We start from the raw sequence: 72,089 nt of genomic DNA on the forward strand, positions 1-72,089 counted from the left end.
AAAATATAATATATTCAATATTAAAAACCTTAAAAGTTGAACTCATAAAATTTAAATTCTGAGTTCGTCTCTGCCAACAACACCTAAATTCCTTGATTAGAATTCCTGGTTCGGATCCATGCTGCATCAGCTGTGTGTTGGATGTAAGAAAACGGGGACCTTTGACATTGGACATAATGTCATGTAGCAAAAAATACTATGGCCCCTAAGATTTCAAGCAACCAATATGAAAACTACCTGTATTTGGAAGTACCTTATATTACTGACAGCGAACATGATAATTTCTTTACCCATAATGTCTCTATCCCTGTCTCCACCTCTAAAACAGGATGTGATCCTTAACCCTCCTACGTAGCCTCTTTTTTCATCATATAAAATTCATTTCTCTCTAATCAATTACTTCCTTATCTATTCCTTTTGCCTTTCTCTTAACAACTAATCATCAATATGATCAAAAGAGGAATTATGATTTAAAGTTTTTGAGTTTTAAACTTATTATCGAATTCACCACTTATTTTAGTTAGAGGTAGGCGTTCAGGCAGTTCAGATTGCGTATAAAAACTTCAGTTTGGATTTTTAATTTTCGGATTGAAGAAATTACAATCCAAATAAGTTTTGATTGGATCGGATTTATTAACTTTAGTTTCGAGTTAATTGGTTTGGATATTTTGGATTTTCGGTTTTGAGCTAAGTTGATGTAACGACCCGACCGGTCGTTTTGGACTTTTGCACTTTGCTCGGCAGTTCTCGGGCATGACTTGCCCCGTGGGATGTATTATGACTTATGTAAATCGTTGGTTTTAGTTTTCAGGGTACTCGGAATGAATTTGGAAGAACAGTTCTCAGTTTGTACCTAAAAATTTTAAAGGTTTGACCAAGATTTGACTTGTTTGTATATGATCTCGGATTGTAATTTTTATGATTTGGTTAGCTCCGTTGGGTGATTTGGGGCTTAGAAGCGTGATCGGAATGCATTTTGGAAGTCCGTGGAAGGTTTAGGCTTGAATTGGCGAAATTGAGATTTCGGCGTTTTCCGATTGATAGGTGAGATTTTGATATAGAGGTCGGGATGGAATTTCAGAAGTTGCAGTAGTTCCGTTGTGTCATTTGGGATGTGTGTGCAAAATTTCAGGTCATTCGGACATGGTTTGGTTGGGGTTTTGATCAAAAACATAATTCGGAAGATTTTTTAGGAAGTTTGGTTTGATTCCGAAGTGTTTTGGGTGATTTGATGTCGTTTGAGGTATTTTGATGATTTGAACAAGTTTGGATAAGGTATTAGGATATGTTTGTGCTTTTGGTTGAGATTCCGGGGGCCTCGGGGTGATTTCGGATGGTTAACGGAGGAGTTGAGATGTTATTGCAGCTGTTGAAGTTTTGCTGCTTCTGGTGTTTTTGCACCTGCGGTTTTAGGGACCGCAGGTGCGGCGCCGCATAATCGAAAGAGTGAACGCAGAAGCGGAAGTTGGGAGGTAGGCTGGAAACCGCAGAAGCGGTGAGATGGCCGCATCTGCGAAGTCGCAGATGCGGATGAGGGATCGCAGATGCGGAGGATCGTAAGTTAAGTGATTTCCACAGAAGCGGAGGAATAACCACAAATGCGGTACCGCAAAAGCGGATATGGGACCGCATATGCGAAAATGCCTGGGTCAGAATGCATATATTGCACCCTTTGCGATTTTGAGAGGGTTTTCATCATATTTCATTCGGGAGAAAGCTTGGGAGAGCTAATTGAAGAGGGAATTCAAGAGGATTTTGTGGAGGTAAGATTTTTGGACCATAAACTTGTTTCTATGATGAATTTTAACATTGTAAGCTTGAAATCCATGGAAAAATCAGTAGCAAAAATGGGTACTTAGAGCTTGAGATTAAGAGACCTTTGAGTGGGGATTTGAGGGGTCATTTGAGGTCTGATTTTGACGTTCTTGACATGTATGAACTCGTGATAGGATGAGAATTCCATTGATGTTAATTTTATCGGATTCCGAGACGTGGACCCGAGGGTCAAGTTTGAGCAATTTCGGGATTTGGATGTAAATTGGATATTTTCGAGTGGGCTTCGTTTCCTTTGCATATTTTATTGATTATATATTGATTATGGCTAGATTTGAAGCATCCGGAGGTCGATTTGTGCGGGAGAAGGCATCCGGGGCTAGAGGTTGGACTGGATCGAGGTGAGTAATGATTGTAAATGATGTCCTGAGGGTTTGAAATCCCGGATTGCACATCGTAGTGCAATATTGAAGTGAGACACACGCTTGATGATGAGCGTGAGGTCATGCACTATTGGGGATTGTGACTTGGTCCGTCCCGATTGATGATTTTACCGCGTATTTAACTAAAATCATTTGGGTTTAATGCAATATTTGAGCTTCGTGCCAACTATTTGACCCTTCGTGGTTTTTTTTTATGTTTCCTCACAGTTCTGATTTTATGCTTGAACTCAGTCAAGTTATTTTCCACTGTTTTCAAAACTCAACCATGTTAACTCTGTTTTAACATTTGAAATAATATTTTAAATCATATTTTGGGTTGAGCATCATGTTTTACTGTTGTCCGAGTGGCTTATGTGATTTTTGACTGAGTAAGGCCAAGGGCCTGTGTTGTGAGGATACTTTTGGGTCGGGCTGTCAGCAGCGGAGATACACTGATTTGATTACGAGGCCGAGGGCCTGAGATACGCCACAAGGTGGCTTGTTGATAATGATATGAGACCGAGAGCCTGTTTATAATGCCACGAGGTGGCTTGATATTGCACTTGGGCCGTAAGGGGCCCCTCCAGGAGTCTGCACACCCCCAATGAGCGCGTGCACCCATTGTGATGTGAGATATAGCCCGAGGGGCTGGTATTGTTCTAAGATATTGCCCGAGAGGCGAATTTGTTGATATTGTGCCCGAGGGGCGAACCTTATGTACCTTTCTTATTTGTCTGTCATTTACCTGTTTAATTGTGTATTTGTACCCGAGGGGCATATTTCTGTGCTTATTTGCACTAATTGTTTTGCATTCATTTGTGTAACTGTTGAAAAGGTCATTTTTAAAGAATTTTAAACTGAGCTAAGGTATTTTTAAGAGATTATACAGCTTCATTGCTTTCCTACTGTTTTTTTTAACTACTTCTATACAACATGTTGATGCACTTTTCGTGATTTCTTACCAATCAGACTTTAGTTATGATTTACTCACTGAGTTGGAGTACTCACTTTACTCCATGCACCTTATGTGCAGATTCAGGTATTTATACACCCGGTAATAGTTTTTGGCTGATCGGAGGCAGAGTCATCGGAGTTTAGCAAGGTAGCTGTCGGCGTTCGCAACACTGCTTTTCTCCTTCTTGATTTCATTAGACTGTATTTAGTACATTTCAGATTTTTCCGTTGTATATTAGGTTTTATAGATGCTCATGACTTGTGACACCCCGGTTAAGGTTGTGTTGGGTTGTACTTCCGCATTTTTATCGATATTATCTGCTACTTCGTATTATTAATCATGTCTTAGACTATTTTACCGTTGTTTTCATTGTTAAACGTCGAATTGGGAATAGTTGGTTGGCCTTATCTTCAGGAGAGGCGCCATCACGACCGGGTCCGGGTTAGGGTCGTGACAAGTTGGTATCAGAGTCTAGGTTACATAGGTCTCACGAGTCATGAGCAGGTTTAGTAGAGTCTCGCGGATCGGTACAGAGACGTCTGTACTTATCCTCGAGAGGCTGCAAAACCTTCAGGAAAAACTTCACATTCTTGAATTCTTATCGTGCGTCCTTGATTCAGCTTGAAATGTAACTCCTTGAATTCCTTCCACGCGTTCGTGTATGCGCATGAGCGCTCAGTATCAGATGTGCATCGATGGCTTATGACTCCCTGATCGCGGGGAGAGATGTGATCTCTATGAGTTGATGTTGGGCCAATCTGGAGGACTTGAGGTCGTATCTTTGCCTATAGCTTGAGCACCGAGGTGCTGATTGTGTGAGCAAGTATTTTTGAACTCATATGTTTGGCAGTGTCCCTATTAGTGGAAGTGACGGCGAGATGGCTATGTGATGAGTATGTTAGTACTACGAGATGTATCCATATGATTTGGAAGCGACGAGAAAGGTCTGCTAGAGGATAGAAGAACTATTAGGTGCTTGAATTCCATTTTGATTCAAGGTATAGCCACGAGTTATGGGCGTGTGAAGAATCTTCTCATGTTTCCTAGTTGGGAGTGAAGTAAATTTCATATTGTTGTATGAGTTCAGACTCAGGAAGACTAAGTGACTGCGTAAAGTTTATGGTGGTGGAAGGTATGCAGAAAGGTTAGTTCGAGGCGTAGCAAGTGGGTTATCTCCTGCGGAGTGTTCGAAAGTTTGTGCGATCTTTATGTTGTCTGTTAGAAGATCTCATTTGCAAGTGAAAGATATGTGTTGTAATTTAGATTGGGTTGCTTAAGAGAGTGGGCTTGACTGTTGTGAGAGTGAATGCGAGATTTGTAGAAGATTTAAAGTACTAGATGATTTGTGTTTTCACAAGCGTACAAAGGATTTGAGTTTAATCTCACTATGGTATTATGGCAGCAATAGAGTATATACATTATAGGTTATTGGGGGTATTTTGATCTATGGCTTCAAGCCAAGTGGGGGAGTTTGTTGTTGATTAGTTGATTGCACGGCTAGGTGCTATGTCGGTTCTAGTTTGAGGCATTCGGGTGAATCAGTTATGGCCCGCGGATATTGAGATCGAGGATGGCTCGAGTAAAGGAAATTTTTTAACAAAGTTTATAAGATGTTTCACAGGTGTGTGAGAATCACAGGATGTCTTGAGTCGTTGTTGGTAAAAGATGCGCGGTGTGTAGAGCAAAAAGTTGCTTGGTTGTAATGGAATGATGTCACCTTCTGCGGTGTCAGAGTGCTAATGAGGCATGGGTTGTTCGGTTCATCTGATTAGTCTAATCACGGTTTGAGTAGAGTGGATGACTCTCGAGAATGGTTCTAATGGGTTCAAGACTTTACATGTAACAATTGGGTATCTTTAAGTTGTATATGTGGCTAGAAACTTAGTTTTCATTTGGAAGATGTCGAGACTTGTGTCATTTCTATATTAATTATGGGATTCTATATATCAGTATTAGGTAGGTAATGGTTCCAGATTCACAAGAAGTCCCTTCGGGGTAGGTATTTTGAACGTGGTGCTTTTGGAAACATTAAGAGAGTTCTCAGCGGTTTATGAGCCTTAGACAATGTGGTTTTATGCTTGGGTCTCGTGTAGTAAGTCTGGGTTGAGGAGTTTCGGTGCTACAACAAGAAGGAATATCAAGTTGAAGTTAAATCAGAAGGAAACTCGGATAGATGGGATAGCTTGGTAGTAGACCAGACCGACATGGTAAGTATATGATTAGTTCCTTGGGTGTGTACGCGGTGATGAGTTCCTACAGGTATTTCGCGGCAATGCTCTTAGGTTTTGATGGCTTGTGTAACTTGGTCGAGTTAGAAGGAATTAGTCTTGGCAGGTCTGGTTTGTGCAAGGGGAACTCGGAGAGTTCTTGATGGTCTCTACCTTGGTTGAAGATGTATATTTTCTATGGGCATGAGGAGCATGGGATGTATAGTGATTTTCTTCAAGATGGGATCGATGGAAAGTTCTTGACTAGTTGAGTACATAGATGTTTATGGCTCGAAAGGGAGATGAAGTTCTCATGTTATCCTAGGATGGTATGGCATATGCAGTATGTTGTGGAGGATTGAGATTTGCGTGTGTAAGGTTACGGTTCACTTCTGAACGGAAAGTGATAAAATTCTTAGGCAGCACGGGCAGTTTCAGATGATTAGAGAAATGAGCTTCAGATGATTAGGGGGATGATCTTCAGATGACTAAGGAAATGGTATTGCTAATTGGAGTAATTTGATGAGGGTATATGTTTCAGGAAAGGCAATGTGATTAAGTTGATGGTACTTCGGTAGTATTGCGGTGCTTTTTTGTTAGATCGACTGCTGATATTCGAGTTCGCTTGGTGGCACAACAGAAATTTAGAGTCTCTTTCGTGGAATGATTGGGTATTTGAGGTGTGGTATGCATTCGGACGGCGGAATTGGGATCATGTGTGTTGATTCATGTGCCATATGGATTTGGAGACAAGGAAGTCCTCACATTCAGGCTATGTTGTAGTTGTGAGTCGTGTGTATCAGCACTGTTTAGTGACTATCGGGGTTTGGAGACCTGAGCGGATCTTTCGTGCTTGGTATGTTAGATTTTGGATGTGATATTGGGTTCAGACTGGTTGTCTCCATGTTGTGTCATTCTGGACTATTGCGCTAAGGCGACACTGTTGGCTATGTCGGGAATGCCACGGATTGAGTGGCGAGGTTCGACGGATTATGTCCTAGTGGGGTGGTGTTATATTTCGAAGACCCAGCGGACGGCTGGGAAGGATTATCTTTCTTATTTGGGCTTTCGTGATGAATGTCAGTGTAGAGGCTTCTACCATCGATTCAGTTCCGGTGGTGAGGGACTTTTCAGATGTGTTTCTTGTGGTCGGGCATGTCGTCGGGCAGGGTGGTTGATTTCGGTATTGATTTGATGCTGGGCACCGTACCGTATGGCATCGGCAGAGTTAAAGGAGTGGAAGGAGTAGCTTCAGAATTTCCTTGATAAGGAGTTCATTGGCAGGCCAATGTGGATGCGTGTTTTAACTTGAGTCGGCTTGGTTGGGTCCGAAATGTATTGTTGAGGGATGTGTTGATTCGATTGTTATTGAGCTTATTAGTAATCTGGGGAGATCTATGAGTTACCTTTCCGTGTTGCGAGGCATTATGATTTGTTGGTTATGGGCACATATGGTGCGATTCTATTGGGGTTTCATAGTGGAGTCGAGCTGGAAGAGTAATTGGGTGTTGCTCGGTGAATGGCGTATCGGTTGTGTCTTTCGAGTTGTGTAATGTTATGTCAATTGTTTTGCTGTAGTTATGATGATTTGCTTTGGTTCTAGACATCAAATTGCGCGTGGCTGTCAATTTTGAGCATAGTAAGTAGAGGTGTTTCATATGGACCAGTGTTTGGATAGGGTCGCGTAGTGCAACGAAGTTATGTAGAGGTATGATCTTTCGGGTTGGATTCGAGTGTTCTGTTTCTATGATGTGAGTCGGGTTCTCAGCCTTGTGTTGTGGTGGTACTGGTGAGCTTGCGGTACAGCTCCTTCATTTGAGTCATTTCCATGATTTGAGTAAGTTCGGATTGTTGCTTATTGGTGCGTGGATTTCATAAGTTGTGGCTTTAGCCTGTATTGATGTGTCATGTCACCAGAGTAGTGCTGAATTAGATGAGATCGTTGGGACCATTAATAAATACAATCGGATTCGGTTTTAGCGTGTTGGAAGGATAATATCGAGGTTTAGCTCAGAAAATTTACTATGGTCCTTGCCAAAAGAGAAGTGGCTTCATGAATGGTTGGTCTGAGAAATGGTTATAGTTTATTGCGTGTTCGTTTATCATTGGCAGTATATGGAAGTGTTGGAATGAGACTTTAATCATCAATAGCTCCAATATTTGAATATACGATCTGAAGACCAAGTGTAACGCTTTAAGAATTATTTGTTTTTGTGTGTGGCATTAATGTTTTTATTGACAAAAACAAAACAAAAAGATTGTCGTCTCCGCGTATTTGTATTCATATCTTGGCTTTAGTTGCATGTCTTGTTTACATCCATTTTGATTCAACTCCATTATCCTTTCTTTTATGCTTTTCTATTTTTGGCTATTTGACCAAAATATAATGCCTCTCAAATTCAAATTCAATATTCCTTTCGCTTCAATGTTCTTATTGGATTGCTTAGTGATGTCCTCTTCGGGGATCAGAATCACCATATCTTTGCCTTCCCAATGGCAATCTCTCTTCACCTGCTTAAGGTTGCCCTCAATTATCGAGCATATATATCTCGACATTGGCTCACAACGGCCAGGGACCGACGAGGTTTTCTCAACTTTGAAATCGAAAGTAAGATGGCACACCCCGGGAATACACTCCTCGATGCGTGGCTCCACCGGTGTTTTATCGTCGGCTGGCCACGATGAAGAAGCTTTCTCCTTTTGAGGAACAGTTTTTGATGTTTCTATCAGTATTCGATGAGATTTTAATCTTGTGGATGATTTCTGTAGTGGGAATATGGTTCTAAGGTTTATGGGCTAGGACGGATTGTGAAATTTCAGTTATATTGTGTTATTGGACCTATATGAGATAGGGTGACGTGGGATCACCCCCGGGTATATGCATGGTAAGGTTATTCAGCGATTGGTTGACTTTTGGAACAACTCTAGGCACGTTCGAGGGCGAACGTATGTTTAAGTGGGGGAGGATGTAACGACCCAACCGGTCGTTTTGGACTTTTGCACTTTGCTCGCCAGTTCTCGGGCATGACTTGCCTCGTGGGATGTATTATGACTTGCGTAAATCATTGATTTTGGTTTTCAGGGTACTCGGAATGAATTTGGAAGAGCAGTTCTCAGTTTGTAGCTTAAAATTTGAAAGGTTTGACTTGTTTGTATATGATCTCGGATCGTAATTTTTATGATTTGGTTAGCTCCGTTGGGTGATTTGGGGCTTAGAATCGTGATCGGAATGCATCTTGGAAGTCCGTGGAAGGTTTAGGCTTGAATTGGCGAAATTGAGATTTCGGCATTTTCCGGTTGATAGGTGAGATTTTGATATAGAGGTTGGGATGGAATTCCCGAAGTTGCAGTAGTTCTGTTATGTCATTTAGGATGTGTGCGCAAAATTTCAGGTCATTCGGACGTGGTTTGGTTGGGTTTTTTATCAAAAACGTAATTCAGAAGATTTTTTAGAAAGTTTGGTGATTTGATGTCGTTTGAGGTGTTTTGATGATTTGAACAAGTTTGGATAAGGTATTAGGATATGTTTGTGCTTTTGGTTGAGGTCCCGGAGGCCTCGGGGTGATTTCGGATGGTTAACGGAGGAGTTGAGATGTTATCGCAGCTGCTGAAGTTTTGCTGCTTCTGGTGTTTTCGCACCTGCGGTTTTAGGGACCGCAGGTGCGGCGCCGCATAAGCGGAAGAGTGACCGCAGAAGAGGAAGTTGGGAGGTAGGCTGGAAACCGCAGAAGCGGTGAGATGGCCGCATCTGCGAAGTCGCAGATGGGGATGAGGGGTCGCAGATGCGGAGGATCGTAAGTTTAGTGATTTCCGCAGAAGCGGAGGAATAACCGCAAATGCGGTACCGCAGAAGTGGATATGGGACCGCAGATGCGAAAATGCCTGGGTCAGAATGCATATATTGCACCCTTCGTGATTTTGAGAGGGTTTTCACCATATTTCATTCGGGAGAAAGCTTGGGAGAGCTAATTGAAGAGGAAATTCAAGAGGATTTCGGGGAGGTAAGATTTTTGGACCCTAAACTTGTTTCTATGATGAATTTTAATATTATAAGCTTGAAATCCATGGAAAAATCAGTAGCAAAATGGGTAATTAGGGTTTGAGATTAAGACACCTTTGGGTGGGGATTTGAGGGGCCATTTGAGGTCCGATATTGATGTTCTTGACATGTATGAACTCGTAATAGGATGAGGATTCCATTGATGTTAATTTTATCGGATTCCGAGATGTGGACCCGAGGGCCGGGTTTGAGCAATTTCGGGATTTGGATGTAAATTGGATATTTTCGAGTGGGCTTCGTTTCCTTTGCATATTTTAACGATTATGTACTGATTGTGGCTATATTTGGAGCATCCGGAGGTCGATTTGTGTGGGCGAAGGAATCGCGGGATAGAGGTTGGACCGGATCGAGGTGAGTAATGATTGTAAATGATGTCCTGAGGGTTTGAAACCCCGGATTGCACATCGTAATTCTTTATTGGCGTAAGACACACGCTTGATGACGAGCGTGGGGTCATGCACTATTGGGGATTGTGACTTGGTCCGTCCCGATTGATGATTTAACCGCGTATTTGACTGAAATCATTTGGGCTGAATGCCATATTTGGGTTTCGTGCCGACTATTTGACCCTTCGGGGATTTTTGTTGATGTTTCCTCACTGTTCTGATTTTATGCTTGAACTCAGTCATGTTATTTTTCACTGTTTTCAAAACTCAGCCATGTTTACTCTGTTTTAACACTTGAAATGATATTTTAAGTCATATTTTGGGCTGAGCATCATGTTTTACTGTTGCCCGAGTGGCTTATGTGATTTTTGACTGAGTAAGGCCGAGGGCCTGTGTTGTGAGGATACTTTTGGGTCGGGCTGCATGCCGCAGCGGAGATACACTAATTTGATTACGAGGCCGAGGGCCTGAGATACGCCACGAGGTGGCTTGTTGATATTGATATGAGGCCGAGAGCCTGTTTATGATGCCACGAGGTGGCTTGATATTGCGCTTGGGCAGTAAGGGGCCCATCCAGGAGTCTGCACACCCCTAGTGAGCGCGAGTACCCATTGTGATGTGAGATATAGCCCGAGGGGCTGGTATTGTTCTAAGATATTGCCCGAGAGGCGAATTTGTTGATATTGTGCCCGAGGGGCGAACCTTATGTACCTTTCTTATTTGTCTGTCATTTACCTGTTTAATTGTGTATTTGTACCCGAGGGGCGGATTTCTATGCTTATCTGCACAAATTGTTTTGCATTTATTTGTGTAACTATTGAAAAGGTCATTTTTAAAGAAGTTTAAACTGAGCTAAGGTGTTTTTAAGAGATTTTACAGCTTCATTGCTTTCCTACTTGTTTTTTTTAACTACTTCTATATAACATGTTGATGTACTTTTCGTGATTTCTTACCAATCTGACTTTAGTTATGATTATTACTCACTGAGTTGGAGTACTCACTTTACTTCCTGCACCATGTATGCAGAATCAGGTATTTATACACCCGATAGCGGGTTTTGGCTAATCGGAGGCAGAGTCATCGGAGTTTAGCAAGGTAGCTGCCGGTGTTCGCAATACTGCTTTTCTCCCTCATTACTTCATTAGTCTGTATTTTGTACACTTCATACTTTCAGTTGTATTTAGACCCTAGTAGATGCCCGTGACTTGTGACACCCCGGTTAGGGTTGTGTTGAGTTGTACTTCGGCATTTTTATCGATATTATATGCTACTTCGTATTATTAATCATGTCTTAGATTGTTTTACTGCTGTTTTAACTGTTTAACGTCGAATTGGGAATAGTTGGCTGGCCTTGTCTTCACGAGAGGCGCCATCACGATCGGGTCCGGGTTAGGGTCGTGACAATTGAGATGTTTCTTCTTTTTACACAAATGAATATCCAAATGAAGTACTAATGTTAAATTGCCTTAAAAGTTCATCATTCTCAGTGCAATCATCCAAATGACGTATTCAAATAATTAAATTATTATAAAAAAATTACAATAGAGACATTAATACGGCAAATAAGAAGTAGAAATAGTAAAACCATGTCCAAATAAAAAATATTCTCACAGTAACTTAGTAATTAATACTGAATATATGAGATAGTATCTAATGGGGTATTGAACTTATCACTATTGACATATGTATAATGGACTAAATATAAAGTATAAGAATTTGGATTTTCGGATATCCAAAAATTCAAGGTACCAAATCCAATATCCAATCCGAAATTTAAAATTTTTAAAAATAAAAATCCAAACCAAAAATCCAAAAAATTCAAATTTCGGGTTAGTTACTGAGTTTGCTATAAAATAAGAAGGGATGGTCTTGTGCACAAATTAAGCATGACATGTACGTTCAAGTAAGATTCGAGGAGGGACCGCACTCAAAGGACATAATGTAGACAGTCTACTCTAACACAAGCATTAATGGTTGCTTTCACGGTTTAAATTTGTGACCGATAAATTATACGGAGATAACTTTACCGCTATTCCAACCCCTAATATCCTAAGTCCGGCCCTAAGTCGGATATTATTAGTATTACTTTGCAATGTAAAGACAAAAAGTTCGTCTAGAAAGTTTTCCAAGTTGTTTTTCAGGGTATCATCTAGATTTTTCATGCATTTTTATGATCCAGCAGATATGTAAAGTCCTTTTTGCAGTTGTGGATACTATTCTGTCTTCTGTTAATGCTGTTATTCATCCATGTAATATTCCATAGATTTTCCACCAAAAAATATTCTATAAGTTTTAAGTGCGTACACTGATATTACACTATTAGGCTACTTAAGTTGATCAACAGTAAGGATCCAAGATTTCAATGTTATGGATGCTCGCCAATTAAAGTTCCAAAAGAAGAAGAAAAATAAATTTAGTGATGGTGCTCACTCAATACTTACTAAAATTTTTAAAAATTGCCTATGTAAATCTACTAAGGCAGGTTAAAAAATAAGATAATAGCCCACTAACTTGCTATAGCCGATTAAATTGAGCTATGGTCTAATTTTATATTTTTTTTTTGGGTGTGCAAATAACTACAATCCAAGTTATACTAATAATAATGACAAGAACATTTCTTTCATTACAAGAAAAACAGAGTTTGTGAAGAAATATTTATGACAAACAGGTTCGTCACAAAATTATAGTAACAGTTTATGACAGAATCGATCTATTACGATTTTATTCTTCCTTCACAAAGTTACGATTTTTTCGTCACAAAATTATTGTTTTTTCTTGTACTGTTTTCATTTTAGTTAATGTCAGTAATGATGCTGTAGGATATATGGTTCAGGGAAATTTAGAGTTAAATATCTAAGGCCTCAATGGTGTACTTGTAATTTAAGGTAAAGGAATGAAAAATCATAGAAGATACTTTACTATAGTTATAAACTTAAATCTAAAGAGAAAATGATACATTCCATGCCCCTTATGGCAGTAACAGTAACAGATGCATGCAAGAGGCATACAGTGGGCCTAAAATGCTCAGATCTATATATGGAGACATTTACTATAGTTATAAGCTTAGCTCCCGTTTGGCCATAGATTTTAGCAATTTTTTTAAAGTTTTTTTGGAAATAATATTTGTTTATAAAATATGATAAGTTTCTGAAAAAATTCCCCAAATCTAGTCCAGAATAGTTTTTGGGTGAAAATTTTCACTCTCAAAACTTTAACTTTTTTTTCAAATAAAATACATGTCCAAACATAATTTCAACTTCCAAAATTAATTTTCAATGCAATTCAAAAACTCGTTTTTTAAATTTCAACCAAATCTACGTCCAGGCGCTAGCTTAATTTCTTAATTGTAAGATATATTATTCATTAAAGTTACCCTAGCTAATCCTACCATTTTCTCTTTAGAGAGTTACACTATCGTATTAATTAACATATAATTATAAGTAATCTTTCATACAATGTGAGATTAGTAATCTGAAAAATATGACAGGTTACCAGCTACCAGCCGCAAAAAGTTAGTAAACTATAATGGCATACGGCGTAAATATTCATGAACGTGTCAGTCAATCCTAGAAAAAGAAATTTACGAGTAACCGCTCTAAAAATGTGCGATTAATAACCTTAAAAATAAAACGAGTTATCTGCTGTAACATGTTAAATATACTATATAGTATAAAGGGAGGAGAGATGCGGAGAAGAGTTAGAGAGTGGATCTGGGGATTTTGAAAGGCAAAAAATTATTGTTTCCTCATGTGAACTACTTGCGCAGAAATATAAGACGTAGCTTTCAGAATTTTCAGTGGCCACAAATTTAGCCATTTTGCCTTTTTTTGGAGGATCGATCATTCCTATCGTTGGTGGCCTGTCTTGGGCAAATGTTATGCTAAATTAAGGCATCTGTGGCTTTAATTAAGGAGACCAATGTTTGATATATATATATATATATGTATATACACACGCATCGATACTGTAAAGATATTTTTTTACTATTAGTGAATTTTAATTAACATGTGATAGCATGTTCGTTATTATTTTATAATAACAATAATAACAAACTCAGTGTAATTCTACAAGTAGAATCTGGGCCGCAAAAGCGGATCCAGGATTTCAAGATGATGGGTGCACTAGTGGATACATTTGACGAGTTTAACTTTAATCTTTTACCATGAACCTGCTACACTTTTGAAATTATAGGTTTAAAATTATATATATTTTTATAATTTTAGTGCACTAGTGATTTTAACCTTATGGAGAATTTTAAAATTAACAATAGGAACGTTGCTTAGTTAACAGATGATATACTGAACATGATATTGTACTACTTGGCCTGCCCAGCATTGAATGCAACTTTTGGCAATACTAAGGTGGCAATTAAATTATTGTCATCCAAAAATCTAACTTTTCGACCACTGACATGCACATGATTTTTACAGTATCAAAATCATAGTAAAACTACCACGTACTAAACTCAAATAGATTATAACACTACTAGAAAATTGTGAAAAGCCGTCCACGAATACCAACCGATTTTGATCGGAAACATTTTAAAACCGGCTGATTTTTAACCGATTTTAATCTGTCGAAATAATTAAGGCTGGTCGGTCAAATAGAGCGACCACTTTCGATCGCAAATTTCGACCAAAATCGGTCGGTTTGTTCAACCAAGAGTTGACCAATTTATCAAACACAATTTCTAGAAAAATTAAATATATCGACCGAAGTCGGTCGGTATATTTTAAAATAACTTTTGTTTATTTTTTTAAATAATAACAACCAATGGCGGTCGATAAAATAATTTTATATTTTAAAAAAATTTAAGATACCTACCGATATTGGTCGGAATTATTAAAATATAATAAGTTTAAAAAGGTAAATTCTGACGATTTTTAGATTATGTAAGGCACTCACATGATGTAGTGTCATCTCAGTTATTTACACTTAGATGCTCTAGTGTATGCCGTGTTTGGATGTTTTATTCTCGATTACCTGATTAGTACTTTGCTCAGATACTTGATCAGTGGATTAATTAAAAATTCAATTATATTCGATTAACCTAGGATATGTTTTTTTATCACTTTATTTAACCTAAAACATGCATCATTCTTGATTTTAACTGGCAAGATGCTCGGACATACTGACAATCTTAGTAAGTAAATATTGAGTTTTAATGTGTGAGCGATAAACAAGAAGACAGTCAAAATTAGAAGAATAAACAATTAATGTAACCCACTTGGTGAACTGTCGAGCTACAAGTCCAGATATACACTTTGATTCACAATAAGAAGAAATTCTTTTTTTCTTCAATTGAATATGAATTTTCTTTTTTGCTAATAATATGAATATGAACTACAACAAGGAAAATCAATCATTAGAAAGACATAAAAACATTGGATTAATTTCTTTTGTGCCTAAAGGCATATATCTAGAATTTTCCTTTTATCAATCAAACACCTTCCAAAGCTATAATAGCTTCTTAGTTATCCTTTTATCAATCAAACCCTTTCCTAAGCTATACAAGCTTCTTAGTTTTAAAAAGTTTTCTAGTTGGATCTCACCAAAACTATCTCCTAAAAAAAAAAAACTATCTCTAGTACAGTATAAATCTGGCTTTAGTTAGCTAACTTCAGGAAATCAAAGGTGGAAAGACATCAGGTAGCTATTCTTAAGCATATATTGTTTAACATATATCCAGAGTTTACAATATATTTAAACATTAGCCAATTTCTCTCAAATTTTAGGACACGATGTTATAGAGCGAAAATCATAAAGTTCAAACTTCAGGACATCGTGTCGTAAAGTTCGAAAATTGTGTCCAGAAGTTCGAATCTTATATCCTGAATTTTAAATAGCGGGCTTAAAAATGGCTATTGCTGCACTTCGCCCAAATCATTGTTGATTATCCGAGCATTATGTGGGAAGTGTCGTAAATATAAATTTGTTACACATTGCCAATTATAAGGATATGATTAATCTTAGATCAAGCTTCATCCACTTCTTACTTATTATGAACTCGAATCATTACATGGCTGATAAAGTAAGCTAAGCTTCACACGATCCTGAAGAAATCTCCTTTTTGATTAAAATCTAGTTACACGCGCATGAAATTCAAGACTCACAATTTGATGAATACCTATATAAATTGTATTTTTGTCATCGATCGATAAAGGCGGAGCTAGAGCTTCGGTAACGAGTTCGCCCGAATCCAGTACCTTTAGTCCAAATCCTATATATATCTCAAGAAATTCATTGAATATGTATAAATTTTTACTTTAGAACCCAATAACTTAAAAAGATTAGAATCCTGAATCCAGTAACTTTAAATCCTGATTCCGCTTCTGTCGATCACTATTTGTATGACTAGTTAGAACCAAACAAGGGAAAACCCTAAATAAGGAAGAGAAATAAGAAAATATTAGCAAAAAAGAAAGAGTAATTGGTAGATGATTGAGGGCACATGAGAATGCTGTGTGTGGTTGACATAGCCTTTGTCCAAACTACATAAAGTTGTAATTGTTCATAAAAATATTTTCCAATTAATTTTGACTTTAGGAATTATTATTAATTGAGGGATGAATTATGAAACTTTTGAAGATAGGGTTCTGTCATTTGGTCGTGTGGTAGCATACTGCTCTTCTCCTTTTTGTTTGTCTCTTTTAACTTTGTTTGTTTGGTTGTCATCAAGTCACGTGAATGCCCCTTTTCTTCTCTTTAAAATAGTTTTTAAACATTCTTCAATTACATTTTCTTTGATCACAATTCTTCTTTCCTTTTCCTTTCTTCTTTTGTTTTCCCCTTAGTTCCCATGATTCCTACTTTTAGAAGTAGTTCTTCTTCTTCTCCTTCGTTTCCTTTTGAACTTAATAATAATGAGGTTCGTGATCTAAGTCATATTAATCCTCTTGTTAGCCCTAGCTATCAAGTTGCTTCGTCATCTTCTTACTCGTCTTGCCAAACTTTCTTCAATAATTCATCTACTAATCAAGATCAAACGGGAGATTATCATTCTCAATTTTACCAGCCACAACACCAACCCGAGGTATACATACAGGATTAGGGTTCTTTGTTTTTCATATTGGATCGCGTTTCCTTTTCTTATTTGCTTAAATTTGGAGGTTTTAACTTTTAACAATCACTTGGATCACGTTCTTCTATTGAAGACATAATTAGTTAAAACTATGGTCCTATCTAATAACTTAAACTTTTAGATAAGATACACATTTCAACACTATTATTCTGAATTGCCGGCCACCGAACACACCACCAACCAGAGGAACATACAAGAAAAGGGTTTTTTTTTCTTCATGTTGTATCGCGTTTTTCTTTTTCGCTCTTTTGGGTTGTATATTTTTCACTATCACTTGGATCATATTAAAAATATGCTATTTAAGTGGTCTTTGTTTTTTGCCTTTAAAAATTGTTCTTGTGGATCATATAGATTGATAATTTCGCTTCAAGAAGTGGATCACATGATCATCTAGAGAAGAAAAACAAGGGACTCAAATTAACCTTGTGGAAGAAAGGTGATAAGTTGATGCAAAAGATGAAGAATTCAGATCATACACATATCAAATTGAAGTTAGAAGATCAGAAGAAGCAACAATCATCTCCTAATTTGGAAACTGATTACAGCAGCAACAGCTCTTCCAACAACAGTAATAACAACAATATTCCAATTAGGGTTTGTTCCGATTGTAACACTACTAAGACCCCTCTTTGGAGAAGTGGTCCTAAAGGCCCTAAGGTAATATTTTCTTACTTAATTGCTATAAATAATTAGTTGTTGTTGTAGGTCATTTTAACCTATGTTGTTCGGACCCTTCAACTATGTAGCCGGATGCATGTCATTATAATCATGTATTTTTTAGGATTTGTACGGGTGCAGTAAAGTTATCTCCATGTGACCTATCGGCCACGAGTTCGAGTCGTGAAATCAGCTATTGATGCTTGCATCAGGGAAGGTTGCCTACATCATGCCTCCTTGGGGTGCGACCCTTCACCGGACCCTGCATAAAAGCGAGATGCTTCAAGCACCAAGCTGTCCTTTTTTTTTTGGATACGAGTGCGGTAGCATTTTTGAGGAGTCAGCACAACATAAATGTTAATTAATTAACAAGATAGCACAGAAAACCCCACTTAGTACTTTTGGTAAAAAATCTTACTTAAACTCTTGATGGTACAGTCCCTTTGTAACGCATGTGGAATTCGACAAAGGAAAGCAAGGAGAGCCATGGCAGCAGCAGCTGCAGCTGCAGCAAATGGGACAAATTTCACGACTGAAACATCAACAACAACAACAGCAACAGCAATGAAGATAAAAGTGCAACAGAAACAAAAGATAACTACAAAAGTGAATAACAATCATGTTGTACCCTTCAAGAAAAGGTGCAAATTCATAACATCTACTACTGCTGCTGTTGGATCATCTTCATCTACTATTAATAATGCACAAAAGAAGATTTGTTTCGAGGATTTCTTCGTCAACTTGAGCAACAATTTGGCGTTACATCGCGTTTTTCCACAAGATGAGAAGGAAGCTGCAATTTTGCTAATGGCACTATCTAGTGGCCTTGTTCATGGTTGAGTAGTACTTAAATTAGGGTTATCATAATATTTCTTGAGTTAATTAAAGGGAATAGCACCAAATTAGTAGTGTGAAATTGAGTTTGAGATCATAATTATAGCTAGAATAATATTAGTGAGAGTGAGATCAGTTGTAGCCTGTAAGTCAAGCTACGTACGAAAATTTTAATAATAATTAAGTACTAGTAGTAGTAAGTTTGATCTTGTGTGGTGATGATCTTTGTAAGCTCATAATGATAGTTTTTGAGCTAGATGATAAAAAAGCTTTGATCATCACTTGTTCATGTATCTACTTGTGTGATGATTTTCAAGTTTATTGAATGTTCTCCCCAAAACCATGAATTTTTTTTTAGGGATATTTACAAAAATATCCGGTCAGAGTCACTATTTACGTTCTACCAGCTATTTTTAGTTTAAGAGGTTGGGTAAAGGGCATTTTAAATTAATTCTTCTATTTCTTTTGTATACTAGTTCATAGATATTACAACAACAGACCCAGTATAATCCCACAAGTAGGGTTTGGGGAGGGTAGTGTGTCCGCAACCTTACCTCTACCTTATGAAGATATGAAGGCTAGATGTTTCCGATGGACCCTCGGCTCAGGAAAAGCACTAGTTCATAAATATTATACAGAATAATTCTTTTTACCTTTTCTTCTTTTTAAAACGCATGACAGAAGTGAATTCTGTTAATTAACTTGTGTGAACAATTACATATAAAATCTTAACATTTACTTAAATTATATTCTCAATACTCCACTTTACGCGCAGTCCTATTTTTATGAGTCAAGTACTCGGAAATTCTTTTTAATAACATGTGACAGTAAAAACTTGAATTAAGAGTAAAAAAGTTTCTTATTTCAGTAAAATATCAGTCAGTACAATGATCAACTTGATAAAAATATGTGGATGTTTAGGTTGGGTATGCAAAGATAGAGTATTAGGGTTTGGGACCAGCTTTACAAAAGAAAACAAATTAGGCTTTTAACAGAAATATAAAGTGACACTTACACTGTGCACGGCTGGCATGAATGGTTCATATCTATGAACCATATTATTCTGATATTTCATTATAAACAGTAGCTCTTGATGCTCGCAGAAGTCGTTTGCAGACTCTCAGGGGTAGCTACAGTTTTATATACGGATTCGGCATAACTGAATAACTTTGGCTCATACGTTGTATATTTGTATTAGACAATCAACTTAACATGTAAAACTAAATTATCCTAGACCCAATAAGTTGTATGTTTAAGAATCTAGAACTCATTAACTCAAAATCCTAAATCCATCTTTGAGCTGAAGTAGAAGGTTGTACGTACTTTTATATGAAAATAAGGGGGAGCTACAGTTTTACATACGGATTCGACAGAACTTAATAGCTGTGACTCATACATCGCATATGTGTATTAAAAAATCAACTTAACATGTAAAAATAAATTATTCTAGACTCAATAAGCTGAATGTTCATAAAACTCAAAGCCTTGAATCCGTCCTTGAACTGAAGTAGAAAGTAGTACGTACTTTTATATGAAAATAAAAGGGAGCTTCATTTTTACCTACGGATTCGACAAATCTCAATAACATTGGACCATCCATTGTATATTTATATTAGAAAATCAACTTAACATGTAAAAATGAATTATCCTGGACCAATAAGTTGTATATTGTGGAATCTAGAACTCATTAATTCAAATTCCTGAATCCGTCTTTGAAGTGATGTAGAAAGTAGTACGCACTTATATATGAAAATAAAGGGGAGCTACAGTATTACATATAGATTCGATATAACTCAATAACTTTGGCTTGTATACTTTTGATAGTACTGATATAGTATTTTTTTCGTCGTCTTGAGCCGAGGGTCTTTCGAAAACAGCCTCTCTATCACTTTGGGTAGGGGTAAGATCTGCGTACACACTACCTTCCCTAGATTTCACTTATAGAATTTTACTGGGTTGTTGTTGTTATTGTCATCTGTTGTATATTTGTATTAGAAAATCAACTTAACATGTAAAAATAAATTATCCTGGATCAATAAGCTGTATATTGTGGAATCTAAAACTCATTAATTCAATTTCCTGAATCCGTCTTTGAACTGAAGCAGAAAGTAGTACGAGCAGAAAGTAGTACGTACTTTTATATGAAAATAAGGGGGAGCTACAGAATTACATACAAATTGACAGAACTCAATAACTTTGGCCCATCTATTGTATATTTGTGTTAGAAAATCAACTTCACATGTAAAAATAAATTATCTTGGACCAATAAATTGTATATTGTGAAATCTAGAACTTATTAATTTAAAATCCTGAACCCGTCTTTGAACTGAAGTAGAAAGTAGTACGTACTTTTATATGAAAATAAGAGAAAACGAAAAGAGAGAGAAAAGCTATCAGAATTTTTTTTTTCACTGTCAACTCACCCTCATCCAATGGTCCCCTACAACCCACAACATTAGAAAACAAAAAAAAAGTTTGAACGTTAACGAAATGTTACAAACACGTACGTCTGATTTTTCCTTGTTACTAGTTGCAGTAAATTAGGAGGCCTTTTGTGTTCTTTCATTTCATCTTATTCTACTAGAGTCAACATGGAGAAATGACATGATACATTAGCTATTTACGAGTATTAGTAATTTCATATATATTAAGTTATTAACAATGTAATTTCTTTTTATATTATCAATGAACTTTAACTTGTAATAATCGGTGGCATAGTTAGGAATTCCGTCAAAGGCATTCAAACTTTAAACAAGTCAATGATATTTTTTGTCGATGAATAGTGCACTAATTTTTTTTTAAATCAAACTACGGAACATTTAGCTAAACAATAACGAACTTGTAATAAAACTATAATTTTATAAATCAAAATTAAAATAATAAAAATACAACATTGGAAAATTTACTAATAAAAGTGCATAAACCCAAAGAATAAAAAGAGTCGAGAGAATTGTAGTTTGTAGAGAGCTTTTATTGAAGAATTTTAGCAGAACTTAAATTTTAAATTATAAACCTTCTTTAACAAATAACTTTTAGTACTTGTTTATTTCTCACAAATTTTAAGTTTTAAGAGATATTTCATTAGAAAATCTTTTACATTTAAAAAGAATCAAACAAACCATACATGGTGGTCTCTATTTAGTTTTGGCAAACAAAATGGGCAGAACTTTGAACCCGTGAACAACAAGTCACTTTCAACATCTTGAACCGGTGAACTGCCTTACACAACTGTATTCAGGGTGTTCAAAATATAATATATAACCATATAAAGTAGTATTTAACTTATATACGGAATATAATTTTTTCGCAAAGGGTGTGCGCTTGATCACCCTTGGCATAAGGTGGCTACGCCTCCCTGCCGTCTTACTATCATAACAAATATATCATTAATTAGACGGAGGTGACATGTGGCACCCATCCATTCCCTTTTTACATCTGGGCACATATTAAGCGACCTGCTCCACGAACCCCCCATACCCATAACCCGTAACCCGTGATTTACAACACAAAATAAACCCTAACCCTAATTTATACACCTACAACCATTTCCATCAAACCCTCTATGCTCTAAGCTCCATCAAGACAGCCCATTGCAATAAATTTCATCATAAATTTATTTCTTTGTTGGTGGTAGTAAAAGTGAGTCAAATGTCGGAGTCTAGTGCTACATCAAAGAGGAGGCACCATTGTGGAGAGATTGTCAACCATTTCCGATCGACCACACCTCAAAATCCCGGAAGGAGATTCTATAAATGTACTAAACCTGAAGTAAGTTGAAAATTTTCATTTGTTTAGTTTGCTAATTGTTTGTACAAAAATTGAATTTTTATTCCTTCTAACCTAATTATTGTTCATTATCGTTAAAATGAGTCGTGTGGATATTGGGAATGGCAAGGCGAACCTTTTTCGGACCGAGCGTTGATAGAAATCAATAAGTTGCGGTGTAAATTAGATGTTTCTAATGTTACAATCAATATCACTACAACAAATGTGATTTTTAACCACGAAATTATTAGCTACAATAGAAAATTCATCACTAATTATTCACTTTTTGTGACAAAAACTACATTTCGTACTTAAATCCATGAGTCATATACTTTTAGTGACGAAACACAAACTTCATAGCAAAAATTTTGTCTACTAAGGTTTCCCACCAAAAATATGGGTTGGCGCCAATTATTGAGAAACATTAGCCGCAAAAATAAATTATCAGTGACAATTAATTTCGTCACTGATGCTGCAAATAATTTGTGACAAATCATCATTTGTCTTAAAAAATAGTTAAAGTTTGGATACAAAAAAGTTTCGTCACTAAAAATACATTGTTAAAATAGCAACGAAATAAAATTTGTAGTTAAATCGTACAAACTTTTGACATAAATTTTATATTCATTTGTGACTTTAGCTTTTGTCACTAATAATATACAAAGTTAGTGATAATATATGCAGGCAATTTGTGACAAAATTATTTGTCTCAACTTTAATTAAAGTTTGGTAATCGAGAAAAGTTCCGTCGCTAAAAAATTTGTTGTTAAAATAGTGACAAAATAGACTCTGTATAGTTAATAGGTACATTTTTAGCCATAAAAATTTGTATTTATTGTGACTTCAGTTTTTATCACTAATTAGTGTTAGAACCCGCACGATACGAATAATTTAACAGAATATTAATCTTATGAAATTAAGATATAATATATTATATTATTTTTAAAAACATAAGTTGTTATTTAATTATTTAATATAATAAATCGATACAAATTCAAAAGATAAACATTATATAGTAATGAAATAAATTATTTGCTCCTTATTTATTCTTTATTATTATTACATTAGAAAGTATTTAATACTATATATTTAATAATATGACTTTTTATTGACTTGTCAAATGGCTTACTATTTTGATACTACTTTTTTTTAATATAATAGAGAAATAGATTTTCTTACTCTAAAATATTTTTTTAAAACTTATGTTATACTGTTCAAAATTCTTCAATTGTCTAAATTTATCAATAATTTTCTTCAGTGCTATTTATTTATATTTTCTTATTAATTAATTCAAAATATAAATATCATAAAATTATCTTGACCCCCTCTTTTCGTACATTCTTTTCTACTGTAATATTTAATTAGTTTTCTCATTTTGTATTTTACTAAACAATTATATAATATAATATTATTTTTTACTAAATTATAATTTTGAATTCATCAAAAGTATAAAGAGATAGGACTTTTATTTTTATTTTTTTTTAAAATCTACACATATTTTTAATAATTATTAATTTGTGCTATATATATAATATATTCTTTTAATGTATAATATGCTAATAGAATTTTATATTTTTATTATAAAATTATGAGTTCAATTTATTAACTAAAATTTCCTACCCGAGAAATTTAATTAGTATACATGTTTCTACGATATCACTTGATTTTATTTTTAAAAGTATTCTTCTTTTTTGACTATTTTTTAATTATGATTTTAGGTATGTGTATATGTACGACTTTTATCATCATAATTTTAATTATAAATCTTATATTTTTATATTTTCCAACAAATTTATATTTTTTGTTCCTTTATTATCTAATCGTATTTTCAATTATTTAATATTATTAAATTCACATATAAATTTTTAATAAATTACCAGTTTCATATAATATATTTAATATAATTTTATATTACTCTTTAAATTTAGTTTGATTTTATCCTGTATGAGTTTCTCAAATTATTTCGACATATAAATTTATTAATAATATTTTTGAGCATTATTTATTTACTTAATTTTGTCAAATAAATTTAAAGTGGGGTTATAATCACATTATATCTATTCTATTCTTTATACACTAATTTTTGTTCTCAAATATTTTAATTTTATTTATTTAGTTTTTATTTATAATACGAATATTATTGTATTATTTTTCTAAATGAATGGTGTTGAATTAGTTCAAATGGACTTATATAGTTATTGAATAAATATTTTGTTCTATATGTTGTTTATTCTATTATTCAATGCTTAGTATTGTACATTGTTAATAGAAATTTTTTTTAGCATATTACTTTGTTTAATATTTTTGTCTGATCTCTTTCTTTTTATAATATAAGAGAAGATATATATGTTTTATTAATCTTGAAATATTTTTTATTTTGAATTTTAGTGAATAAAATTTCTATTAAATTAAAGGGACTTATATAGTCATCGAATAACTTTTTGTTATGTATTTTTCTTTATTATATTATCCAATATTTAGTATAATTTCATTATTAATAGAAATGTTTATTTCCATATTACTTTGTTTAATATTTTTGTCTACTACTTTTTTTGGGTAATATTATAGAAGATATATATTTTATTACTCTTGAAATATTTTTTTATTTTAAATTTTATTCTAATGTTCTCAATAATATTGTCTGAATTTTAATGAATAAAATTTCTATTAAATTAAAGAGACTTGTATAGTCATTGAATAGCTTTTTGGTTCAATATTTTTCTTTATTATACTTATACAATATTTAGTATTTTCACATTGTTAATAGAAATTTATATTAGCATATTTTTTTGTTTAATATTTTTGTTTACTACTTTCTTTTTGTAATTATAGAAGATATATATTTTATTAATCTTGAAATATTTTTTAATTTTAAATTTTATCCTATTTTTCTCAATAATATTATCTGAATTTTAATTAATAAAATCTCTATTAAATTAATGAGACTTATATAGGCATGGAATAATAGGCATGTTCGGTATTTTTATTTATTATATTATCCAATATTTAGTATTATTGCATTATTAATAGAAACTTTTATTAGCATATTACTTTGTTTAAATTTTTGTATGCTACTTTATTTTTATAATATAATAGAAGATATAGAATTTTTATTCTATTATTCTCAATAATAGTTTCTAAATAAATATTTTTTTATTTTTAAAAATAAAAACAAAATTATTTAAAAAACAAAGAAATTTTGAATTGGCAGTTTTTTATATCATAAATCCTAAATGTTATATATGAAATATGACAAATTTTTATAAAATACCATGATGTATGAATCAACTATAAAGTCATAACAACCCTTATTTTTAAAAAATATGATCTTGAAAAGCAAATGTACTAGTAAATGAATCAAGAAACATTTTTTTTAAAATAAAAAAAATATCTCTAAAGATTACTCATTTAATTATTAAACTATTATTGTTTGAGATGCAACAAAGTTTCATATAAGTTTAAAAATGAATTTTGTTATTATAAAAATAAATCACAATTATATAATACAACTCTAATATTGTTTGCTTTCAAAAAATTAACAAAATTAAGAAGTAATTCACAGTACTATTATTTTTCTGAAGCTGAGGGACTATCAGAAACAGTCTCTCTATCTTCTCAAGGTAGGAGTAGGATTTTTGTAAATACTATCATCCCAAGACTCCGCTTGTAGAATTACACTAGATTTATTGTTGTTCACGATACTATTATTCATCACCAAAAGAGATGATAAATATTGTTTGAAACATGTATCCTTTAAAACATTGTGTGCTTCATAAACACATAATCTATTCGTACTTTTTAAATTATAATATTTTATTATATAAAAATTTCTTATTTTTTATTTTATTTTGCTTATTTATTGTTCCACTCTAAATTATCATAAATTCACTTAGTTGGAAGATCATTTATCTTGATGCATGATTCTTATTATACAAGGGGTTTAAATATTTTTACAAAAATATAGGGAATAAGGGGAGTATATCTTAATTAAGTGATCATAAAATTTTAGGATATTCATAGTATATGAAGTATAAATGTTTGATATCGAAATACAAGGGGGAGTGATGTATATTTGTTACTGAGTCGTTATATTTATATAAAATTTTCATAGTATAAGGAGTGTAAGTGTTTGATTTAAAATACAAGAAACATAATTGCAACTGAGTCATATTACAAAGGTGTTTAGTTTAATTTACCCTAAGGTTTAATAATGAAAAAATTTAAGATTATTTTCTAAATATATTTTTAAATCTATATATATATTAAAGCAAGAAAGTTACCATATATAATTGACATTATGGTTAAGCCAAGTGGCAAGCTAATAAATGTTAATAGTATATGGTAACTTTATTCTGTATTTAACTATTTTAGTTAAATACAAATAATATATATATATATATATATATATTTGAAATTAAATTTTTTGAATTTATAGATAAAGTTATAAAATTCGAATTTAAATTAAAAATAAAATTTATCTTTTTTTATCATGTTATTATACTTAATTCGGTTAATGATCATATGCAATCATGTTAGGAACTTTGGTTATTTTTTCTAATTATTTAAATACTACTTCGTCTCTAGAAAAAAACAAAGACTACTCCATAAAACTATAAAACTCTTTCACATTTAAAATCCTATAAGTATAGTTCTTTGAAACACTGTAGCTAAATTTGAATAAAATAAAATTCTTTTAAAATAAATGTAATATATAGGGTACACGTCTATGTTTATCTAAATAACAAAAAGAGTTTACAAAACCAAATAAAAGTTTACTTATATATATAATAAAGTAAACATACATGTTATAAAGTAAACATACATGCTGGAGAAAGAAACATCACAAAATTAGTCAATATTAAGAAAAAAAGTTGTTTCTTTTTTCTTCTTGAAGAATATTTGTTTGAAGAGTCAAATTGCATAAATGAACATAAAACAAATAACAAAACTTTGACTATACAACTGCTATCATTAATTTTAATTTAGCACATTCAAGGAATTGAAGGGTATAAGCTGAAACCCCTTCATTTAGCTGTAGTCAAGCCAATATTGTAAGGGTATAATATTTTTTTCGTTGAAAAATATTAGTTTTGAATCATTAGATTATGTGAAAGGTTTTTTTTAAACTCAACAAGAGAGAAATTGGTTTCTAATTTATAGTTTCTATAACGACTTTTAAAAGTAACAAAGAGTATATATAAAGAAAAAATTGGTATGACTTGAAATATTTTTTTAAAAATGTAAAAAAATTATTTTGAAAAATGTCTTTACATTTTTTAATTCAAAGATAATAAAAAGATAAGATATTTCTGAACATTAGTAGAGAGTTTAAAATTATTATAATAGAAGTTATATCATAGATAAACTAAAAAAACCGAAATCTTATGGAATATTTATATAATATTCGGCCATATTTATTGTTTACTTTTTATAGCTAATATAAATAGATGATATACCGACAACACATGATTGTACACATATTATATATGGATTATATATAAATTATACATCATTCAATTTTTTTATTTAAGTGGTCGGGTGATTCGGCTGATTAGATAAAGCCAAAAGAAAAATATGAAATAATTTCAACCAAAGACTAAAAATATAATTAAAGTTCATATGTCGATAATTTTTATTAAAACTCATCCTTTTATAGTGAAATAAATTAATTTTTTTGTAACAAAATAAATAATGACATAAAAAATAAGATAAAAGAAAATAAATATTGAAAAAAGGTTAAAACTAGAAATAAAAAATGACAGCAAATTTTTTCTTATGTTTCATCTTTGTTGAGTATAAAATATTTGAAAGTTAATCTCATCGATTTCAAATATTTTTGTTTCAACTCAAATACATAGATTATAAGATAAGGATATCTTAGAATATTTTTTAAATTTACATTATGTGTCGTTTTTAAAAAAATCACTATTACTAACAAACTGATATGATATTCGAACTTGAATTGAAATGCAATTTGAGTTGTTTGCATTGAGGTTAAGCCAAGTATAGTGTCAAAAAATAAACTACTTGACAATTTTAAGACAATATATGCAATATTTTATAATAATAATCAACTAATTTAACATTTAATGATTCAAAGAACAATTTTTTTGTATATATAGGGTATTAAAAATTCAAATTCTGGGGCTAGAAATATCGATAAACTTAAGGTGGAGTATTACTGAAATAAATCCGGCCAAAGAATCATTTAAATTTTTAGATAGCCGATTAAAGTTAATTTTAAATTAAGGATAACATCTTCACTTGCATCATTATAAAGATAATCATTATTAAAATATAAAAAGTTTTAGAAATTAAAATTTCAAAATAGAAATAGTTTTTGAAAGATAAAATCATACCAAATTAGAGTTCAAGTCGTAGTATAAGAGTCATGTCGTAATTAAAGAATCATTTATATCGTGTTAACCTTTGTGCTTTGCCATAAGTATGAGTTATTATTTACTTTGTGGCTATTTTTAGGTTCCAATTACACATATGAGAATAGTGCAAAAATAAAATTATCACTACGAGAATGGAGAAAATATTAGTCTTTTTTCATGTAGTATTTCTTAATTAATATCTGACAATTATCCATAATTATTTAGAAAGTTTAAATGTTAAGGTTATTTACATATAATTCAAATAACTCAGATATTTAATATGCTTAATGTCAAATATCAAAATGGAGTAAAAATAATTCACTAGCTAAAGAATTTTTTATATTTTTAGATAGCCAACTAAAATGAGTTTTGAATTAAGAATAATATTTCAATTACATTATTATAAAAATAATTACTATTAAAAAATAATATTTTAGAAACTGAAATTTAAGAAAAAATATTTTTTAAGAGATATCAACACACCAAATAAGAGTTCAAGTAGTAGTAAAAGAGTTAAGTCTTATCCAAAGAGTCGTTCATTGTTTCAACATTTGATTGTTTTGCCATAAATATGAGTTATTATTTTACTTCCTAACTATTTTTAGGATCCAATGACATCGGCAAGAATTGTATCAAAAAAGAAAAATAGAAGAAATGGTTAATTTTTTTCATGTAGTTAATATCCAATGATTATCTATATTTACTCAGAAAGTGTAAATTTTAAGATTATTTACATACAATTCAAATAACTTAAATATTTGACATGATTAATGTCCGCGCATCCGTGCAGGTACTAATACTAGTTGAAAAAGAAAAGAGGAAAATTCTTTGAAAATAAATGATACTTTCTTCTATTTTTCATAATGTTATGTTCAAATAAACAAACTAAGGAATTTAAAAAAAAAAAAAAACTAAGGAACTTTTGATTTCTTTTTTTTTTGCTGTATCTTTTTTAGAAAACATAATGTTTGATTTTCTTAAATCAAAAGAATTTTAAAAGGGAATTACGTAAAAGTATTGTTTTAAGGCTTCTTGCAAAATATAGAAATTTCGGCCTTAACGTATAATTTTGAATAGAATTTGAAAATTGATCTTTTACTTTATGTAGTTCTCTTTTGATTCTTTTACCAATTTAAATTTTTTTCGTCAAATAAATAAAAATGCTAGATAAGTAAGAATAACTAGCATAACAAAGTGGACGAGATAATCGGCTCATTTTCTTGTTAATATCCCTAAACTAAAGGAAATGAAACAGAATCAATCCATAAAGATACTCATCATGGATCAAATGCTCATTCCCACAAATTAAAACTATAGACTGATTTACAGTTTCATATCTCCCGACTTCTCTCTCATAAAAAAGTGACTATGTTTCTTCAAAACTCTGCCACCATTGACGGTTTCACGAAAGATCTATAGGTTTGTCTTTCTTCTCTTTTTATGTAAACTCGTTAGTCTTCTATGTTTTTCTGTTGATGTCATGTCTTTGACTATCTTTTTTCTCTGACAAACAAGGTCATGCCTTCACCAATATGAGGCTCTTCAAGCCAAAACATGGGCGAGAGACAGAGCCAAGCAAGAAGAGATCCGTGGCAAACAGAAAAAGAAACTATGCAGTCAAAAAAGATGTTCAAGAATCTAAAGATTTTAAATTGAGAAATGGTGAATGTATTAAGTGTTAGATGCAGTTTCTTTATGTTAGTTGGAGATTTGAGACTGAAATATTTGTAATATACAGGGTAAATGTCATGTTTTTACTCCTCTACTCATATTTTTGTGTATATATTTTTAATCCTCATCTTTGTATTCCCATAATCCCAAATATTGTAACTAATCCTCTATGAGAAATAAAGATTCTGCAGTTTTTAACAATTTGTCCTATAAACATTAAAATTTGCAAAAAATGTATTATATTCAATTATAGAATATTCATTATTATTTATAAATTCTAAATATTAAAATAATCTATTTATCTAAAAAATGGCAAATAGTACCAAAACCTATATAATCATCGCCAAATACCTTTCGGTCACAAATCGTTACAGTTTTCTAGACAAACAAATTTGTCTTAATTTTCATACATTTAGGGACGAAAACGTTTTGTGTACAAATGATAATTTTTTCTTTAAAATTTGCATATCTTCGGTGACAAAATCACATTTTTCAACTACAAATTAGATACCACTTTAGAGACAATTAGAATTGTCACTAATCAAGATAAAAATTAGTGATAAATTTGTTTCGTCGGTATTAAGAATTTATTTAGTGACGAAAGTTATTTCTACTACAAAAAAGTTGAAGTTTTTCTGACAAACAAATTCGTCACTGATTTAATATATTTGGGGACAAAATAATAAATTTGTCACTAATGTAACGTCATTTAGTGACGAACCACTAAATCGTCTTTGTAAACTTTTAGTGACCCATTTATGGCTACGAAGAATTGGCGAAAAAAATTTGGTCAGAAAAGATATTTAGTGACGAAATAAAGCCTTTTAGTGACAAAGACATTTGTTGCTATAAATCAAATTTGTTGTAGTGTATGTTGAAGCAATTGTTGGAGTCGTGCAAGTTAGAAAGGGACAAATTGTTGAAAAAAGTTGAATATTTGGAGGTTGCAAAAAATATTGAATTGAATAAAGCAAGGAAAATCGAAGATAAAGTGGTTAAAATGAAGATGTTTATTTTGATTTCAGTTGCACTTTTTGTTGAATTTGTTGCGGCAATGTGGATGAAGTAAATTCTGTAAAAGAAAGATGGCATATGATCGATATTTCACTTCCTAGTTCTTGTAATACTTAGACGTTTCTATGCTCTTATCTACTGAATTTTAGCCATTGTAAAATAATGACATATGTTAATGTATGTTCCAAGTACTAGTGTGTTGATATTGTATCTATTGTCCCTTTTTAATGCTCCTATCTACTGACTTGTACTAGTTCAAATTGTTCAATTCCTTTGCCAAAGATGTAAATAAAACATGTTTTCTTCTAAATACTTGAAGACACTTCAATACAGACACTTGAAACATAGACACCTGAAGACAATGCTTACAATAATTAAACTACAACTTAGAGTTTAGAATTAACAACTTACAATATTGAACTCCAATATGGCAACTTACAACTTCGAAACAGTTAGATTAATATGGCATCCAATTTCAGTAATTACATTGCCAAAAACATACACTTCTTCACAGTAACTCCAGTAATTACATCACCAAAAATACACACCAAAAAAATTGTAATTACAGTAATTACTTCAGTGGATTATAATATGATATCCAATGACAATATTCAGAACCAACCATTAATCATAGAATACTAAATGGGAGATAACTGTCTATAAGTTTGTAGTAAATACACCCCACACACAACAAATAAATTCCAGCTTTATCTTTATTTTTTTCTCCTTGATTTTAGCTTCCCAATTTTTTCTTGCCCTTGTTTTTCAAACTAATTTGCATTTACAGTAGTCTTCCCCTTCCACTGTAATGTTGGGGCTGAATATGGTAGATCTATTGGCACACTAACACCATTGTGATCACCAGTGAAGTTGATTGACCTTATTCTAGCTTTTATTTGTGCATGTTGTCTCATCCTGAGCCTTGTAGTTACTTCTAATGTAACTCTTGGCCTAAGCACAACATCTTCTTCATGTCTAACTCTTGACCTAAGCATTCTTCCAGGTGTAGGCATGAACTTAATCCCATTGTCCTGACTTGGTTGAGTGGCTTGAAGCACTGAACAATTGATATCATTTTCAACTTTAGGTGCTGAACTGTCCTGATTTGGTTCAGTTTCATGATCTATCAAACAACTTGGCCTCTTCCTCTGCTGCTTTCCTTTTGAATTTTTTGTAGCAGGTGTTGAACTGGTGGCAGTTTGCTCAGTTGTTGCAGTAGGTGCTGAACTAGTGGCAACCTGCTCAATTCTTCCACTCTTACTTTGCTTCTTTCCCTGATAAAGATAGTTAAAAATACAAGTTAGAAAATATTCTTCATGTATAGTATTTAATACTTTGAAGTTTATGTAAAACAATAACCTGACCACAAGTCCTTGCATTATGAGTTATTTCTCCACATTTGCTACAAGTCATGATTCTTTCTTTTCAAGACTGTGACCACACTCCTTGTCTTTTAATTGCCTCATCCTTCTGCCTATCTCTCTTAACCTTAGGTCTTTCAGCCAATTTTACAAGCTCTGGAGGCTTAATTGCTTGAGATTGTTCAATCTTCCAAAACTTTTTTCCCCTGACAGGCTTGATATTGTGCCTATAAGTCAGTAGAAATGTCTCCTTGATATACCACTAGTTGGTTTCTGTCATTGGATCACCAGAGTCATGAAGTATAGCTCTAAGAGCATGTGGACATGGGATTCCTGTAAGGTTCTATGACCTATAAGTGCACTTCTTCATAGCCAAATTGACATAATGCTTATCAGATCCTTTTGTAACTTCATAGCCATTTTGACCATTTACATTTACTTCACAGGCTGTTTGAGCAATCTGTAGGTACTCATTGTACAAGTCCATGCATTTTGGACTGAAATCATGTCTCCAACTCCTAACTTCTTCTTCATGTTCTCTTAATAGGTCCGTGGTCTTGATTTTGATGTCCTCTAGCATCTTGATTATAGGCTTATGCCTTGCATCCACAATCCACTTGTTTAAGGATTCAGTTAAGTTATTATCAACCGACTGATTCTCGCATATTGTGTCCATATATGCTCTACACCATGCCTGAGGTAGGTACCTCAACAAAGCCTCTACAACATCTTTGTTCAAGTCCCCTAATTTTTCTAGCCGATTTTTGAAATCTTCTGCATATGTGCACCATACACACCACCATAAAAGCTTCTTGTTTTTCCCAATATTGTACCGTTTGTACTAGTTAGACTCAATATGTCTAACACAATACCTGTGATGTGCCTAAAGAAGGACTGTTTTGACTGCATCAAGTAGTCCCTGCAATGGTTATCCAAAACATAAAAAGCTGGTCAAAAACATATATCAAGTAAAAAGTAAACAGAAGACTGAATAAAAGTAGACAAAATTGTTTAGAAACTTTACCTTTTGCATATCTGACATGAAGGTTATTCTTTCCCCTTCCTTGAGGTCCAAAGAAGATTAAGCAACTGCAGGAACCAATTCTAAGTATTTTTTGTCTCCTTATCAACAACTGCTGATGCCAAAGGGTAAAAATAATTCTGTGAATCCTGTCCAACTGCCACTAATAGTTGGCCTTTGGCTTTGCCCTTCAAAAAAGTACCATCTAGACCAATAAAAGGTCTCAATCCTAGATTGAAACCCATCTTCAAAGTATGTAAATGCACATACATCCTCAATAACCTTCTTCTTCCTTCTTCAAGTGCACTCTTTGAAAGTGTAACAACCACATCACTACCAGGGTTACTTTCCCTCAATTCATTGGCATAAACCTCAAGTTTATTGTACTCATCTGAAAAACTACCATCTAGTGACTCCAATACCGTCCTCTTTGTCCTCTTGCACTTTCCATGACTAATATTTAGCTCAAATATTCTCTTCAAATATAACATCATTTCCCAAATCGTGTACTTAGGATTATCCTGTAACTTTTTCTTGAAATATTGTGCAATGGTACTAAAATCAATAGTTTTGTTATGAAATACAGTGCCACAATCCTGTTCAACATTTAATGTCTTAATTTTAACCCCAACAAATTTTTCTTTTGATATTAAACAAACAAAGGGACAACCAACAATATCACAACTATACCTAAGCCTTTCTAGGTCACTGTTCTCCAATTTCAATCTTTTCTTGTTAGCCAGAGAATATAACTTTATACACTGCTTCCGGTATGTCCTTAAATGACATACCTTTGTATAACTCTTTGTAGTCACTAAGTTTTCAGTTATTTACCATTTCTTTTGTGCTTTAAGTGCTTCTAATTCTTCAGAGTTGTATCCTTTAGAATTAGTACTAGAGTCAGATCCTACATCATTTAAGCTACAATCAGTACCAACATCATCCATAATTTTATTAGATTCTTCTTCATATTGTACAATATTGGGAATAGAGTAAATAGGGGGTTCACATTCATCTATACCAAATAGGTTCACTATATTAAATTCATTGCATATTAACTTTTGTAAATGTCTAATACCATTATTCCCTTCAATCACATAAAATTTACTAGATGGGGCAACACCTATAAGTTGTTGAACCCCTAAAAATCCTAGCTCATTTGTGAATTCATTCACTATCTCTATATTTGAAAGTAAGTCGGAGTTATAACCTGTCCAAGTCTTCACCAATTTTTCTGTGTAGACAACATTAGGCCTAGTAATTGAATATTAAGTCAACTAGCACCATCTCCAACACCTATCAAACACAACAAAACAATATACCACTTAGAAAACATAAAGTAATCAATGTAAAGGTCACTAGTGAGAAAAGAATAATTAATGCCAAAAAGAATAAATTTTTATGACAAGAGGTCTCCCCTAAAGAAGAATAAAAAATACCCGAATACTTTAATCAAATGGCGACACAATTGGGGACCATCGTTGTTAAAAAGCAATGAAAAAGTGTGGAATCTTCAGACAATACAAATATACTTTATTAACAAAGATAAAAAACAAACCCCACATAACCCCACAAAATCCCACAAAACAGAGAACTACAATAATAAATAAACAACAGAGGCGTAAACCATGCATGCAAACACTAGAAACATACAAGAAATAAGAATATATCATTAAAATTGCAGAAACTTAAGTTGGATATAGATGAAACCCAAGAAATCGAAAACCTAGAATAAAAACCCTAAAAAACGAAAAGAAAACTAAAAGGATGAAATACTAACAGAAATAATATAGTAGAGACGAATGATTTTAATGGAGGAAGGTATTATCTTTATGGCATTTGTTGTTCATTGGCAATCAACAAAGAAGAGAGAGGTTAGAGAGATCTAAAGAGTGAAAGAGAAAGAAGAGAAATTGAATGAAATGAGTTTATTTTGTGTTATAAACCACATGTTACAGGTTATGGGCATGGGGTTTCGTGGAGCGGGTCGCTTAATATGTGCCCAGATGTAAAAAGGGCACGGATGAGTGCCACATGTCACCTCCGTCTAATTAAGGATACATTTGTGAGAATAGTAAGACAGTAGAGAATTTTATGGCCCAATAGTATAACGGGGGACAACTTTAAATAATTTATCATAGTAGAGAGGCAGATCATATCCTTTTCCGATTTAACTTATATATAAAATGGTCGAACAAAATTGTTTATTTATCACTTGTCAAAATTACATCTCAAAATACAATTAGACTGCTCTCTAACTGTCCTTACTATCACTTATTTACAATCTAAGCTATACATTTTCTCTATAAAGTTTTTCTATCCAATCTTTCTCTCTACTTGTATGTCTTCTTCTCAATGCTTCAAGTGCTTTATGCTTATCTGATTGCATAGCTGCCCAGGTCGTATCACCTTATGTTCCCATAGAGCTAAGTGTCTTGCTCTCCATATGTTATAAACTACAGCCGCTAGTATGGCTAACACAATTGCCTTGCATGTTTTCCCTTTGATTTGTCTGGTCATTCTTCTGCCTAGACCTTGCAGCTCCATATTTCTGGTGTCTATGTTTAACCAACTCAGCGTGTCTTCTATGCACCTCCTCGCAAGTGGACATTCAAAGAACAAGTGAGCAACTATTTTTTCTGCATTTCCATATATCACACAAAGTCTGTCTTTGTTAATTCCTATTTGTTTCAGCCTTTCTTTCGTCAAGAGTTTGTTATGTGCCACTAACCAACAAATTAGGTTGTGTTTTGGCATGTTCATCTTGTTCCATACCCACCCTCGCCAAGGCCAGTCCTCCTTAGCCCTTTCTTCCAATCATAGCCACTTCTTATTGTATAAGCTCCACTAGTAGTTAGCCAGTGATTCTGTGTGTATCTATCAGCAAACTTATCTCTTATAGTACATATTTTTTTCAAGTACCAGCTGCAGTCTGTTGTAGGCTTGTACTGTCACCAATATCTCCCTTTTAAGTAAATATGGTTTACCTATCTGACCCACAAATTATCTATTTTTGATGCTATATTCCATACATACTTTGCTATAGCTGCGTCATTCCAGACTGCAGTATCATTTACCCCTAAACCTCCCTGTTTTTTTCCCCTACATACCAAGTCCCATGCTACCGGAGATGGCTTGCTAGTGTGGACTTTTCCATCCCATAAGAATCTCCTACATATTCCTATAATGCTTTTGATGACTTTCTCAGGCAGTACAAAAAATGGATGCCCAGTATGAGTGTATGTGCATTAGTACTACATTAACCAATAGTACTCTCCCTGCATATGCCAAATTTCTTGTCCCCAGCTTTTAATCTTCATTGTCATCTCATCTACTAAAATTTCACAATCTAGTGCTGCCAATTTCTTTGGTGATATGTGTACTCCAAGATATCTAAATGGTAGAGATCCCCTCTTGTATCCTGTTAGTTCACATAAATCCTGCAAGCATTATTCATCCATATTTGCACTGAATATATTGGACTTTGTAGCATTTGTAGTAAGTCCAGATACATTTGAGAAGCTTTGTAGTCCTCTCAACATTAGTACTATAGCTTGAAACTCCCCTTTGCAAAACAGTAATACATCATCTGCAAAGCAGAGATGGTTTAGCTGCAACCCTTTACATTTTGTATGATAAGTAAACCCCTCTTGGTCAGCCACCATTCTCATGATTCGAGTAAAATACTCCATACGTATTACAAACAACAGTGGGGATATTAGATTCTCTTGTCTTAGTCCCCTCTTTCCTACTATGCAACCATACAGACCACCATTAATTGCTATTGTATATTGTGTAGTTGTGATGCACCTCATTATCCAGCTTATGAATTGGCTTGAAAAATTCAGTGCATATAGCATTTCTTCCACAAATCCCCATTCCACTAAGTCATAGTCCTTCTTGAGGTCAATTTTTATAAGACAACTCTTAGTTGTATTCTTCCTATTATAGAGTCTCACTAAGTCTTGACAAATTAGGATGTTCTGAGCAATATACTACAAATGCACTTTGATTTTTAGAAATTATCCCAGGCAGTACCTTCCTTAATCTTTGACATAACATATTTGATATTACCTTGTACACAGTGTTGCAGCAAGCTATTGGCCTATTGTCTCCTACTGAATCTGCATGAGTCCCTTTTGGAATAAGTGTAATGACAATATTATTCAGCACTTTCAACAGTTTCCCAGTCTTGAAAAATTCCAAACTGCTGTAGTTACATCCCCTCCAGTTATTCTCCAACTATCTTTGAAGAATTGACTCCCATATCCATCTGGACCAGGACTCTTATCCCCTGCAATTTTCCATAATTCTTGCTTTACTTCCTTCTCTGAGTAAGGAGCCACTAGTATTTTCCTATCTTCTTAAGACACCACAACCCACTTCTTCACTAAGTTACTACACACATGATCTCTATCATCTTTACTTGTGCCTAGTAGAGATGAAGAGAATTCTGTAAAAGTATTTGCAATATTTTTCGTTTCTGTGATATTTTCTCCATTAGCATTCCTTATTGAGAAGATTCTATTATTGTTTCTCCTTGCCTTTATACAATTGTAAAAAAACCTTGTGTTTTGATCTCCTTGCACTACCTATTGTATTTTACTCTTCTGCCTTAGGTACTGATATCTAGCATCTTCCTAGCTACTATATGCCTGTGCTAATTCCTTCTCTTGTTTATGCAGCTCATAGTCGATAGGACTTGCCTGAATTCTATCTTGGCATGCTTGAAGTTCCATCTTTGCTTGATCTGCTTTCTTTTCAACTTCACTAAATCTATTCTTGTTGATCTTCCATAGTACTTTTTTTAGTCTGTTCAGCTTCCCCACTAGTTGATATTGCTTGCATCCTAGTATCCTTTCTTGCCAGCTTTCCTCTACCTTTTCTAAGAAATCTGGAGCCATACTCCACATGTTAAAATATTTAAACTGTTTCTCCTTCCTGTTCTCTCCTTTTTCCTAGATGATAATAGCAGGACAATGGTCATACAACCCTTCTTCCATATAATGAACTGTGGAAGCAGGGAGTATTGCTAGCCAATCACTATTAACTAGTACTCTATCTATCTTGCTCATTACTTTATCATCCCCTTCTTGTTTGTTATTCCAGGTGAAATAAGCCCCAGTAGATTTTAGGTCATACAAATCATAATTCTCCACACACTTCTTAAAATCTCTAATTTCAGCCACATTGACAGGACTTCCAATCCTTTCCTCTTTAAAAAGGACACAGTTGAAATCCCCCATTATAATCCATGGCCCCTGGACTTGACTACATATTGTCCTTATTTCCTCCCATAGTTCTCTTCTGAGGGCTTGATCATTGAATCCATACACTACAGTTATGTACATCTTCTCATTCCTTCCTCTATGTTTTACCAAACAGTGAATTACTTGAGCAGTTACTGTTATTATGTCAACCTCATATATTTGAGGTTTCCATAGTAACCAAATCCGACCCCTTGGATGTTTATGCAGGTTTGTACTGAAAGACCACCCATTACAAAGAGTAAGAGAGGCTTGTTGGGCCTTTGTTCTCTTAATCTTTGTCTCTAGGAGTCCAAATAATCCAGCCAATTGTACATAAATAGGTTTACTTCTTTCTACTTGGCTGTCCTATTTAGACCCCTTATATTCCAGCATCCAATATTACCCATTAGGTAGGGGGTTTCCCCCACCCTTTCCAATGTTATGGCCCAAACTAGCTTGCTTATCTCCAGGGTTAGATGAGCTTGCTATGTTTCCATTTTCTCTAGTAGTGTCATCACTGTTCTTTGCTAATATTGTATATGAATTCCCAAGTGTCAGAGTCATCTCTCTTGCCCTTGTTAATGTATTGCTTTTCCCTTTCTTCTTTTGCTGCATCATCACCTCTATCTCCGTTGCTTTACTATTTTCATTTCCTGCTTTGTCTATGTTATCCTTGGGCCTTTCCTACTCTCTCTTGTCATTTTTTTGTTGATCATTCTGACTTTGTTTTTGTTGTTCCTTTTCTTCCTCCTTCTTCATGTTCCTTCTGCAATCTGTTTGTTTATGCCCAAAAATATTACAGGTGGGACAATGTACTAGTTTTCATTCATACACTACTCTTTATTCTATAATCTTCCCATATTCATTTTTAAACATGATTGTTGATGGATACTGTTGATTAATTGATACCTCAACAAGTATCCTAGAAAATGTAAGTCTTTCCTTTTGTGATGTAGCACTATCTGCCTTCAATGGTTTTCCTACCATTCCTGCAATTTTAGTAAGTGCATTCTTCCCCCAGCATTTGATGTCCAATCCTATTAGCCTAATACATATATGAATCCTATCAATTTTCTCCTTTTTCATATCAATGTCCTGCTTCCAAGGCTTGATTACTATTGGTTTTTATCAAACATCTGGACTCCTTCCTCAACTGTTCTATTTCTAGCTTCTTCAGATTGAAATCTCACAAGAAAAACTCCCTTATTCACTACTGCAACTTTGTCAATTCCTATATTTCCCCAAGTTCTTTTGAAATAACCTTCCATAACTGCTAGAGGTGGATTAGATCCCAGCACATAGCAGATCACTGCTGATTTCCAGTACTCGACCTCCTCCTTAATATCGTCAATTGTGATTTTCACATTTTGATATGTCAATTCCTCACTACTCAAGTCGAGTCCTTCAATTTGAGGAATCGGCCTCACTACATTACTCCGTGAATTCACAGTTTGTTGCGATTTTTCCGCCTCTGCTTCCTCTATCGCTTCTTCTTCTACCATATTCGCCCATGAGCTCTTCCCGCTACTCTGCATGTTGCTGTTTCCACTTCTATTTACCAATTTGCATTGGTTTGGCGTCTGATCCATCGTTCCTTTTGCTAAATTCAGCGGTGCAATTTCTTGGAGCACATTAATACTTTTAGTTTTCTTCGCATCTGTAGATTGCGGTACATTCTGCTTTCCTCCATTTGTGACATTGCTCTGCCATTGTTTTTCTCCTCCTCCAGCTTTCGATTTCCTACCCATGATCAGCTTTCACTGAGAGGAAATTTTCATTCTAGAGAGAGAATTTTTTCGGTGTTTAATTTCCTTTTTTTCACGATACAAAGACAATTATATACAGTTTAATTTTCCGGCGAAGGATATACGCTTGACCACCCTTGAAACATAGGTTTGCTACGCTACTGGTAATAGTGAGTTAGATATCTTAATCAGTTTACCAATTAATATTTTGCATAAAAATAAATCTACAATTACTTTATAAGTGACCACATTGTGTAATGTTTTTAACACAACAAGTGCTGAGGTAAGGTATTATAATACCTATGTGTATAATTTTATGACCTATGGCTGCAGAAAACAGCAATAGTGCAGACGAGTTAATATATTTGTTAACATTGTATTATTCAAATTGTCACAATGCCGAATCATTCAAACTTTCAAATATGTCTTTTTAAGATTTCCTTTCGTTTGAAAAAACGGTAAATTAGAAAGAAAAAAAAGTGCCAATTAATAAACATTTTTATAAGTGATTCAAATATTTGATTGATGTGGATATATTTATCTAAAAAAGCACAAACTCCATCCAAACTACATAACTTACTATTATTAGATTGTGACATTCATTTAACTAATAGCGTAGAACAAACTCATCCAACCTAGGGATTAGGTGGTAAATTTTGTTCGCTCTGCTCCTCTTGATTTTATTGTTTTACAGAGAAAATGGAGCAATTTTTTTATGTAATGATATTTATAATAATAAGATGTGCAACTTTTCGCGTTAGAAAATTTCCGTAAAACGTTTTTTCCCCTAAAACTATATGTACAAATACCGTTTAATGTGATATAGATCCCTTTATGTTACTACGAAGGAAAAGGAAAGGAGAAAAACACAAATATGATACTTTTGTATCACTATTGTTCTTTTTAACCCCGATAATAAAAATTTATGGTAAAAGCCCTTGCCAAAAATTTAAAATACATTGGGCAGGATTTTGCTCGATCGTCACATTGGGCAGGATTTTGCTCGATCGTCACATTGGGCATAATCTTACAACACGCAGCAAATCTGGTGATCGTCAGAATTTTGCCACAAAATTCTAGCTATCACCAGAGTTTTGTGGCTAAAATTCTTGCGATGGACTGCTGTTTGATTTAAAATTCTGCCCATCGTACTTTAAAATTTTGGCGATCAATCAAAATCCTGCTTTAAAAATCTAGTGTGGGGCTATTTTCCCAAAATATTTCTTAATTGGGTTAAAATATAAATAGTGGTTTAAACAAGAGAAAATTATACTATATAGCCACTCTAAAAATAATAGCCGCTAAAATATTTTTTTATATATTAATATATAATGCACAAAAAAATATTTTAAACATAATCAATATATATTTTTTGTATATCAGCTAACGAATGTAATTATTTTTGATCGGTCGGCCAAATATGTAATTTGCCCTTTAAAAAAGGTCCACACAATGGCATTTGGACCCGTTCGAATAGACTTGGACCAGGCCCAAATCATCTAGTGGGCCTCAACTTCTTGCCAACACCAGTAACTTGCTCTAATTTTCTGCAGCAAACTCCTCACTTCTTCAGAGTTCCTCGCGACGGAATCAAAATTTATCTTCATCTGTTCCGCTCTCTCTCTCTCTAGGTATTTTTCTCTCTCAATATTTAATTTGACTAAAACCTTATTATCTTTTGCATTTGGCTATGATTTTGAATGGTATAATACAAATTATAGTGAGTTTTGCTGTGTTTGCTTCATTTCTTTAACAAACTCTCAGCTCCAGTATCAGTTATTTTTTAGTTATTATAATTTGCTATAGTTGTGATGGTGTGTTAATTTGCTGTAATAATCAAAATTCTGAATAAATGGCTAATTACGAAAAGCTCTTATGAGTAGTTATGCCACTGGAGGCAGTGGGTACACGCCTTAATTACTTGTTTAATGATTTATTTTTTTTGTTCCTGTTTTGAGAGCTGATTGTGTGTTGATTTGAAATTGAACTGATCTCTAATTATATTTTTATGTGTTAATGTGGGTTTTCTTGCTAGTACTGGAATTCTATTTCTATATATATTTCCTCTATAGAAGACCAAAAAATTGATTAACTTTTAGCTAATTATTAAAATTAGGGTTTAATTATGGAAATCTATTTTTTTTCTAAGTGAAGTTAGTTTGTAATGCAATTGAAAATAAGAAAGTTAAAAGAACTTATATGTAAAGTATGGTGGAGGATTTGATACGGGTGCGGTGGAACTTAGGAGGATCCGAGCAACATAGCCTATAACGACCATTAATGTTGAAAAAATCAGAAATTAGATTTTACCTTGTAGGTTGCTGATGATAACATGGACATAGTTAAGCTGCAAGAATACTCTGTCCTCCTTAACAGATCTCCCTAATGTTACCAAAAATGTTACTCTTTTCTCTTGCAGATTTTCCTCCTCATAATATTGGTTCTTTTAGTATAGTCTTGATCCATATTAACATTATGTTTTTATAGAATGATTTGTAAGACTGCTTTTATGCCGATAAACTTGCAGTAATACGAGCTATCTAATGTTGATATGTCCTGCATTGAACAAAAGTATCCTTAATTAATCATCTTTTCTGCATGTGAACAGCTACATCTGTGAATTAACGAGACATTTCCTCCATGCAGTTCAGCTGATAATTAAAGGATATCGTGGAAATGGCAACCTATATGTGGAGGAAATATGCAGATTATGTGTACACAAAGTGGGAGAAGACAATTCTATGGGATATGGTCGAACCATTTAGGAGACCAAAATCGTTTACACCTCTTGTCACAATCTATGTTTGTGCATTTTATACAGGGGTTATTGGGGCAGCCATCACCGAGCAACTCTACAAGGTATAGTTGCTTTAGGTCCTTAATTTTGTTACACTAAATGCTTGGCCTTTTGTTTGGAAAAACTTGGAATTGAAACTTCATGAAGTTACTTTTGGAACTTGAAAGCACCACTTGCGTTTTTTGGTTGGAGGGGTAGAGCAGGATTATAAAACCCCCGATATAGTTAGTTGGACAAATGCAGGATTGAGTGGAAATGCATATAATTGTGTCATGTTAGACTGCTCGTGCTAACTTCCTTCACCTTGCTACTTTGTTTAGAAGAGGGTCGTTGAGTCAATGATGAGTTATGAGTTATTATAAATCAAACTCCTAACTTTTGCTACTTGCTCATTTATACATGGAAAGTGCGACTTTAAAGAATGGAAGTTCAACACATTATTTACTTGTCAGAAAAAGAGCTCCACTCATTATTCAGAAGTTTCATTAATTTGATTTTTATAATAAATGGTTCTAAACTATGATTGATCATTTGTTAGTTCATGAACAAGCTTCAGTTATCAGTTTAGTATTTTCAATGTGCAAATCCTATGGTCGGGACTCGTACATAGTTTGATTTGACCTCCCTATCTGAAAAGATATTGCAGTCAAGGTAGGAGAATCATCTGAATTTGTCTTGTCTTATCTAGTCACATTGATCCATTTCTTTTGCTTCTTCTCCTTTGATCTAATTCTTATTTTTCAGTATGTATCTCCTTTTCGGAATAAGTTATCTTTCCCTCTAGCTATAGCCTTTTTTTAAAATGTTTTGTATAAGTCATTACCATTTCAGAAGATAAGTAGCCTACTCATGTTCTGTATCATATGAGCTATAGAGAAGTACTCATTTGTTCAAAGTAGATGACTTTCCCTTGTATATTAAGAATCAAATTTACTTTTTCAGCCTTTAGTTAACTGTTTGTTCTAAATTCTTGTCTTAATGTAAGAGCTTTTCCCCACTATAATAACAGGAAAAATACTGGGAAGAACACCCTGGGCAAGAAGTGCCTCTAATGAAGCCGATGTTTTATGGCGGCCCTTGGAGAGTAATGAGAGGTGATGTTCCTCCTATGGGAAAGTTCAATCTCTGAGCAGCAGTCAGTTGATAGTTATAAGGTATCTAATATAAGCTCTATGAAAAGGAAAAGTAGCGAGATATGTTGTAGGTGCACACGAGTTCAAAATTCTATCTGTGAACCAAGTTTAGTATATACGTAGAGAGAAGGGTAGAAGGGCATATCCATTATTCACTGAAAAGGGAAAGATACCACTTTCTTTGCATTTATCGTGTGTTTATATTTGACCTATCCTCACTTGTAAAGATTTTAATCTAGCTGTTTACTATGTTGTCGGGCATTTTTCTGATCCTAACTGGGTTGTTTAGGGCTAGTCTGCTAGTATCTTGTCGTTATTCCTGCAAGTATTACGGCTACTTCTTACTATCTTCCGCTTCAGTTTTCTAGTATCCTGTCGTGGTTATTGCTTGTTGCTATTGCTAGTGCTATTGCTAGTGCTATTGCTTTCCTCCATCTATTATTTCTAGTTCTTACATTGTTGTTAATCATTTTTCTGGCTATTATTGTTGATATTTGATTGTTTTTATTCATCCTCTCGAGCCGAGGATCTTTCGGAAATAGCCTTTCTACCTCCTCAGATAGGAGTAAAGTTTGTGTACACACTACCCTCCCCAGATCTTACTTGTGGTATTTCACTGGGTTTATTGTTATTACTATGTTGTCTGAGATAGATGGGTTATAAAAAGTAATGAGAAGTGACTTGAGCAGCATTTGCGCTACAGTTACACTACTGCAAACTACTGTAAGAGAAGTAGTTATAACCATATACCAATTAACAAAAGCGTTACTGCTGTCTATATAGGTTTCTAATGTTTACTAATCTATTTTGGCCCTTCCCCATCTTTTACTTCCCCTTGTCTTTCTTCTTATTTTAAATTGGTGATATTCTTTTCAAGAGAAATTTCATTACATTTCTAGTTTTTTATTTGTGTTTTTATAAAATATCAAAGCAAATTATTTAACACGGCTGAATTTCCCAGAATGTATAAAGTTTGATGTCCATAAAACACCAAAAACATAAAGTTCAAACAAAACGTAGGATAATTTATTGGCATTTTTTCCATCAATATCTGGAAACTTTGTCCTAAGGACATATACTTTTTTGGAGTGCTTTCTCTTTACAATTGTTGTTGCAGATTACTGAAATGACGGTACATGCTTAGTGGTCCATGAAGTGGGTTGAGAATCGAGTTCAAATTTCAGCGAAAGCAAAAAAAATTAGGTGATTTCGAGCTCGTTTGGATGAGCTTGTTGTAAGTGACTTTTAAGCCAAAAGCCATGAGTTAGGAATTCTAACTTTTGACTTTTGACTTAATTTTTGTCACTTTTGCTTAAAAATACTTTTTTACTTTATCCAAACACTACAAAATGACTTAAAAACACTTTTGGCTTAAAAACACTTAAAATATGAGGTTTTGACACAGTTACCCATAAAAAGAAAACTATTTACCCTTGTTTACCCATTTGTTTTCTACCCATAAACTAATTACATTTCATATCCATAGTAGTTTTTTCTGGGGAATTTTTTCTTTATTTTTCAATTCTTTTTTATTTCTATGCTTCTTTCCTTTTTTATTTCTTTTCTCCTTTTTTTTTCTCGTTTTCTTCTTATTTTTTTCTTTTTTCCTTTTCTAATTTCATTTAACTTCTTTTTTTTTATATTCTTTTTCTCTTCATAATCTAATTTCATTTACTGTTTTCACTATTTTTTATTATTCTTTTTTTTTATATTATTACTAAAGAAAAATCAAATTGTGTACCAATTAAATGTAGCTAATACAATCAAAAAATATTAACTAACATATGATACCCGTATAGTATATAACTATACCAAAAGGGTATACAATTGTACGCAAAGAGTTAAAAAAAATTAATTCAATTATTAAACTGAAATAATATTATTGTCAATAAAAAATTCAAAAAATTCTAAAAGGATCTAATTGTAAGAGTATACCGTTACATTATATAACATATTATAATATTTTTTTTTTATGCATTGTCAATTTGCCCCTCACGCTGGGTAAAAGCTTAAAACAAATTAAAAGGGAAAATGCAAGTGAATTTACAGGTAATAAGTATACTATTATAGTATATTGTATGCTATTACAGCATACTGTAATAGTATATTGCATATTATTACAGTATACAATAACAATATATTGTATACTATAATAGTATAATGTTGCAGTATAACTATATACTCTTATAGTATATTGTATACTGTAGCAGTATATTGTTAGTTAACTGTGTTCTTTTTCGATTATTACTATATACCGTTATAGTATATTGTAAACTATAATAGTATACCGTTGCACTATAGCTATATACTCCTACAGCAAATTGTATACCGTAGTAGTATACTATTGGGTAGCTATGTTCTTCTTCGATTTTCAGCTAAATATTTCGCAGATTAAGACCCATTTCCTTCGAACTAATAAATATCTAAACAGTTAAACCCATCAACTCTTCTGTTAATGGTAGAAGAAGTATTTTCTACTCTTGCAAAATCCTTAACAACAATAGCTAAACGATATGCTCGTCAGATTCAGAGGCAAAGCAGTAGCTGTATCTCAATATTTCTACTCAACAAGTGCAACCCCAGCTCCTGCCCCGACACATTTCTTGGTAAAATACCTGGTTAATTCTCTAGGATTCTCCAAAGAAGAAGCAACCTCTACATCGTCCAAGGTAACTTCATGGAAATCCTTAAAAAATCCTGATTTAGTCCTCAATTTTTTGGAACAAACCGGTTTGGACAACACCCAGATGAAAAAAATTAGTTTTTAGCGCACCAAAATTGCTATTCCATGATTTTCCCAAAACCTTAAAACCCAAATGAATAAAAAAAAACAGTGCTAACGAGCAAGAAAACGGATGCGCTAAAGCGCAACTTCACGCAGCTGCTGCGCCCTTGCTTCTTGCTTTCGAGCCAGAGCTTGCTGGGTAGTGAAGTGGTCCGTGAAGGTTAAATAAGACTTGTGTTAAGCAAGCAGAGTAGTCAAGCCAGAGAGGAAAAAAAGCAAGAAGCTGTTTTCGTTCGATCGACGGAATCAATCGTACTTTCACTGCTGTGGATAAATAGTTTAGGCCTCATGGGTAGGAGTAATAAATAGTTTGGGCCTGAGCATTAAAGGGTAAATAGTTTGGAATTAATGGGTATAAAGTGAGATTTTCTCCTTAAAATAAGTCAATCCAAACGGGCTCTTCTTCTCATATGTTCAGGCCTTACTGGATTGAATTACTTAGTACTTGTGTTAGTAGAAGGTAACAGGTGCCCCATAAAATCTAGGCGCATGTAAGCTAATCGGGATACCACAATTATCAAAAGAGATTATTGAAATGGCCTAACCACAGAGGGACAACTCTTAACAAGTTTAATAAAGCACCCCAGCACACTGAACTCGACATGTCAATTAGGTTGGGTTGGGTTAGAACTTAGACGGGAGAAATTCAAAAATAGCCAGATTTACAACTGGTCGTTCAAAAATAGCCCAGTTTCAAAAGTAATCGAAATTTAGTTACTTTTCATGTAAAGATAAATCTGAGCGAAACACTGTTCAAAACCCGAAAATACGCTAGTATATTATACTGGAGTTCCAGCATAAGTATACTTGAATTCCAACATATTATACTGGAGTTCCAGGATAAGTATGTTGGAACTCCAGTATAATATGATGGAGTTCCAGCATAAATACTCTAGAACTCTAGCATAATATACTGGAGTTCCAACAAGTATAATTGTCCAGTATAATATACTGGAGTTTGGAGCACCGGTGCTCCAGTCTCCAGTATATTATACTGGAGTCAGTAAAGTATACCGGTCCACTATAATATGCTGGAGTTCATATACAAGCGCACCGAACTCCAGTATATTATGCTTGACCGATCTCTGTTGTAGCAAAATAGTAGCTATTTTTCATTGATTTCGTAAACACTGGCTATTTTTGAATGACCAGTCCGAAAACTAATTATACCGTCCTATTTTTACAAATAGACCCCAGCCCGTCTCCCATGGGTTCCAGGGACAAGTTGGAGCGGGCTCAGCTTAAGGAGCCCAGTTGGGAGTTAGGCCACTTTGGCATTTGGAGTGCTTGGCACATGTCATGACCCATTAAGTGAAGGGAAAATGATATTGTATAACCACTTTTAAAATAATAATCGAAAAATATATATTTTTTGTATATATTTATATTTCTGTATGTTATATACAAAAAATATATAAATTTTATACACTTTTGCGGCTATCCGGTGTAAATAGTTTCGGCTATAGCCACTTTTGAGCCGGGCAAGTTCAGGTTTAGTTGGGCTGGGTCTATTGATCTGTAACTATTTTATTTTAATATAAAAAGTAAAGTGTTGGACTTAGAGACAAGAATATGAAAACAAAATTTGGTATTAACTTTCAAATTTCAAAACATTACAATTTGCAATTGGCATTTTGAATTTTAAACTTGGAAGTACGTTAAATCTTTAAAATATTGAAATAAAATTTACACAGCTAGAAAAATACACCGCATTAGCTTAGGTATTATAGGTCACAAACTTTTTCTAATTGAAATAACATATAAAATATTGAAGGGAACATATTGTTATTGGAAAAATATTCCTGGAGCTAAACCCTTAGCAGCTATGTAATGAATTCAGGGGACGAGCTTCGAAGCACCGAAAATTTTGTGGGCCCATAAAACGATCTATTATTGTTTCACCATGACTATTTCTCATTTTTTGACACTTTAGGGTCATAAAACAGGAATTCAGGATGATTTTCATTTCTTTCATGTGTTAATGTCCATGCCATCTTTATGAATTCGGGCGACGGGCTCCGAATCGCCTAAAATTTTGTGGGTCCACTAGAAACAACCTAATGAACAGTAGGAATAGCTTCGCCATGATTGTTTCTCATTTTTTGGCGTTTTAGGGCCATAAAATAGGAATTCAGGACGATTTTCAATTGTTCGTGTACTAATGTCCCATCATCATCATGAATTCAGGCAACAGGTTATGAATCGTCTAAAATTTTGTGGGTCCATCAGAAACGACCTAATGAATAATAGTTATTGTTTCGCCATGACTATTCCTCATTTTTTGGCACTTTAAGGTCAGGAATTCAGGACGATTTTCAATTTTTCGTGTGTTAATGTCCATGCCATCTTCATGAATTCGGGCGACGGGCTCTGAATCGCCTAAAATTTGGTGGGCCCACTAGAAACGACCTAATGAACAGTAGGAATAGCTTCGTCATGATTGTTCCTCATTTTTTGGCGTTTTAGGGTCATAAAATAGGAATCCAGGGCGATTTTAAATTATTCGTGTACTAATGTCCACGTCATCGTCATCAATTCAGGCAACGGGATATGAATCGCCTAAAATTTTGTGGGCCTATCAGGAACGACCTAATGAACAATAGTCATTACTTTGCCATGACCGTTCCTTTTTTTGGCGTATTAGGCCATAAAATAGGAATTTAACATGATTTTTAATATTTAGCGTGCTATTGTCCACACTATATGCATGAATTCGGGCGATCGACTCCGAATCACCTCATATTTTACGGGCCCATAAAAAACAACCTAATGAACAATAGTCATCGTTTCGCCATGATCGTTCCTTATTTATTGGAGTTTTAGGGCCTTAAAACATGAATTCACGACGATTTTCGAGTTTTAGGGCCTTAAAAATGGTGTGCTATCGTTCACACCATTTGCATGAATTTGGGTGACCGGCTCTGAATTGCTTGGAATTTTCCGGGCCATCATAAACGACCTAATGAATTAGTCATCGTTTCTCCATGATTGTTCCTTATTTTTTAGCGTTTTAGGACAATAAAATAGAAATTCAGCACGATTCTTTTATTTCTCGTATGTTATAGTCCACGTCATCTACATGAACTCGAGTGACTGACTCCGAATCGTTTAAAATTTTGCAGACCTATCAAAAACTACCTAATGAAGAATAGTCATCGCTTCGCCATGACCATTCCTCATTTTGTGGCGTTTTAGGGCCATAAAATAGGAATTCAGGACGATATCCAATTTTTCGTGTGCTATAATCCATACCATCTGCATGAACTCGGGCGTCTGGCTCCGAACCGCCTAAAATATTGTGGCTCAATCAGAAACGACCTAGTGAACAATACTTATCACTTTTTCCATGGACGTTTCTTGTTTTTTGGCGTTTTATGCCATAAAAGAAGAATTAAGTACGATTTTCGATTTTTCGTGTGCAATAGTCCCTGCCATCTGCATAAACTTGGGTGTCCGGTTCCGAATTGCCTAAAATTATGCGGGTCCGTGAGAAATTACCTAATAAACAATAGTCACCGCTTCATTATGACCGTTCCTCATTTTTTGGCCCTTTTAGGCCATAAAACAAGAATTCAGGATAATTTTTTATTTTTCGTGTGTTATAGTCCATACTATTTGCATGAACTCGGGCGACCAACTCCAAATCACCTAAAATTTTGTGAAACTATCAGAAACAACCTAATAGAGACTAGTCATTGCTTTGCAATGATCGTTCCTCATTTTTTGGTATTTTAGGGCGCTATGATAGGAATTCAACACGATTTTCGATTTTTCATGTGCTATAGTCCACGCCGTCTGCATGAACTCGAGCGACGGTCTTCGAATCACCTAAATTTTTGCGGGCCCATCAAAAACGACCTAATGAAGAATAGTAATCGATAAAACTATTCTAGGCGATTCTTTATAGCCTCACAAAAGTTTAGGCGATTCGGATCCGGTAGCTTGTATTCATGCAAATGGCATGGACTATAGCACAAAAAAAATTATACATTGGCCCGAATTTTAGTTTTTTTGTTCTAAAATGCCAAAAAATGAGGAATGTTCATCAGAACATTTTTTATGGCCCAGCAAATTTTTAGGCGGTTGAAATCCGGTAGCCTAGATTCATGCAGATAGTGTACACAAAATTTGAAAATCGACTCGAATTCATATTTTTTGGCCCTAAAATTCCAAAAAACTGAGGAAAGGTCATGACAAAGCCATGACTAATGTTCATTTGGTTATTTTTATGGCCCCACAAAATTTTAGGCGATTTGGATTCGGTAGCCTAGATTCAAGTAGATGGCATGGACTATAACATACGAAAATTTGGATATTGGCCCGAATTTTAATTTTTTGGCCCTAAAATACCAAAGAACGTGGAACGGTCATGCAGAAGCCATAAATTTTGTTCATTAGGTCTTTTGTTATGGCTACGTAAAATTTTAGGTGATTCGGATCGGTCGCCCGGATTCATACAGATGAGTGCACGAATGTCACGACCCAATTCCATTATAGGCCGTGATCGCACCCAACACCGTCATCAGGTAAGCCAACACTGATCAATCTAGTGGTTTACCATTTGATTAAAGTACTAAGTGGATAACATGACCTCATTTGTAAAAGATTTAGAAATTTTCAAACGTAACGTAATCAAACGGAAACAAATGAATACAAATCAAAATCATGAAACAAATCCAAAAATCACAAGTCTACCAGTGTATGTGCCAAGACTTGATTTCACAAGTATGTGGCAATCTAGTAAAATGTACAAAAGAATGCTAGCCTACTGTCTGAAAGGAAATAGACAAAAAAAATAAAGCATAAAAGATAGACTCCAACTGCTGTAGAACGGCTCAGAAGGCATCTCAATGTGAAATCTCGAGATGGGGATCAAATCTGCGCACCAGACTAGTAACCAGATGCACCTACCTCAGATCCTATACAATTAAGTACAGAAGTGTAGCGTGAGTACATAAATTATATGTATCCAGTAAGTATCTAGTCTAACCTCGAAGAAGTAGTGACGAGGGGTCAACTCCGACACTTACTAGGGCCAACAACATAATAATATGAAGTTCTAATTAAGTATGATATATAGAGATAGCAATAAAACTCAGAACAAGAAATAACTGAACATTTATTTCATCATATTTAAGAACCCAAAACACTTCCTTCATTTAAACAAATAATCTCTCAAACAATGAATTTATACAAATTATAAAAAGGGCTGCCAGTTCTATTATCACACATGAATTCCACCGAGGACGTTCGACCCGATCCAACATAAATATAAACTGTGCACTGCCGAGGGTCGAATGGTCTGAACCATAGATGCATCTAATTATCCCACTCGCGAATCATACATTCGACGCGGTCAAATATAAATCTGTCAATAAATAATAATCCTTTCTTGATTCTTTTCAAAATAAAGACAATTCAACTTGATGCTTTTAAATCCTTGGAAAATCCACTACTTAATTCCATTTGTTACAATTAACAAATAAATTCAAATAACAGTGTCCACAAAGCATGGTGTAAACCTAAGGCTACCCGGACATAAACAAGAATAGTATCTACGTACGGACTCTCATCACTTCGTGCGTACGTAGCCCTCCACAAATAATAACACATATTAATTAAGTTTACCTATTGGGTAAATTCCCACTTACAAGGTTAGAAAAGAGAACTACCTCATCTCCATGCCTGCTTCCCAATTCAAGAATGCGTTCAAACCTCCAAATTTGATGCCAAACGACTCGAAACTAGTCAAACGTTATATAAACTAACCAATCAATGCTCAAAAGTTCATATCCTCACTATCAAAGTGATCACCCAACCCAAAAAGCAAGATTCCTAAAATTCACCCCCGGGCCCACGTGCCCGGATTTCGGAAATTTTCTAAGAAAGATGTTACCAAAAACCTAGTTTTTTTTATCTAAACCCTTGGTTTTCACTAATTTTTACATGTTAATTTACTCATAATCTACTTGATTTTCATTATTTAACTCATGTTGTGTAGAAATTACTTACCTCAAAGTGCTACGTGAAAACCCTCTTCCAAAAGCTCCAAAAATGCCCAAGAGATGAAGTTAAGTAAACTAAATGGCCTAAGTCCCGCATCAAAAGAGCTGGGCACAAGCCTCTGATGTTGCATTTGCCACACCAGGTTATGCGAGGGTAGCAAATGTGACAAAACACTCGCAAATGCAAAGCCTGGCTTCAGCTGCTAAAGTCGCAAATGCGACGGAGGGGTCGCAAATGCGATCATCGCTGAGGTCGCAAATGCAGCTCAAGCGTTGCAAATGCGAACACTGCCCCAGTCGAGCTTCTTCGCAAACGCGAAACTCTTCTCGCAAATGTGAGATTCACATTTGCGTACTATTTCTCGCATTTGCGAGACCTGCAACTAATGCCAAGAAACACCAGAAATCTTGTGTGCTTCTCATCCCTTAGAAACGTTCGAAACTCACCCGAGCCCTCGGGGCTCCATACCAAACACCCACACAAGTCTAACAACACCATAGTAACTTGCTCGCATGATTGGAACACTGAAATAACACCAAAAACCACGAACCTGACGCCAAAACACATGAATTAACTCATGAACTCAAAAACTTCTAAAAACATTTTCACGCGTCTGATTCCTATCAAATAAACTCAAAATGACGCCAAATTTTGTGTGCATGTCTTAAATGACATTACGGAACTATTCCCGATCTTGGAATTCCGTTTGGACCTCGATATCACCAAAACCCGCTCCAAACCAAATTTAAAGAACTTCTAAAACCTTCGAGAACTAACTTTTACTACTAGGCGCCAAAATGCTCCCGGGTCATCCAAAACCCGATTCGAAAATTCTAGAAAAGAGGAACGGTCATGCCGGATCCATGACTATTGTTCATTAGGTCATTTTTTATGACCCCACAAAATTTTAGCGATTCGAATCCGGTAGCCCGGATTTAAGTAGATGCCATGGATTATATCACACGAAATATTTGAAATTGGCCCAAATTCTAATTCTTTGGTCCTAAAATGCCAAAACACGAGGAACGGTCATGCCGAAGCCATGACCATTGTTCATTAGGTTATTTTTTATGGTCCTGAAAATTTTTAGGCGACTCAAATTCGGTAGCTCAGATTCATGCAGATGGCATGAACTATAGCAGACGAAATTTAGAAATCGGCTGAATTCCTATTTTTTGGCCCTAAAATGAAAAAAGTTAGGAACAGTCATGCCGAAACCATGACTATTGCCATTAGGTTATTTTTGATGGCCCCACAAAATTTTACGCGATTCGTATTCTGTAGCCTGGATTCATGTAGATGACGTGAAATATAGCACACGAAAATTTAGAAACCGGTCGGAATTCTAGTTTTTTGCCCTAAAATGCAAAAAAAAGAGGAACGGTCATGCCAAAGCCTGATTATTATTGTTCATTAGGTCATTTTTAATGGTCCCGCAAAATTTTAGGCTATTCGGATTCGGTAGTCTGGATTCATTCAGATGGTGTGGACTATAGGATACGAAAAATTGTATATTGGCCCGAATGCCAATAAACGAGGAACGGTCATGCCGAAATGATGACTATTGTTTATTAAGTCATTTTTTATGGTCCTGCAAAATTTTAGGCGATTCGGATCCGGCAGCTGGGATTCGTGCTGATGGCGTAGACTATATAGCACACAAAAATTTGGAAACAGATCCATATTCTAGTTTTTTGGCTCTAAAATGCCATAAAATAAGGAAAGGTCATGCCGAAGCTATGACTATTATTTGTTAGGTTATTTTTTATGGCCTCGCAAAATTTTAGGAAATTCGGATTCGGTAGTCCGAATTCATGCAGATGGTGTGGAATATCACACGAAAATTTGAAAAACGGCCTGAGTTTCAGTTTTTTAGCCCTGAAATACGAAAAACAAGGAAAGATCATGCCGATTCCATGACTATTGTTAATTTTTAAGGCCCCGCAATATTTTAGGTGATTCGAATCCGGTAGTCCATATTCATGCAGATGGCGTGGTCAAAAGCACATGAAATTTGGAAATTGGTCCGAAATCTAGTTTGTTGGCCCTACTCTGAAATGCATAAAAAAGAGGAATAGCCATGCAGAAGCCATAACTATTGTTCATTAGGTCATTTTTTATGGCTCCAAAAATTATTAGGCAATTCGGATCCGATAGCCCGTATTCATGCCGATGGCATGGACTAAAGCACACGAAGATCTAGAAATCGACCCGAATATTAATATTTTTGCCCTAGAGTACCAAAAAATGAGGAACTGTCATGCCAAAGCCATGACTATGGTTCATAAGGCCATTTTTGTGGCCCCGTAAAAAATTTAAGCTATTCGGATCCGATAGCCCGGATTCATGCAGATGACATGGACTATAGCATACGAAAATTTAGAAATCGGTTCGAATTCCAGTTTTTTGGTCCTAAAATGTCAAAAAATGAGGAACGGTGCCGAAGACATGCCTATTGTTCATTAGGTAATTCTTGATGCCCCCGCAAAATTTTAGGCGATTCGGATCCGGTAGCCCAGATTCATATAGATACAAGGGTTATAGCACACGAAAATTTGAAAATCGGCCCGAATTCTAGTTTGTTTGCCATTATATACCAAAAATGAGGAGCTGTCATGCTGAAGCTAAGACTATTGTTCAGTAGGGCATTTTTATGGCCCCACAAAATTTTAGGCGATTCAGATCCGGTCGCCTTGATTCATGAAAATTGCGGGGACTATAGCACACGAAAAATTTAGAAATCGGCCTGAATTCCAACTTTTTTGCCCGAAAATGCCAAAAATCGATGAACAGTCATACCGAAGCCATGATTATTGTTCATTAGATCATTTTTTATGGTGGTGATTTGGATCAGATAGTCGGATTCATGCAGATGACGTGGACTACAACGCATAAAAATTTAGAAATCAACTAGAATTCTAATTATTTGGCCCTAAAATATCAAAACGAGGAAGGGTTATGACGAAACCATGACTAATGATCATTAGGTTATTTTTTATGGCCCAACAAAATTTTAGGCGATTCGAATTCGACAGCCCAGATTCATGAATCCGGCTACCGTATCCGAAGCCATGACTATGGTTCATTAGGTTATTTTATATAGTCCTCAAAAAATTTAGGTGATTCAAATCCGATAGCACGGATTCAACATATGAAAATTTGGAAATCATCCGTAATTCCAACAAAATTTTAGGCGATTAAGATTCAGTAGATTGAATTCATGCAGATGCATGGACTATGGCACGCAAATATTTGGAAATCAGCCCGAATTCTAGTTTTTCCCTAAAATGCCAAAAACGAGGAATGGTCATGCCAAAGCCACGACTATTGTTCATTAGGTAATTTTTGATTGCTTCGCAAAATTATAGGCGATTCAGATCCGGTACCCAGATTCATGCAGATGGCGTGGACTATAACACATAAAAATTTGAAAATCAACTGGAATTCCACTTTATTGGCCCTAAAAAGCCAAAATTCGAGGAACCTTGTTCATTAGGTCATTTTTATGGTCCCACAAAATTTTAGGCGATTAAGATACGATAGCCCGGATTCATGCAGATGGTGTGAGCTATAGCACATGAAAATTTGTAAATTTGCTCGAATTCCACTTCTTTGGCCCTAAAATGCCAAAAAGCGAAGAGCGGTAATACCGAAGCCATGAATATTGTTCATTAGGTCATTTTTTATTGTCCCACAAAATATTAGGCGATTCAGATCTAGTAGCCTTGATTTGTGCAGATGGCTTGGACAATAGCGCACGAAAATTTTGAAATCGGCCCAAATACTTATTTTTGGCCCTAAAATTTCAAAAAATGAGGAACGGTCATGCAGAAGTCATGACTATCGTTCATTAGTCAAGTTTTTATGGTCACATAAAATTTTAAGCGATTGGAATTCGGTAGCCCAAATTTATGCAAATGGCACACAAAAATTTTGAAACGTCCCGAATTCCAGTTTTTTGCCCTAAAATTCCAAAAGACAAGGAACAGTCATGCCGAAGCCATGACTATTGTTCATTAGCTCACTTTTGATGGTCCCGTAAAATTTTACGCAATTCAGATCTAACAGTCTGAATTCATGCAGATAGCGCGGATTAACAAACGAAAATTTGGAAATTGGACTGAAGTGTAGTTTTTAGCCTTAAAATGCTAAAAACATGGAACGGTCATACCGAATCCATGACTATTGTTCATCAGGAAATTTTTGATGGCCCGAAATATTTTAGGTGAGTTGGATTCGGTAGCTCGAATTCATGCAGATGACGTGGATTATAACACACGAAAATTTGAAAATCTACCCGAATTCCAAATTTTTGGCCCTAAAAAGGAGGAACGTTCATGCTAGCAATGAATATTATTCATTAGGTATTTTTTGATGGCCCTGGAAAATTTTAGGCAATTCAGATCTGTTAGCTCAGATTCAAGCAGATGGTGTGGATTATAGTAGACGAAAATTTGAAAATCGGCCCGAATTCTAGTTTTTAGACCCTAAAATGCCAAAAAGTAAGGAACGGTCATGTCCAAGCATGACTATTGTTCATTAGGTCATTTTAGATGGCCTAGAAAAATAGACGATTCGGATCTGGTAGCTTAGATTTATACAGATGACGTGGACTATAGAGTACGAAAATTTAGAAATCGGCCTAAATTCCACTAATTTGGCGCTAAAATACCAAAAAATGAGGAAACGTCATTCTGAATCCATGACTATTGTTCATTAGGTTATATTTTTATAGACCTGCAAAATGTTAGGCGATTCGGATCTGATAGCCCGTATTCATGCAGTTGGCCTGGACTATAGCACATGAAAATTTGGAAATCCGCCTGAATTCTTATTTTTTGGCGCTAAAATGCTAGAAAAATGAGGAACGGTCATGATGAAGCCATGACTATTGTTCCTTAGGTTATTTTTTATGATCTCATAAAATTTTACGCGATTCGGATCCTGTAGCTCAGATTCATGCACATGGCGTGGACTATAGAACATGAAAATTTGAAAATCGGTCAGAATTCCAGTTTTTTGACCCTAAAATACCTAAAAACGAGGAACAGTCATGCCGAAGCCATGACTATTGTTCATTAGGTCCTTTTTTATGGCCTTGCAAAATTGTAGGTGATTCGAATCCGGTAGCCCGGATTCATGCTGGTGGCGTGGACAATAGCCCACGAAAATTTTAAAATCGACTCGAATTCTAATTTTTCGGCCCTGAAATACCAAAAAATGAGGACTGATCATGCTGAAGCCATGATTATTTTTCATTAGATTAGTTTTTATGTCCTTGCAAAATTTTAGGTGATTCAGATCCGATATCCCGGATTCATACAGAAGGCATGGGATATAACATGCAAAAATTTAGAAATAGGCTTGAATTCTAGGTTTTTTGGCCCTAAAATGCTTAAAAATGAGGAACGATCTTGCCGAAACCATGACAATTGTTCATTAGGTCATTTATTATGGCCACGTAAAATTTTAGGTAATTCAGATCTGGTAGTCCGGATTCATGCAGTTGGAGTGGACTATTATAGCACACGAAAAAATTTGAAAATTGGCATGAATTCGGTTTTTGGCCCTAAAATACCCAAAAAATGAGGAATGGTCATGTCGAAGCCATGACTATTGATTATTAGGTCATTTTTTATGGTTCTGCAAAATTTTTGGCGATTCAAATTCGGTAGCACGGATTCATATAGTGGCATGGACTAAAGCACACAAAAATATTGAAATCGGCCCGAATTCCAGCTTTTTGGACCTAAAATGCCAAAAAATGAGAAACGGTCATTTCGAAGTCATGACTATTGTTCATTAGGTTATTTCTTATGGATCGACAAAATTTTAGGCAATTCGAAAATGGTAGCCCGGATTCATATAGATGGCCTGGACTAAATAGCACATGAAAATTTGGAAATTGGCTAGAATTCTAGTTTTTTAGCCCTAAAATGCAAAAAAAAAAAAAAATGAAAAACGGTCATGTCAAAGCCATAACTATTGTTCATTAGGTCATTTTTTATGACCCCGCAAAATTTTGGAGGATTCGGATCTAGAATCCTGGATTCATGCAGATGGCGTGGAGTATAGAACACGAAAATTTACAAATCCGTCTAAATCCAATGTTTTGGCCCTAAAATGCCAGAAACGAGGAACAGTCATGCCAAAGCCATGAATAATTTTAATTAGGTCATTTTTATGGCCCTAAAAATATTTAGGTGATTCGGATCTGGTAGCCCGATTCATGCTGATGACGCAGACTATAGTATACAGAAATTTGAAATCGACCCGAATTCCAGTTTTTCGACCCTAAAATGCTAAAAAATGAGGACCCATCATGCTGAAGCCATGACTATTGTTCATTAGGTTTTTTATGGCCCCACAAAATTTTAGGCAATTCGAATCCGGTTGCGTGAATTCATGCAGATGGCGTGGACTATAACAAGTGAAAATTTGAAAATAGGCCCGAATTCTAATTTTTAGTACTAAAATGTCAAAAAATGAGGTGCGGTCATGCGGAAGCCATGACTATTGTTCATCTGGTCATTTTTTATGGCCCTGCAAAATATTAGGCTATTCGTATCCGATAGCTCGGATTCATGCAAATAGAATAAACTATAACACCCGAAAATTGGCATGAATTACTATTTTTGGACCTAAAATACAAAAGAAATAAGGAATGGTCATGTCGAAGACATAACTATTGTTCATTAGGTGAATTTTTTATGGTCCCGCAAAATTTTAGGCTATTCGAAATCCAGTAGCCTGGATTCATACAAATAGCATGGGCTATAACACACTAAAAGTTTGAAATCGGCCCGAATTCCAACGTTTTGGCTCTAAAATACCCAAGAAATGAGGAACGGTCATGCCAAAGCCATGACTATTGTTCATAGGTTTTGATGGACATTAAGCAATTCGGATCTGGTAGCCCGGATTCATGCAATTGGTGTAGACTGTATAGAACACGAAAATTTGGAAATCGACCTGAATTCAGTTCTTTGACCCTAAAAGGCCAAAAACGAGGAAAGGTTTTGCCAAAGCTATAACAATTGTTCATTATGTCATTTTTTATAGCCTCGCAAAATTTTAGGTGATTCGGATCTGGTAGCCCGAACATGCATATGGCATGGACTATAGGACAAACAAATTTAGAAAACGACCCGAACTCTAGTTTTTGGCCCTAAAATGCCAAAAAACAAGGAACATTCATGCCGATGCAAATCATTTTATATGGTCCACAAAATTTTAGGCGATTCGGATCTGGCAACCCACATTCATGCAGATGGCGTAGACTATAGCACACAAAAATTTGAAACTCGGCCCGATTTTCAATTTTTGGCCCTAAAATGCCAAAAACTGAGATACCACATGCTTAAGCCATGACTATTGTTCATTAGGTCCTTTTTATGGCTCCGCAAAATTTTAGACGATTCGTATCCGGTAGCTCGGATTCATGCAGATGATGTGGACTATATCACACAAAAATTAGAAATTATCACGACCCAAAATCCAACAAAGGTCGCGATGGCGCCAGACACCGCTATCAAGCAAGCCAACCATAATTACTAAATTTAGTTCTCGTTTTTAGTATTTTGAAATCATAATTGTTTTTCAATTTAATAGTAAAAGATGAAATTTCAGGATAAGCAATAATATCTTTAACTATTTCAATAATGAATAATCCATAATCATCCCAAAACCTGGTGTCACAAGTGCATGAGCATCAATTAGGGAAAATAAATAAAATACATCATTTGTCCGGAATACAAATTTGGACATGAAGGAAAAATGTAACTACTCTGAAGGAGACTCTGCTGGCTGTGGGTCGTAACATAGGATGTGCCTCACCTAAGTCCCCATATCAACCACGCCACTACGCCCACAAGACCGCTAGATATACATATGCCTGTACAACAAAATGTACAGAAAGTGTAGTATAAGTACAAAAACAACGCGTACCCAGTAAGTATCCAGTCTAACCTTGAAGAAGTAGTGATGAGGGGTCGACTCCGACAATTACTATGGCCAACAATAATGTACCAATAATATAATTAATCATGGATTTGATAAAGCGGCGATAAACTAAATAATCATGAAGCAAGTAAGTAATTCTTTTGTTAATAGGAGATTTCCAAGTTTATTTTCATCCTTTATCAATTTATCTCAGACCAGGGAGACAATATTATTTATTATAAATTCCAAAGCAAGAATTACAATAATGCGCAACTCATGCCGAGGTTGTACTGCCCGATCCAATATAATATTTAAATTGTGCACTGCCGGAGGGTCGAACAGTGCGAACCACAGATGCATCTATTTAATCTGCCGAGGCGTTCGGCCCATTCCATAAAAGAAAAATACAATCAAACAGTCAATCAAGTATTCATCAAGGAGAAATTATCCAAGGAAATGTCAATTCTCTTTTAATGGTCAAGAAAATGAAGTTTAACCTTTTAGAAATTCATTTACCAAGTTCGATATGATTTAAGCAATTTAAATTGACAATAAGATTACAAATATCGCAAGTATAGCATGCTTTTGGGTCCTAGGCTACCCAGACTTAAGCATAATAGTAGTTACGCACGGACTCTCGTCACCTCGTACGTACGTAGCCCCCACAAATAGAAGCACATATTGAATTATTTCACATATGGGGTTAATTCCCTCTTACAACGTTAGAAAGGAAACTTACCTCACTCCGAAGCTCCATAACTGGCTTCCAAGCCCTTCCGAGCTATTTCCAGACTCGGAATCCCAGAATTATTATACGGAGCTATTTCCAGACTCGGGATCCCGACCGGACCTCAATTACCTTGAATTGCACTTCAACTCAAATTTATGAAATTCTTCCAAAATGCCAACTTCCACAATAGGCGCCAAAATGTCCCGGATCATCTAAAACCCGATCCGAACATACGCTTAAGTACGAAATCATCATACGAACTTGCTGGAACCTTCAGATCCTGATTCGAGGTTGTTTACTCAAAATCCAATCTTAGTCAAATTCTTCCAACTTAAAGCTTCCAAAATGAGAATTTCTTTCCAAATCAATTTCGAACTTCCCGAAATTTAATTCCGACCACGCGTACAAGTCATAATACCTGAAGTGAAGCTACTCATGGTCTCAAACTACCGATGACGCTCTAGAGCTCAAAACGACCGGTCGGGTCGTTGCATTCTCTCCCACTTAAACATACATTTATCCTCAAACATGCTAAGAACTCTGCTAGATTTGTCTGAAATCACTGTTTAACACATCATGCACCTACCCGTGCTACCACAACTCAGTTGAGCACATTTGATCGAGCAAATCTGAAGATTCTAATTTTTGTTTAGTCAAATTGGCCTTAGAGCCAAGTTTCAACATCCGGAATTTTCTGCCAGGCCTGTTTCCATCATCCGAACACCATATCAATTACTACACGATGCACCAATATACAACTATATACTGTTTTTGAATCCACAATATGCACCGCATAATTCACATGACCATAATAACATCCCTGATAATGATAGGCGAAATTTCACGAATCAAATGCTTACAACACAACTCATGACTCATATAAGTCCTGTTCCAACTCTTGCAATACCGCCATGACGGAATAGATGTGTAGAAACTCATAACCAACTGCCTAGTCAACCAATCATTGACTTTATTCTGCACAACAATAATTGCTCTTTAATATGCTTCATATAAATCTGATCGTACTGATCCCAGGTCCAATAATCTTGTCTCATCCAGAACAAGCTACCCAGGAAATAAGCCACATTAGACACTGCCAAAATCTCGTATGATGCCACAATGTGCCAACAAACTGCCAACTTGAATGAGGTACATAAGGAAAAAGAACTCTGGAAAGGACTACTCAACCCACGTAACTAATTAGACAACCAAAAAGGTGTTATGAACCTTTCTTAGAAAATGGGAAATAGAACACACAAGGATAGATACAGGGGACTATACTTAACATCACACTGTTGCGGCGTGCAACCCGATCCACACATGATACTATTGCGGCGTGCATCCTGATCCACACATAAAATCTATATAAGGAGATAATTACCGAGCTAGAATGCTCATTTCTACAAAATACCCAAATATCATCCACAAGCACGCTAAGTGCATAATACCATCCCTGAGGAGACAAATAGTTCCATACACTACAAAAAAACTCAAGCACAACTAAGGTTCGATATATGATCTGAATCTCGAGAATAAAAGATGGAATTTTCAGGATAAACAATAATATCTTTAACTATTTCAATAATGAATAATCCATAATCATCCCAAAACCTGGTGTCACAAGTGCATGAGCATCAAACTAAGGAAAATAAATAAAATACAATATCTATCCGGGATACAAATTTGGACAGGAAGGAAATATATAACTACTCTGAAGGAGACTTTGTTGGCTGCAGGTCGTAACATAGGATGCAGCTCACCTAAGTACTCGTATCAACCACGCTACTGTACCTATAAGGCCACTAGACATACATGTGCATGTACAACAAAATGTACAAAAAGTGTAGTATGAGTACGAAAATAACGTGTACAGAGTAAGTATCCAGTCTAGCCTCGAAGAAGTAATGACAAGGGGTCGAATCCGACACTTACTATGGACAACAATAATATACCAATAATATAATTAATCATGGATTTTATAAAGCGGTGGTAAACTCAATAATCATGAAGCAAGAAAGTAATTCTTTTGTTAATAGGAATTTCTAAGTTTATTTTCATCCTTTATCAATTTATCTTAGACTAGAGAGGCAATATCATTTATTATAAATTCCAAAGCAAGCAATATAATCATGCGCAACTCATGCCGAGGTCATACTGCCCGATCCAACATAATATTTAAATTGTGCACTACCGAAGGGTCAAACGGTGCGAATCATAGATGTATCTATTTAATCTGCCGAGGGGATCTGCCCGTTCCACAAGAGGAAAACACAATCAAACAGTCAATCAAGTATTCATCAAGGAGCAATTATCCATGGAAATGTCAATCCTTTTTTAACGGTCAAGAAAACGAAGTTTAACCTTTTAGAAATTTATTTACCAAGTTCGATATGATTTAAGCAATTTAAATTGACAATAAGGTTACAAATATCGGAAGTATAACATGCTTTTGGGTCCTAGATTACCCAGACTTAAGCATAATAGTAGCTACGCACGGACTCTCGTCACCTCGTACGTACGTAGCCCCCACAAATAGAAGCACATATTGAATTATTTCACATATGGGGTTAATTCCCTCTTACAAGATTAAAAAGGAGACTTACCTCACTCTGAAGCTCCATATTTGGCTCCCAAGACCTTCCGACGACTCAAATCGATGCCCAACGCTCCAAAACTAGTCAATAATTATGCAAACTCATAAATATATACTCAAATACTCATTATAATCCTATTTACAACAATTCCCAACTCCGTTTGAAAGGTCCATAAAATCACCCTCGAGCCCACGTGTCCGGATTCCAATTTTTTTTTAAGATAAACTTTACCCATAGCCCCATGAACTCAAATATGTGATTCATTCTCAATTCCATGCCTAAATTCAGGGTCAAAATCCAAAAAATACCAAATTCTAGGTTTTCTATCAAAACCCCACAATTTCTACTAATTTTCATGTCTAAATCTATATATAAACCATGTATTTAACTCAGAACTAGTAGAAACCATTTACCTTATGATAGATGATGAAATCCCCTCTTCAAAAGCTCCAAAATCGCCCGAGTCGTATGAAAAATGAGTGAAATGAACTCAAACCCCGCTTTTAAGACATTCTGCCCAGCTCAGGTCCGCCCTTCTTCGCGTTCGTGATCAAAACCTCGCGTTCTTGAAGGCTCCAGACTCTTCTGCTTTGCGTTCACGTTTGGGGCTCCGCGTTCGCGAAGGCTAAATGGCTTCAGGCCAAGCTCCCCCCTTTCCTTCTACGCGTTCGCGGTTGACTCTTTGCGTTCGTGTAGGTCCCTTAGGAAAACCCTTCATGTTCGCGACCTCCCCATCGCGTACGCGAAGACTAAAACTCAGTAGCCTCAAAATTCCTCTTTGCAAACTCGGGACTCCCTTCGCGTTCGTAAAGAAGGAAACCAGATACCAGCAACAACAGTCTAAAACAACCCGAAATGATCCGAAACCATCCCGAAACACACCCGAGGCCCCATCCAATCACACAAACCTGTCCCATAACATAACATGGACTTGCTTGAAGCCTCAAATCACATTAAACAACAACAAAATCCTGAATCACACCCCAATTCAAAGTTAAAGAACTTTAGAACTTCAAACTTCTACATTCGATGCCGAAACCTATCAAATCACATCCGATTAACCTCAGATTTTGCACACAAGTCGCATTCGACATTACGGACCTACTCCAACTTCTAGAATTGGAATCCAATCCCGATATGAAAAAGTCCACTTCCGGTCAAACTTCTCAAAAACCTTCAAATTTCTAACTTTCGCCAAATGACTCCAAAATGACCTACGGACCTCCAAATCCACTTTCGATCGCGCTCCCAATACCAGAATCACCATACAGAGCTATTTCCAGACTTTGAATCCCAAACAGACCTCGATTACCTTGAATTTCACTTCAAATCAAATTTATGTAAATCTTCCGTAATGCTAACTTCCCCAATAGGTGCCAAAACGCTCCCAGATAATCCAAAACCCGATCCGAACATACGCCTAAGTCTGAAATCATCATGAACCTACTGGAATCTTCAGATCCTGATTCCGAGGCCATTTACTCAAAATCCAATCTTAGTCAATGTAATGACCCAACAGGTCGTTTCATGAGTTATAGCTCAGTTTCCCCCATTTCTACTTCTTTTTGTGTTCTTCATCTACATTATGTTATGTCAGGTCAGTTGGTTTGGATCTAGAGTGGTTTCGGAGAGGATTTGAGATACTTAGTCTCTTTTGTGAAGGATTAAGTTGGGAAAGTTGACAGGATATTGACTTATGTGTAAACAATCTCGGATGTGAATTTTGATAGTTCTATTAGCTCTGTTAAGTGATTAGGCTTGAATTGACAAAAAGTTAGAAATTTGGCAATTTTGGTCAGCAGTGGAAAATTTGATATCAGGGTCGGAATAGAATTCCCAAAGTTGGAGCAGGTTTGTGGTGTCATTTTTGACGAGTGTGCAAAATTTCAGGTCATTCGGAGGTGATTTGATAGCTTTCGGCGTCGTTTATGGAATGTGGAAGTTTAAAAGTTCTTAGGCTTGAATACAAACGTAATTCAGTATTTTGATATTGTTTTGAGTGTTCCGAAGGTTCTACTAAGTTTGTATGTTGGTGTATGACTTGTTGGTATGCTTAGTTGAGGTACCGAGGGGCTCGGGATGATTTCGGATGATTAATGAAGAGTTTGGAACTTGGAAAATGCAGCTAAAGCTACTGGTTCTATGTTAATCGCATATGCGGAGTGGGAACCGCAGGTCCAAGGTTCGCAGAAGCGAAGAGAGGCTTGCAGATGCGGGCAGGAGTGGCTTGGACTGGAAGTGCAGATGTGAGATTTGGAGCGCACCTGTGAAATCACAGATGCTATATTTTGACTGTAGATGCGGATTTTGAAGGAGTAAGTGGAATCCGCACCTTTGATGGATTTTACGTAGGTGCGGCATCACAGAAACGTGTATTTTACCGCAGATGCAGTTTTGCTTGGCAAAACCTATAAATTGAAGACTTCGCAAATTTTGCTCATTTCCACCATTTTTTAAGACGGGTTTTGGAGCTTTTGGAGTGATTTTGAAGGGATATTCAAGGGATTTTCATTGAGGTAAGTTGCTTGAGGTCTAGTACTCCAATCTATGGTGGTTCCCTATTGTCTAATCAATTAATTAGTGGAATTAGGGGTAAAAATGAGGGGTTAGGGCTTGGGATTTTGGAGAGTGTAATTTGAGGATTTGAGGGGCCAAATGGAGTCGGATTTTGATGAATTTCGTATGTATGGACTCGTGAGTAAATGGACTTTCTAGTTTTGTGACTTTTGTCGAATTTCAAGACATGGGCCCAGGGGTCGAGTTTGAGTGAATTTCGGGATTTGTGTCCAATTAAGTAATTTTTCTTGTGGAATTGGTTCCTTGGCCTATATTGATTGCATTGTATTGCTTTTGGTTAGATTCAGGACGTTTGGAGGCCGGTTCGAGAGGCAAAGGCATGGAGGAGTAGGATTTTGTCTCGGATTGAGGTAAGTAACGGTTATAAATCTGGTCCTGAGGGTATGAAACCCCGAATATCGTGTCGTATGACTATTTTGGAGGTGAGGCACATGCTAGGTGACGGGTGTGTGGGTGTGCACCATAGGGATTGTGACTTGGTCCGTCCCGTGAGACTGTGGAATCAAGTAGCCTATTGTTTAATACATGTTCCCTCTGTTTTCATGGAAATTGATTGTACTTCATTCTAAAAGTCATGTTTAGGCCTTATGTTACCCTTGTTGAGACCTATGTGGTCGTGTACTTGCTGAATTAACTGCTACTTACTGTTTTGTTCTCAGTCATAATATTACTTGCGCATTTTACCTCCATCCCTTCATATTTTATCATTGATACATGTTATTATCTTTGTTTGGGCTGAATTCTATGTTTTTTGAGAGCCCGAGGGACTGGTAAGGTTGGTGACTGAGATAGGGCTTGAGTGCCGAGTTGAGAGATATATGAGTGTATATGGATTGAGTTTCACGCCGCTCTCTCTCTCTCTATATATATATATATATATATATATATATATATATATATATATATATATATATATATATATATATATATATATATATATTGGATCGGGTTGCACGCCGCAACGAGCCTTCAGGCTATATAGTGTATATGGATCGAGTTGCACGCTGCAACGAGCCTTATGGCTATTTATATATTGGATCGAGCTGCACGTCGTAGCGATTTAGCGCTTGGGATGAAGGAGCCTCTCCGGTATCTGCACACCCCTAGTGAGCGTAGGTACCTACTGAGTATGATTATTGAGGGTTGAGAGCCGAGTGATTGAGTTGTTGAGATGAGTGGAGTGACTGTGGCCTTGAGAGGTTGTACTTGCTTGCAGTTAATTGTTGTACTTAGTTGTTATTTGTCCTTGTTGTACAAATTTCTGGAGAACTTGATACGTGGTACTTATGTACGAACTGATGTGATCTAAATTGAAAAATTTGAAAAATATGACTATTCTTACTTGAAAGATATTGAGATAAGTGTATTTGCATAGCTCGTCACTACTTCTCAGTTCCTTATTTATTTATGTTACTTATTGAGTTGGAAGTACTCACGTTACTCCCTGCACCTTGTGTGCAGATTTAGGTGAGACCGATCGTAGGGATCATTGAGCTTGTATGTAGTTGACTGCTCGGAGATCTACGAGGTAGCTGTCAGCGTCCGTAGCCCTTGACTCTCCTTCCATTGTTATCTTTCTTTCTATTTTATAGAAATTGATGGATTATTGTAAACCTTGGTTCTAAAATAGTTGTAGATGCCCATGACTTAGTGACACCCCGATGTCAGATTATTTATTGCTTTATTTTGTTTCGAGTTGAACTCTTTTCTGAAATTTCTGTATGAAAAAGACTTTTCTCTATCTTTTAATAAAATATCGAATTGTTTTGGGAGTGTGTCAGCTTTCCTAGTTCCATGATAGGCGCCATCACGACTAGGTTTAGTTTTGGGTCGTGACAAGTTGAGCTTAGGTTACATAGGTCTCACGAGTCATGAGCAGGTTTAGTAGAGTTTTGCGGATCGGTACGGAGATGTTTGTACTTATCTTTTGAAAGGCTGCAGAATCCTTAGGAAACTTCACATTCTTTAATTCTTCTCGTGCGAATTTGTTGATTCTCGTAACTAAACTTCTATTATTCTATTTTCTCACTGATGGTGGGGACACGTGCTACCGGTCAGGACGGACAACCACTAGTACCACCAGTTGGGGCCGCGAGAGGACAAGGTCGCAATCGAGACCGTGGTAGGGGAAGGGGTGTATTCCGTACAGCAGCTAGGGCAACACCTACATATCCACCAGCTACACCAGTTCATAATCAGGTCCCAATTGTAGAAGCACCAGCAGGGCCAACTCAGGCACCGACTGTGCCTATTGTCATCCCAGGTATTCAGGAGACCTTAGCTCAGATTCTGACCGTGTGCAACAGTCTTGCTCAGGAGATTTCTGTTACTACTACAACAACTACTTTCCAGGCCAAGGGAGGTACTCAAACTCCCACCGCCCGTACGCCCGAGCAGGTTGTTCAGGGACTTCAGATACTGGGGGCACCACTAGCCCAGCCGGTTGCACCTACTTAGGATTATGTGGTTTTAGTCATGCCTGATGATGAGCAGCGTAGATTAGAGAGGTTTGGTAGACTTCAGCCTTCGACTTTCAATGGTGCATAGGGCGAGGATGCCCAGGGTTTTTTGGATAAGTGTCAGAGGATTCTCCGTACAACGGTTATTTTGGAGACCAGTGGGGTCTCGTTCACTATATTTCAGTTCTCTGGAGATGCCTTTACTTGGTGGGAGGCTTATGAGAGGCATAGGCATGTTGGTGCAACGCCCCTTACCTGGCAGCAGTTCTCTATTCTCTTTCTGGAGAAGTATGTGTCGCAATCCCACAAAGAGGAGCTACGCAGACAGTTTAAGCAGTTGCGTTAGGATGATATGAATGTGACGTAGTACGACATGAGATTTTCTGAGTTGGCCCGTCATGCTATTTGGTTGGTTCCCACAAATAGGGAGAGGATCAGGAAGTTTGTCAATGGCCTTACATATAAGCTGTGAATTTTTATGACTAGAGAGAGGGTGTCTGGTGCTTCTTTTGAGGAGGTGATTGACATTGCTCGAGAGATAGAGTCGGTTCGCCACCAGGAGCGAGTTGGGAGGGAGGTCAATAGGCCTCAAGGATCTGGTAGTTTTAGTGGTTTTCCTCCTGGAGGTCAGTTTTACCACGACAGGGGTTGTCCCGTCAAGCATGCTCAGACGGCCTGTCTAGGTCACCATGGTGCATCATCTGGCCATGGTTCTCACAGTTCACATCAGGGCCACTCATCTCTCAGTTCCCTCTTAGCTCGGAGTTTGGCTCATACACCATCAGCTTAGCGTTCATTTATTCCAGGTTTTTCTACTAGTTATCCCGGTGCTCGGGTCTCCCTTTAGTCCCCACCACCAGCATAGGGAGTTGCTACGAGTTTGGAGAGTTTGGTCATATCAGGAGGTAGTGTCCCCGCCTAGTAGGAGGTCCCGCTCAGCAGCAAAGGGGTCAGCCTTCGACTTCAGCACCAGTCACTTCACCACCCGCTCAGCCAAGTCGGGGTGGAGGTCAGGTTCGTTTCTATGTACTCCCTGCCAGACCCGATATTATTGCTTCAGATGTTGTGATCACATGTATTATCTCAGTTTGCCACAGGGATGCCTCTGTATTATTTGATCCTGGTTCCACTTTTTCATATGTTTCGTCATATTTTTCTCATTATTTGGATACGCTCGCAAGTCGTTTGTCTCATTTGTTCATGTATCTACTCCTATGGGTGATATTATTGTCGTGGACCACGTATATCGGTCTTGTGTGGTGAATATTGGGGGTTTAGAGACCCGAGTAGACCTTTTGCTGCTTAGTATGGTTGATTTTTATGTGATATTAGGCATGGATTGGTTGTCTCTGTGTCATGCTATTCTGGACTGTCACGCTAAGACGGTGACGTTGGCTATGCCGGGGGTGCCACAAATTGAGTGACGAGGTTCGTCGAATTATGTTCCTAGTAGAGTGATTTCATACTTGAAGGCCCAACGGATGGTTGGGAAGGGTTGTCTTTCTTATTTGGCCTTTGTAAGGGATGTCAGTGCATAGACTCCTACTATTGATTCAGTTCCGGTGGTGAGAAATTTTCCAGACGTGTTTCCTGCAGACCTACCGGGCATGCTGCTGGATAGGGATATCGACTTCGGTATTGATTTGGTGCCGAGCACTCAGCCCATTTCTATTCCAGCGTATCGTATGGCACTGGTGGAGTTAAAGGAATTGATAGAGCAACTTCAGGAACTCCTTGATAAGGGGTTTATTCGGCCTAGTGTATCACCTTGGGGTGCAACTGTTCTATTTGTAAAGAAGAAAGAGGGCACTATGAGAATATGCATTGATTACAGGCAGTTGAACAAAGTCAAAATCAAGAACAAGTATTCTTTGAATCGTATTGATGATTTATTTTACCAGCTTCAGGGAGCGAGGGTGTTCTCCAAGATTGATCTCAGATCAGGGTATCACCAGTTGAAGATTAGGGACTCAGACATTCTTAAGACAGCTTTCAAGACCTCATATGGACATTATGAGTTCCTTGTGATGTCTTTTGGGCGGACCAATGCCCCAACAACATTCATGCATTTGATGAACAACGTGTTTCGGCCTTATCTCGACTCTTTTGTAATTGTATTCATTGATGATATCCTGGTGTACTCTCGTAGCCAGGAGGAGCATGCCAAGTATTTAAGAGTTGTATTGTAGCGGTTGAGGGAGGAGAAACTTTATGCTAAGTTCTCCAAGTGTGAGTTTTGGCTCAATTCAGTGGAATTCTTGGGGCACGTGGTGTCCAGTGAGGATATTCAGGTTGATTCGAAGAAGATAGAGGCGGTTCAGAGTTAGCCCAGACTGTTCTCAACCACAAGATTCGTAGCTTTCTTGGTTTGGCGGGTTATTACCATCGGTTCATTCAGGGATTTTCATCTATTGCATCACCCTTGACCAAATTGACCCAAAAGGGTGCTCCTTTCAGGTGGTCGGATAAGTGTGAGGCGAACTTTC

General features: G+C 35.5%; 1 protein-coding gene and 1 long non-coding RNA gene across 2 annotated transcripts; both read left to right on the forward strand.

Moving 5' to 3' along the window:
* Positions 1 to 16,424: 16,424 nt before the first annotated feature.
* LOC107808050 (uncharacterized) lies at positions 16,425 to 18,656 on the forward strand. The gene is made up of 3 exons (XM_016632531.2): positions 16,425 to 16,836; positions 17,236 to 17,541; positions 17,980 to 18,656. The coding sequence occupies exons 1-3, from the start codon at positions 16,603 to 16,605 to the stop codon at positions 18,379 to 18,381; spliced, it is 942 nt and encodes a 313-aa protein (XP_016488017.1). The 5' UTR covers positions 16,425 to 16,602; the 3' UTR covers positions 18,382 to 18,656.
* Positions 18,657 to 29,799: 11,143 nt separating this feature from the next.
* LOC142162610 (uncharacterized) lies at positions 29,800 to 30,392 on the forward strand. The gene is made up of 2 exons (XR_012693836.1): positions 29,800 to 29,939; positions 30,036 to 30,392. It is a non-coding gene; the product is annotated as an uncharacterized LOC142162610 (long non-coding RNA).
* The last annotated feature ends 41,697 nt before the right edge of the window (positions 30,393 to 72,089 follow it).

Source organism: Nicotiana tabacum, chromosome 8, assembly GCF_000715075.1.
Source record: "Nicotiana tabacum cultivar K326 chromosome 8, ASM71507v2, whole genome shotgun sequence".
NCBI lineage: Eukaryota > Viridiplantae > Streptophyta > Magnoliopsida > Solanales > Solanaceae > Nicotiana > Nicotiana tabacum.

Coding starts and splice junctions, on each gene's coding strand:
- LOC107808050 (XM_016632531.2), top strand. CDS start 16,603: ATGATTCCTACTTTTAGAAGTAGTTCTTCTTCTTCTCCTTCGTTTCCT. Junction 16,837..17,235: donor AGCCACAACACCAACCCGAG/GTATACATACAG, acceptor TGGATCATATAG/ATTGATAATTTCGCTTCAAG. Junction 17,542..17,979: donor GTGGTCCTAAAGGCCCTAAG/GTAATATTTTCT, acceptor TTGATGGTACAG/TCCCTTTGTAACGCATGTGG.